The sequence below is a fragment of the Dermacentor silvarum genome, chromosome 11 (genome assembly GCF_013339745.2).
Source record: "Dermacentor silvarum isolate Dsil-2018 chromosome 11, BIME_Dsil_1.4, whole genome shotgun sequence".
NCBI lineage: Eukaryota > Metazoa > Arthropoda > Arachnida > Ixodida > Ixodidae > Dermacentor > Dermacentor silvarum.
Window position 1 is genome coordinate 108,039,950 of NC_051164.1, and position 60,993 is coordinate 108,100,942.

Below are 60,993 nucleotides of genomic sequence, written 5' to 3' on the forward strand. Positions count from 1 at the left end.
GAGAAGCGAGCAACGTTTCGCATACCTTGCCAGGAATGTACTGCCTCACACTATAGAGCGGATGGGGTTTTCATCAACGCGGGAAATTCCAACTCGTAAGAATCTCCGAATCAATAAATGGCGCCTGAACCCAGCTCAGAGTGACACTGAGATGTGTTCGGATTGGAAACTTGACGCGTTTGATCATGTCGCACGCTGAAACGTTCCCCCGTCAATAAAGTTGGAAATGTGAAACGGAAGCGACACTGCGGCATATATAATACTCTGTAAATCTCACTGTAGCGTAGAATTTATGTCCGTACGTTTGGTGCCTGGGTAGTGTTACAAGCGTCTCAGCTGGGATATCTTTGTTTTCCTTTCTTTCGGAACTGGGTCTGCTGTGACCGCCCATTCCGCCATTGTTGTTGTTGTTGTTGTTGCTGTTGCCTATCTCGTCTTCGTGGATTCTTGTCGTCATTGTCATCGTTGTTCGACGAAAATGTGGCTCATACCCAATTATCCACTATATGGAGGTTGGCTAATAAATGGGTGAGTTATTGGAAATTACAATCAGAAGTAAAATTTCAGGACTGTTATAGCGTAAGTGCTGTCGAAGGGTAAAATCTCTGTCTTTAAACGACAAGAATAAGAGCCGCAATAATCAATCATCATTAATTGAAAGTACAATTGGAGATAAAAGGCATACAAATTTAATAAGTCGATTGGTTGGAATCAATAAGAAATTGCTCGATGGTGGAGCCAACACTCCTGCGGCTGAATCCCAGATTGGAGGTCCCAAGCGAAAGAATAAAAAGTTAAATTATGTGGTTTTACGTGCAAGAACCACGATGCGATTATGAGAGACTCCGTTGTGGCGGACTCCAGATTGATATTGACCACCTGAGTTTCTTTAACGCGCGCCCAAATCTAATCACACGAGCGTTTTTGCATTCTGTCCCAATCAAAATGCGGCCGCTTTGGTGGAGTTTAACCCTCGACCTCGAGCTCAGCAGCGCGACGCCTAAGCTACTGGGCGACCGCAGTGGGTCCGAACGAAAGAATAACAAGGCAAGTCTTCGAACGGAAAGTTTCTAGGTTTGTTTTCTCGACACAGCGAAGCGGAAACAAGATAGAAGGAAGTGTTGAATTGATTCTTCCGTATTGCAAAAAGTGCACGGATGAGAGGACACTAAACTCACCTGTGTAAGTATATGTCCAGCACTGTATGCGGCAATGTCAGGGAAACTTCAAGCTTCTTCGTCAGGGAAACTTCAAGCTTCTTAGTGTCGTAGAATTCGATACGCCAGGGAAATAACAGTTTTGTTATAATCAGGAGAAGCAGTGAGTATTGGGTCGGATAAGGCACGCGTCCGAAATATAGCTGTTGTGATGTGTGCAGTCAGCGGTAAAACAGGAGCGGCTGGGCCGCAGAGCGACGACCTTTGGAAGTGAATTCACTGTTGCGTACCGACTATTATCACCTTCATTTAGAGTACACGAAATAAAGGCGTCAGCATTATCTCGAGTCGTCGTCAGATCCCCTCCACGTGCTCAGTTTCACCCGCCGCCCCATGACGAACAAAAACAACTTTGCGAGCCACTCACACTGAAGCTAGAATTTACGTCCTGCCTGCAATGTGCAGTTTGGAACCCAATGTACCAACTAAATTGTCTCGCAGCATTAGCGCTTGGCAATTTGTTACTTTTCTGCTCCAGAACATCCTTTGTGCTTTATTGAGACTCTAAGATTGGTGGTGTCTATTTACGTATTTCGGAGGCCGTAGTATAGGATGCATACGACCACGACGTTGTGAGCTTCGCAAAGAAGCTATTGAGAAAACAGTTATGCTTGCTGTGAAAGTCTAATTCTATCGCAGTGAATGAGTTCAGAGCTGGAGGAATTGCAGACGTCGGCTGTTATTTAATTTTTTTTTTCGAGGTTCCATTGGCAGAGTAATGGGGGCATGAAACATTTCACTGCCATGCGTTTCACCACCGTTCATTGTCAGTTTCTACACAGTCATTTTCTACACAGCTGAGAAAGTTGTGCATTCCCTTTCAATATTGTGGTTCGCATGTTTATTTCTCGCTGTGTAAAAATTGGAAAACACAGTTCTTTCCCGACAGAGGAACGCGTTAAGTCGGCGCCCAGCGGAATGCGATGAGTATCGGACAGATTGGGATGGCGTCGTGCTTAGCAGTGTCTCGCCATCTATCGAAGATTACGCGTATTACGAATCGCGCTTTTTTGCGCGGCAAACTGCGCATGCTCCAAATGTACACGAATTACTTGGGACCCTAAGTGATGAACAAAGTGCGAATTTGAAGCCTTTGTATCGGAAATAAAATAAGACGTGATGTCAATATATAAAATTAAACATTTATTAAAGAAATTAACTATTGATTGACCCTCTCGGCTTTTTTTTTCTTCAATACAACGGGAATATCTGTCATGCAGAATGAGTATACCATTATCTTCTCTTCCCTATAGTATCTAATTCTTTACCTCCGCGCAGAGTAGAGAACTGCTGCTTTCCTGTATTAGTTTATTTTATGGTATTTGAAGTTGGGAACCCACAAAGTGACGATGTTGGTCACGATAATGTTACCTTCATGGTGTATAGTACGACACGTGTAGTCTTCCTTCTTTTTGCCTAATGCAGATGTAGAGACTAGAATTTAGTGCCACATACCCACTAGGAAGCAGTGATATAAAGAACTTCGTCTTCCACTATGTATTGATTGATGGAGATGAAAATACGGAATTGTAATTTGATTTCATCATGTTTGTTGATTGTATGAGGATGGCGCAACTTCCTGGCTGCTCCCAGTTGCAAAGCATTCTCACGCCGACGCTGAGCATCATGTTTTGAAAACATGTTGTTGGGCTAGTTGGTGCATGACAGTAAATAAAAAGACTTCCGCAAACCAGACTACGACAAAATATCGTCTGGTTCGCGCAAGAAGCTATAGTAGCCCGGTTTGTGCGTGTATTCGTTTTATGGTCGTCTGGTTCACGCAGGACTCAGTCATCTTATTTACTGTCGAGCGCCAAGGCGACCATTCGAGAAACCTGAAAGGTCGCTAGACAAATAGACGTGAACAGCGCGTTTCAGGTGGCGAGCCTATCCGAAAAAGTTCAGCTTTGGTGTGAGCCAGCGCCACAGCGTTCCTTTGGCTCGAGTCCGGGCCCAGGCAACCGACACGGGGTCCAGGTCGTTCGGCTTCCGCAAGTCCAGCAGGTGGGCGGCGTTCCGCACCACGATCGAGGTCGTCGCCTCGTTGCCGGACAGGACGCCGCCGTAGTACCACGGGTCCCGCAGGTTGTTTCTGCGTGTTTCGAGAAATACCGGCTTTGAGCGCGTGGAGAGCTAGAACTTTATTGGCAGGACACCTCATCTAGTAAACACCGCAACCAGCATATCATACAGTGTTCCGTTCTGGATTGAAGCAGGTCAAATTTCCCTGCAGTATTATACTCAGGTGCCTAACTATTTAGGGCCTTATGTGATTTTTGGCGCTACATTAACCAAAACCATATTTTATGTTATTGACGCTGTTGCCTTTCCTTTCATACGGCACAAAACAGGGGATGTATATTATACATATTGCTACACGCGTGTGGTTATATACTTCGCTCTTTTAATGGAGTCCTGTAGTTATCTATAGTGTTATTCCCCCAAACCCCTTTCCCAGCGTTGAGTAGCAGGCTAGAGGCACTTTGCTCAGGCCGAACTCTCCCCCTTTCTGCCATTAAAAAGTATCTCTCTCTATATGTATATAGCGAGGATCTTCTCCAAATTTATACAGCGTCATATTTTCGGCTTTGTATTCAACATGCGGAAATTGTGATGCGGAATGTTTGATCAAATCAGCAAGTGCTCCGACAGAACTCATGTTCTCCGATAGAATTCAAGACAGGCTGGCATTTGGTCACTGTAGTCACTGCTGCGTAACTAAAAATTATGTAAGCCTTTGTGTTCATTTCCGTTGCGCTTATTTCTCTATGTATATCGCCGGACAGTCCTTGCCTGTGTTAAATTTGAGCACAGGGATTTATATTGTGGAAGAGCATGAGGGTGATCCTCTGGCTTGAAGCTTCGAGGCAGCTGCGGATACAACAAGAAACCCTCACGATGACTTTAGTCATCAGCCTGAGTAACTCGCCACTTGGGTTTCATATATTAAAAAAAATGTGGTTGATCCCTCTTATATAGGAATCGGTATAGAACACGAAAGTGCAACGTGTCTTCACAGAAGTAGTGTAATGTTTATTGCACATTGATATATAATGTCTATTGGTGTTTTGTGGCTAAAGCGCCCTTAGGCGTTGATGCACCCACGCTGACGCCTGGTGGCACGTCTCCTCCATCACGACTACCAACGTCGATGACCATGAGCAACCGTCGTGCATATGGAAGCTGCACTACGCTGCACACGCTAGCACAACGCGAAAGACGAAGCACGTAACTGACACACTAATACAACGCGCAAGACAAAGCACGTAACTGAATCGTCACCGAGTCAAATCAGCGCGTACAGCGCGTCGTAATTGCAGCCTCCGCGATCAACTTCAGAAACATTTTCAGAGCTAATTGCGGAGGCCACGCTCCGCTGTGCTGAGTACGGTGAACGCCACCTAGGTGGCGTTGGTAGTGCTTCTTGATGCCAGCGTCCCTTCGAATGCTGGCATCGAGGCGTCGTAGTGCTGAGACCACCGAAGCGTTCACTGTCGGTGCGCGTTAGTGTCATAATGCAGTACTTCTCTTTTATTGCGATAACAATTATATGGACACTCAAAAGCAGATTTCTGCCGTCGGCGTCGGCGTCGCCGTCGCCGTCGCCGTGAGGTTCCGTATGACGTCATTTGGAGAAGAAATCGTCGCCGCGCGCCGAACGCTGTATGTGCGAGTGAAAGGGCGCGAGGGGTGCGTCTTTCACGGGGAGTGAACGCACGGCGGAGAACAAACGCGCGTTCTGCGCCGTGCTCGCTTAAGGGCTGCAGAAGTAGGCGTCTCTGTTCTCCTTCACAATCACCATGTATGTAGAGCAAACGCGCCTTCTTCCGACGAGCGAGAGGCCGTGGGGGAGGGGGAGGGAAGGGAGGCGACGTTTAGCTGCGGCACGCAGTGCCTATTTATATCAGAGGCTCCGGCAACAGTCACCAATGCCGCACGCATTTTGAGCGAACGCGGGCAAAACGCCGATGGCGTCGACAACAGTTCTGCGTGTTGCCGATGCTGCTGCATGTCCAAGTTTATACAGCTGATAAAGCTAATATCATTACTCCGTAAAGCTCTCTACAAGTTTGCTATCGCAATTGATGCTTCGCCTTTCAGGTGAAACTGCGACAACTTTTTCTGCTCGTAGGCGGCGGCACCGCCCCGAGCAAGAGCGCGGGTACACGGAGGAGTGTTAGATATATAAGGCGCGTCTGTGTAGCTCTCTGCAAATGCGTTTGTGGCGCAATGGGTTAAACGCTCGGCGATCTATCGTCGCGGACCGAGAGGTCGTGGGTTCGATTTCCAAATTTTGCATGTTTGTGGAACTTTTTCTTCTGGTTTCTTTCTTTGTATTATGTTCGTGTACATTGTAAGCTGACGTATTTCCGTGACGGAAATACGTCAGTGAAGTCTTGGTGGACCCCGGCATAAAACACTTTCGTGTTAAAAAAATGCGTTCGCAGGATTTATGGTGGAAGTGTACACGAAACTTACGTGAATATTACGTTGGAGACGCCCTGTAAGTCACTGCCACCGTAAAGCACCTTCAGCCGCTCCGGATCGGGTGTCACTCCGAAGCGCTGCTGACACCTCTTGGCGTGCTTCCGAACGTCCCACTTCTTCGGCTTGAACATATCTTCTGCACCGTTGGTGCACTCGGGCATCACCAGTTCCGTGCACGTCTGGAAACGGTACAGATTTGGTTGGGGTGCCACTTACGCGAACACCGAGCAGTTAGGACAACTTTCGTGTGTAAACTCAGGAAGCCGTTGCAGTTAAGTAAATATTGGAATCCTAACCACGGCACAAATTCAAAGTCATGGAGCTGTAGGCGTTAGTTTGACTGCGCAATTTATGCTGCAGAAAAACCAGTACATGGAGGATTTTATGTAATTAGAGTGTTAGCTATGTGATATACAATGGTATAGAATAATAGGTACTGCATAATGAGCTGATGATTTGTGTAATTTTGGAACTAGCATCAAAACAATGCTAGTAATTTGCAATAATCTTAATCACAATGGCGGAAGACCACAGGACGTGCCCTGACTGCCTTTCTCTTGTAAAACGGCACATGTTGCTGTCGTTGTCGTGATATGTATCACATCCCGCACGACATCCTTAGTTAGAGGGTTGCTTAAACTCGGGCTATTTAATTCCTCAACATGCTTAAGGAAGAGCAACACAAAGGCGGAAAGAGATATCTAACAGCAGGACTCGAGGTCGTTTTTTTTTATTTTTTTCATTTTTTTTTTTAGAACTCTTCTTACTGCTGTCCCTTCTGAACATTTGCTTGACTTACGTGAGATTGAGGTCCGAGAGATGGCGCCACGTGGTTTGTTAATCCAAATTCCAGTGACTTTATGTGAACCTTAATCCCTCGTCGTACCTCTATGACACATATTCTCTACTGAAGCGCTCTTCCTTTTAATCTATCACTCTTGCTTAGCCTGTCTAAGCAGATTTGTAAAATACCTGGAACATCCAGCCCGCGTGAACTCCAATGTTACCGTCGATGCTGTAGCAGGCAGCATTTCCAGAGCTGTTGTACAGTATGGAGGCCGCCTTGTGAAGGCTTCGTACGAGGTCTTCACCCGTTTGTAATGGGTTCCACAGGAATCGGCAGGCTTCCTGCAAGGCAAGTAAGCTATTCAATCGGAGCAAATCCACTACTTAAGCTTTGAAAATGCTCAGGGTGTTCTATAATTTATTTACGAATTAGCTTAGAATGTTGAAATTAAGATGAAGTAAGCAGGCTTCTTTAGTTTTATTGCATCGAAATGCAGTTCTTCTACATAAGAGTACCACCACACCGTGTGTTTCGTTCATGCATTGCGCATGGCTATAGGCTACATGGCGAGTTCCTTGCCTTGACCGGGTGCGCCGGCAGCTTTCCGAACAGCTCTGTGTCGTAAGGGTAGTCGAGCATGGCCATGGTCTGGTAGGCTTCCTTCAGCCACTGGTACAAGTGCGGAATGCTGTCCGTGGTCAAGCGCTGACACGAGTGGAACGCCTCCGTGAGGAAGCTCAGTCCATCATCTGTCGGGAAGAAAATAGTTTTAAGAAATACCTTAAAGGGAACTAAAGGAAGTTATTGAGTTGGGCTAGATCGAAAGTTCTGTAATAACGAATGCGTCATTCATAATGACCAGCCCAACAGCCTACTATTCGACCGGCCCAATGCAAACCGCCCTTCGAGGGCGCTTTGAAGCGCTCAAAAGTAATCATTCAAATCTGTCAGAAGTGCGAGTGGGATCAAGTAGGGATATACGGGAACTTGAGCCCCTTTGACGCATATGTGTATGTTGGCCTCGAGGGTCACCACTGGACACACCGGCACTGCCATCGCTGTGACGTAGAAGGTGACATCACGTGACTCGCGTTCACGCCTTCTCCACCTTTGCCGCCTTTGCCCCAGTCAACGTAGCTCTCTGACTGGGCGATTGAAGCCTTGATTGCAGGGTTTTAGATAACGTGTTTCATTCCAAAGGCTGCAATTTACCTGCCCACTCTTACAGCATCGTTTACTGCCCGGTGTCGCAGCGCGGGACGTATTCGGCCGAGCCCGGCGTCAGTTTTCACGCGTGCCCAAAAACGAAGCGGCAGCGAGATGCTTGGCTGATGAAGTCACTAAAAACGTAACAATATGATGATCGTAAGAGTCGAGCAAGCAATCTACACACGGCTTGTATCGCGCTCGTTTGATATGACATCTATGTCCGAACCCATTTCAGTGGTTTTTGAGTGGTAATCTTTTTTCGCTGAGTCATTGTCATTTTTTTGCTGAGTCAGGGTCATTATTGAGTCATTATTGTATTATACCATCCGTATCGTTACTATCATAACCATACTTGCACCCATTACCATCATTAATTCTCGATTATTTGCCACTAAGGGGGTTTTTACCGGCACGCCCAACTGACAGCTATGATAAATCATCGCCGTGTCATTTTTCTGGCGAAATTGGCAAGCCGCTTTCCCCCGACGAATGCTGTGAACAGTGCTGTTATTGCGGCAAAAGTACTCATAACTACTTTTATGAATGGTCAGGCGAACTGAATAGCCAATATTAAAGCATCAGGTTGCTCGCTCGCTAACTACCTTCGCTTCTCCACACACCAGACTGGGGTGTACGCGCTAGGTTGTTTTGCAGCCAAGACGCCACACATACAACGCTTAAAGCATGCAAGCACTCGGAATTACCCGTGGCTGAACCGCTGGAGATGCCGAAGCCTTAGCAGCCAGTATCGCGCGATGTCGCTTTCTACGTCACGAAGAGATTTCAGCAGATGGAGCGTGTCCTCGAGGCCAATAGTGTAGGCGGCCCTAAGCAATGCCAACAGGCCACCTGCCGTATATTGCAGGCACCACTGCACAAGCTCACCTGTAGCCGCCATTTTGTCCATGATGGCCCATGATCGGCGGATGCTGGCGGCGCAGTTCTGCGACTGGCTCTTGTAACTGTCGGTGATGGCGCGCGGGAACTTTTCGCATGCCACCTCGTTGCTGTAGTACGCGATGGGGGCGCTGGATGCGTAGGCTCTGCGGAAGGGAAAGTATATCCCGAGAAGCATTCGACCTGGAAATTAGCCTGTTTGTTCTGATAGGAGACACTGTTACATAAGTTTTCATTATTTACATAAAGTTTCCGTTGTATCAAGCGTTATTATTATTATTATTAGCCACGATGACAAGTATTCCGTCAGTCACGCCTGCTCTTCGAAAGACGTCAGGGGGCTACTATTCAGCCAGTGCTTAACTACTTTTCATTATTAATTAATTAATTAATTAATTGATTGATTGATTGATTGATTGATTGATTGATTGATTGATTGATTGATTGAATGAATGATTGATTGAACGCGATCACTGATAGAAATGATTCTCTAATCACCCTTTGACCAGGTGCGGGTAGCGGACGCGCATCCAGGCAGCCAGCATGCCGCCGTATCCCCCGCCGAAGGTCACCACCATGCTCTTCTCGGCGCCAGGTGCGTTCTTCTTGATGTGCTGTATCAGGTAGGCAAAGTCGGCCAGTGCTTGTTCCGTTGTCAGGTAGCCTCGCCTCTGCCTGGACTGTGACCAATGTAATGAATGAATAAAGCAAGAAGAAAAGATGAAGTAGCTTTTAGCTTCTATGTTAAGCAACTTGTTTTAGAGTACATGGAGCGGCTGAGTGTCGTAAGATGTAGTGAAAAGGATTGTAGATGCAATGCTTTATTTGAAATTAAATGCTGGTACATTATACAATTGTAAATGCGCACGTTATAAAGCCAGGATAGTATTACTTTGTACGGAAGTTATTTAGAAAGATCATCTAGTTATTCCTGAAATATTCTACAAATATCTTTCCTCCCTTCTACAACGTAGAAGTACTGAGCGATTGTAAAATGTAACGTGCGGTTAAAGTGGCCGTTTTATAATAGCCAGACGACAGCGACAAATAACCACGTGACCAGCGCACTTTTTAAAAGTTAGACTTCATTAAATATTCAGGCGGCAAAGTGGTTATGGCAATGCGCTGCTGAGTTCGAGGTCGCGAGTTCAATCCTTGCCACGGCGGCCGCATTTTGATGAGGCCGAAATGCAATAACACTTTGCCCTTAGATTTAGGTGCACGTTAATGCACACCAGGAGGTCAAAATGAATGCGGAGTTTACGGTATACCTCATAACCAGCTGCTGGTTTTGGACCATAAATCCCCAAAATATTTTAATTTTCATGTAGACAAGGTGCCCTGAGCCAGCCGTCGATAACTACAGACAGGCCTGCTACCTACTTACACTGAACGATCGTTCTCTGTAGGGTAGAGAGTCACCATAATAGCGGTGCTCCGCGAACACCAGCATAGCCTTGAAGTCCTTTGCCCAGTCGTACATCATTCCCTAAGAAAAAAGAAAGAAAGTGCAACGCTAAACCAATTTAATATTGCATACAAAGTCAACATCGTGGGAATTTTGGGACATAGAGATGATTCTTAACGCATAATTCACGTTCGTTAGCTCTTCTACATAAATTTCCGATTTTCCTTGTATTTGGCCGAGGATGTAACGTAATGAAGGTATGCATTTCACAGATTAGCTTTCTTATGCACCATTCTTCGTAAATAACTGGAAAGGTTGTTTATTGGAAACAAGGGATGGCGCTGAAGCCAACGTTTGCACAAGAGGTCTGAAAATTACCCTGATGAAGATAACTCGTTTTATCGGAATGTGCATGGCTCCGGCAGCGTTCATTATTCCATACCATTTATCTCTTCAAGCGTCCATCTTCTTAGGAACTGCTATCTTCTTAGGAATTATTTTTTGCTTTTTAAAATGCACGTACCGTTTTCTAATCTATATCATTGCACTGAAACTCAATATAATGATTTTATAATTTAGTAGCGGTGATCGTATAACAATAATTTCTATGCGCGTAATCGTCCCTTACCATTTGGTTAGCCAGGACTTCGACGTTCATTTCGCTTCCAGTGTAGAAAAAGATGGGACCGCCATTCCTGTTCCAGTGGTCCTCGTACACGAGGTAACGCTGACGAAATGAATCCCGGTTGCTGAAGCTGAAGTGGTCGACCTGAAGCAGAAACATTGATTGTGCACAGTCCTGTTAGACATCACACTTTCCAATGACAACTTTAATATTGTGCACGAAACACTTTCCTATTCATTCGTGGCTTCTCCTTCACATGGAAATGCCTTTGAAGACGGTTCGTTAGTGCTAGTCCCCCGCAAGAACAATCGGTCGACCACACGTGTGAGGGAGTAAGCACAGCGTGACGTTGCAAATTGTCATTCTGAAAAAGGACTAAGTAGAACTCAGCAGCGGGGTCTGTAGAGAGGCTAGGTCGCTTTCCATACTTATTGAGGTCTTGTATTTTGGTTTTCGATCACTGCACTGTGGAAATAATGCCATGAAAAATACCCTCATTCATTCACCTTCATTGAATAACCTGCTATCTTTAACATTCTTCTGATAATAAATGGCACAGATGCATTTCGATAGAGGCGAACTGCAAAAACGCCCGTGTGCTTGTGTTATAGTGCACGTTAAAGAATCCCAGGTGGTCAAAATTAATCCGGAGTCCCCAACCATGGCATGCCTCGTAATAACATAGTGATTTTGGCACGTGAAATCCCGAAATTGAATTGTAATACATTTTACACATATTCTTCAAGAATATCTGCCTCGCTAATAAATTAGCTGATTTTAGCCCTGTCATTGTCCTGGAGCGCTCGCTGTGACGCGCATGTTTGCGCGCTACGAAATTACACCACATAAGGGGAACGTCTTTTAAAAGCAACGCGTTATTCAAGCTGGTCAAAAAAGCTGACCCCCTGTTTGTTCTCGGTAGCCGCGTTAACTGCTTCGTTGAATGTCACGTGGAACGGGATTAAAATAGGCACCTAATACCCCTAGTACTGTGGCGTTCAGAGCATAAACGAGCGTGTGTAGTTCTCGCAACTGAGTTGACGTTACTAACGTCTTCTCTACACATAAGAAACTCAGTCACCGTGTCATCGCGGATGCAGTTTCACAGCGATACTGATCACGCATGCCGCTCACTTATAACTTGCCCGACAAATTCGTAAGAAGCGCTTACCTTTTGTTTGAAGTACGCAACCCTGTACTTCTGCTCGGTGGTCGCAGTCTCCGTGACAGCGAGTGCTAATAGTGATCCAACGAACAGCCACATGCTATCCATGGCTAGGGGTCCCTTAAAACACCAAGGTGACCAGGCTGCTATTGAGATGCCGACTGCCCAAACGGCGTATGGTCTTGGGCGTAGACGTAATGTCTGTGGCGCCGTAGAGCCTCGGGCAGGTAACGTAACATCCTTTCCCGTTTAGTAGCTCTGCTTCGGGTCAGATAGCGTCCGTGTCTTGCGCCTCGCCAGTTGCTTGTTTTTTACATGGGACCTGTTTCTTTCATTGCGAACGCGGTCGCTTGGTTTGCGTTGCTATGCTCAACGGGTGTTTTCTGATGACTTGCGTGCGTCTATAGACATCAGTAAGCCTTTCATGAACGCTTCTCTTTTATTTTCGGTATGGCTTTGTTATTGTTTGTAGGTTTTTCTGTTTTCGTAATAACGCTTGGTTATGCAATTTCGTTGGTCTCGTTATTGTTGCTAGTTCTTATCTCTTTCCTATCCTCGAAAAAAGTTGTTGTGTTGTTCAGTCGCATTTTTACAATCTTCCTTTCGGCAAACAACACACATGCTTCTGTCGATTTTTATGCTATCATAATGAACAAGGGCAAAGTTAAGGTGTCATAAATACAATTGTTCTTTTTCCCATGCCTCAAGTCACTTCTTTCGAGGTATTGGCTTCGTTCCCAAAATTAAATCATGGGCATACCTTTCTCGAAAGTGTCCTTACAGTATTGTACGGCACTGCCTTCCTGCTTTATTTGTTCGTTACGTCCATATTCACACTACCTCCCTCATGCATGTCGATTTTGCAGTGTTAGAGGATAGATGGGACGATAAAATAACTAAGGAAGTAACATTCCTTCTTCACGAGAAGAAATTCTCCTATGTGGGCGGCCTACACAGGCGCAGGTAAGGTCATAGCCTACTGACCTACTACACGAGAAACCCCCGCTGCGTATGCAAACGCAAACAAGTACAAATGTATACATTCACCCGAAATGCTTTAGGTCTACATAACACACGGGAGCTGCTACAGATGGGCACGCGACATAATTGGCTATACGCGGAACCACCTCTTCCGCGATGATGGGTCACTTATCTCCACTTCGACCGAAACTTGTTCCGGCACCTGCGGGCTGCAGAAGCTGGAAGGTCGTCGCGTTGCTCGCGTTCTCCATCTCCGGGCCTGCTGGGTAGCGGATGCGAAACTATCACTTATACGAGCCATGTTTTGTATTCTAACTGCAACTCACTTATAGTTAAGTTTGGGAATACCGTAAAGACTCGCGCAATCACCGCACCTTCAGTTTGAACGAAAACGTCCCGAATATTTTTTGTCCCTGTGTAAAGCTGCATCCTTAACTTCCGAAAATAGATAGAGTCAAAAAGCAATGAACTCACCTCAGCCATGTGGATCCGTAGCCACGGTCTAGCGTATTATTTTTTGTCGTATTTTTTCTCGGTTCAGTGATATAATTCCTAAAGCAAAACGCTAACCAATGTGAAGAAATATTTAAATGCATAATAAGGGCATATGTTTTTGACGCGCATTAACCGCAACTTGACCAACCGCTCAAATTCTGATAAGGGGGGTCGTTGGAAGGGTGCTGGAGACGTGTGAAGCCCAGCTACTACCGAACACTGGCAGTAACATCGGCGCTGCAAACCTAGCCTTGGCATTTTACTTCTATAAAATAAGTACAACTTTTTCTGGTATTTTTATTATTTTCTACAACCTATAGTCGGGTATTTTGCGTTCTTATCACGCTGTATTCAAGCGAAGCAAGGGCGTCACAGCAATTTCACAAAAACAACTTGATCACCACGAGGCGAACAAGGGAAGCTTCAGCAAAGCAACAATCTTTCGCCAAGAGGATTTGTCCTGCATCAGTGCGCCCTTACAAAGTAGAAGTTCACGATGAAATTTATTCTGGAGCAAGATAGAATCTGGGGTAGAAGCTGTTTAGGCCAGTTGGTTAGGATTCATCGTACTTTCGGTTGTCCAACTTCCTTTTGTCCTTGTTGGATATTGCGCTGTTACCAAAAGTACGATGAATGAAATTTATTGTTCAAATATGTACGATCCACTGTCGAAGGAAGCAGCCATTTAGTATTTTGCTGCCAGTTACAGCTCAATTATGACATGAAGGCACGGGGTTAATTTTTTTTTAATATACGCCAGAGTAACGCGTATAATATCAGCGATTTCTTTCTCGTAAAAAAGTAGAAGTGATTATGTTATGTTGCCTCTATTACCAGCTAGGTGCTTCCTTTAACAGTTAACTGTATTGAACATGGTTCAGGAGAAGGAGGAAAATACCCTTCTCGGAACCTGACTCCGACCCAGGCTTCCTTGTTCCCCCTCTGCAACTCAAGCTACATTTGCGTCATATGGAGGTTTCCAGGAGAGAAATAAATTGCGCTTGGTGTTTGCAATATTCAGATAGTTATAGGTGATCAGCTTAAATATTTTATTGATTCGATTCCTATAAATCATGGCAAGGAGACAAACTGACAAGGTACGCGCACTCATGTATAAAAAATCGTGAGAAAACGTCATTGTACAAAACTAGAGATTTAGCAAACAATTATTGCTCTGCATAATAACAACAATGTTTGGCTCACTAAAAACTGCCGCTTGCTAGTGCGAGTTGCCATGGGAACGAAAGGAGAATTAAATCAACCGCTGTGAATCCATATAGTACGTGTGTCACGAAATTATCTTTGTCTCCGCGTTTATTATTCTAATCTAAAAACGTAATTAGCTTTAGTTGTCACAACTCATGAGAGGAATAACTATAATGGCAGAACACCGTGGCACCCCGACGTGTAGGGTCAGGATGGTCAGGTTCTCTTTTTTCTGTACCCTCGTTTGCGTGCATTCATTTATAGGACTTATTTCTGAGTATACTTCCAAGTATTCAACGTCAAAGTAATGCAACGAGAATGGTATGTATGTAGACCATCTTATTCGTGCTTCAAGACATGTCTGTCATATTTGTTTCTTCTTTGACAGCGAATAAACTAAAAAAAAAGCGAGTGCATATTAACGACTAACAGTACCGTGCTTTAGCGGGAAGGTTCACCTCAGTGACTAAAAATTAAAAAAGAGAGAGAGCAGGCAGTGTCATCGCTCAAAGTCTTATCCGTACTGGGTCTGAAAGCTCACTAGCAGATAAACCTTTGCTGACAAGGTTTGCGCTGACCATTTATACTGACGATTTTTTTTTTGGTTCACGGGTGCCGCCATTTTTTACTGTTGCACCAAAAAATTATTGATCTCGTGCCCAGTTTCGTCAAGATAGCGTCATTGTGAAACGTGAAAGACCAAACGCGTCTGTACAAACATTTTCATGCGTTTAAAAATAGGCCACGTACCGTGCATTGGTTGTTAGAAAACGTATCAGTTAGAAGCCCGTCACGACGGCATTTAAGGGCTTTTGTAAGTTTTCCGACAATATGAGGCAGAGCACAAGGTACCTGTGCTACGGCGATGGTCGAAGCATGTGAACTTAGGGCAACAAGCAGGTAACTGGCCGTTATTGTGAGAAGATTTATCGATATCGATCGCCGTAGATTGCTGCGTCCACGCACATAAAAAAAACGACATTCCAAATGACCGAGATACACCTCCTACAGGACATTCCCTGAGTCTCTTTCCTAGTTAGAAGTCATGGGTTGCGCATAGTGACGAGGGCAAACAGTTGGCCTAAAACCTATACGCGTTGAAGAAGCTGGTTCTATCTCTTCGAGTGATGACTCGAGGGCCGTTCTTCTTTAGTTGTGACCCTGGAGGATCCTGGGAAATCCATTGCCGTATATAGTTCTTCTCGATAACTCTGGCTTGCTTCACGGCTCGCGAGTCAGTTGGAGATGCGAAGCGCAGGTCGACGTGATGCGCCGCACCGGGTATAACGATCACGACAACGTCGTCGTTCGGAGGCTCTTGAATGCCCAGAGCCGACCAAGGGTCCAGCTCGCCATTGCTGAGAGAATACAAGAGAGATTTTATGTGTTATGGTAGCTTAAGGTGAACGCTTCTAACTCTATTACTCTATAATTCGTTACACGTGTTTTGCTTTGTATGATAAAAAAACATGTATAAATCCTAGGCAAGAATGGAAAAATATCAGATAACAAGGTTTAAAATACGAGATAGGCACTAATGAGCGACGTCGTTTGTATTTCCAGAAGAATATGCATTTTATGAACTGCTCAGGAACGATAACTTGTAGTGTACTTATGTTGTATGCATCTGCGTGAAATTTACATCTTTTGTCATTACATTATTTTGTGTCTGACATTTGAGAGAATAAGAGTAGCAGGCGTCGTCTAACCGGCATCACCTTTTTCAACACGGATGATGATAACAAATGCAGTTTTCGCACTGCAGCATTACGGTATTAGGCGATATGGTATCACGTGGTAACTTTTAGTTTGGGGGATTGGAGTAATAACCGTACGTTCAAGTGCTGCATTAATACAGCGGCAAACGGCTGCTAAGAACACGACGGACAAGTAAAGGAGAAGGAATCATCTCACGTCTCTAAGTATCCACACAGTTGTACGACATCGGTAAAATTGGTTCATTTGTTCCTAAAGTATAGTCTTAGCCACCACTGAACCTTCAGACTAGAAAGGCCTTACGTTCCCGTTACTAGTCACCCAGCCAGGTCAATAGGGTCATCATTAACTTCTTACGACGCTGTTTTTCATCGGCAAAAGAGGCATTGCACGCCACTTTAAACCGACTGCAAGACACAGCGTTCACAGAAGAAAGCACATTGGCACCAATGGACTCAACCATCATCCTCGTAGACGGCGATTTGTCAAGGACGTCTGAGCTCTGCGACTGTCTTTATAATTGGGCCGCGAATGCTGTTGCCTGTACACGCGCATCATTTGTTATTCCATTCCTTCCCCCTTTTCTACTTGCTTTCCTGTCCGTTTCCTCCTCCCCCAATGTAGGCTAGCAAACCAGGTGTATACAACCTGATTAACCTCCCTGCCTTTCCCTTTTCTCTCTCTCTCTCTCTTTACGCCCCAGTCACCATGCTGGACTCTAGCCTCTAACAAGTGCCTTCATTTTTACCGTTTAGCGTAAGTTTCGTTTCTTTTTCGCATTTTTTTTGCCTCCAAGGCTTAGTATATTCACTTGGGTCTGGTCTGCTTCTCCAGTTCGTGAACTAATGGCCACAACGTGATAATTCAAGCTATCAACTCTCGACTTCTCGCTCCGAGTAAATTGCCTTCTTCCGCCCTACCTGAAAATGATGTTGGTCGCTGTGGTGAACTTGCTCCCTCCGAACATCATGACGGTTCTGTAAAAGTCCGGTGTGATGCCGAACTTTTGTTGGCACCTTTCTCTCTCAGCCGATGCATTCCAGGTGTACGGATAGAACATGTCGCTTACGCCATTGCCGCAAAACGGCTGCATGAGTTCGTTGCAAGTCTGAAACAAAAAAGAAAAAAGAAACTAGATAGATGGCATTACGCTCTCCAGTTTTCTGGAAAAAAAATAAAAAAACTCCGATGGCTCTTCGCATAAAACTGCGATTAAAAAGGCTTTATATGGTGACACATAGACTGCGATAACATATATTTTCCCATACGTACAGCATTAATTCATTCATTGCTTCGTCGTAATGCGAAAATATTGTGAAAGGGGACAAAGCAGAAAAAGCCATTATTCAATAGCTTGAGAGTACCTTCGGCCCCCTTTTTGTCAATGGCGGTTACATAGCAACAACAATTGTTTCACATAAACACTAAGAAAATAAATTTAAGAACACACTGAGCGCACATTGAACTCTATACAACAAGTATACAACAAAACAGCCCAGGATGAAATCTAGATATAATGGATTGGCATTCTATAAGAGGCAAATGATTATTTGGTGAACGGCGCCAAGTTACCGAAGTTAGGACGTTGAAGAACCTCGTCACTAGCATACCTGAGGCCTCTTGCGTATTTTCGTCTCTCTTGCGTTTTACGCCTTCTCGCGTCTTTCCTCCTGTTTATTTATTATTTGTGTGTGTGTGTGTATATGTGTGTGTGCGTGTGTGCGTGCGTGCGTGCGCGCGCGCGCGCGTGTGTGTGTGTGTGTGTGTGTGTGTGTGTGTGTGTGTGTGTGTGTGTGTGTGTGTGTGTGTGTGTGTGTGTGTGTGTGTGTGTGTGTGTGTGTGTGTGTGTGTGTGTGTGTTACACACACGACGCGTTGAGCTTTCAGAGAACATGACGCAAACCAATGCGCACGTTAAGTATAACTTGCTATAGCAGAGAGAAAAAAAGGTAAAGGAAAGACATGGAGGTTAACCAGAGATTATCTCCGGTTGGCTACCCTGCATCCGGGGGAGGGGTAAAGGGATTCGACAGGAGAGAGAGAGAAAAAAATAAGTATAAAAAAGGGAGGGAAAAGGAAAGAAAAGAAAATCACCCACACACAAAACAGAATTGTTTCTCTGGGCATTGTCACGCAGTTTGCGAAGGCGTTCTAGTGTTTCACAGTGTCAACGTCCCATCCTACGTCACACAGTGTAGAGTCACAATTTGTCACTGAGTCCGGTGTCTTTTAAATAACGCAGCAGTGCCTTCAGGGCGGCTCGCGCTGTTGTTCCTGTAGCCCAGTTTCCAAGGATGTTGATTTGCGTTATTGGGCGTTTGTCCAGTTGATCTATCGTGGCTGACAGAGCTGCTCTCTGCGGGTTAAAACGAGGGCACTCACAAAGAAGGTGTGCGATTGTTTCGTTGTACCGGAAGAGGGTTCTAATCACAGTCGGTCGGATAGGCCGGTGGCTCGCAAGAAGCGCAGAAGCGCCTGCACGGCCTTCTTCTGTGACGTTAAGTCAGTCTGTGGTGGAGAACTTTTTCTTCCGACAGAGGCCGGTCGGCCAATTGGTTGATCGAGTTGGTAAGAGAATGCCTTTACGCACTGTACTGCGGGTAGTCGCACAAAATATGTACAATTGATTCTTCATTGCCGCAGTGGTCACAGGCTGCGCTGTCGGCCATTCTTATGTGGAACGCATAGGCGTTGGTAAACGCAACGCCCAACCATAATCTTCACAAAAGAGTTGCGTCTCCTCGGCGAAGCCTTGATGGTACTCGAAGGCTTAGGGTTGGGTCCAGAGAGTATAAGCAAGCATGCATGAAGTGCGATTCATTCCATTGTCACCTTGTGCGTTGGCGAGCAAGCACGCGGAGCTTCCGTGCAGCGTCAGTCCTAGAAAGTGGTATGGGTCGTTTGTGATCTTTTTTATGAGCTGTGCGGGCAGCTTGATCAGCCCGTTCATTGCCGATAATTCCACAGTGACTTGGAAGCCACTGAAAAGTTATTTCTTGCCCTACCTCAGTCAGATTGTGTATTGCCTCGGCAATCTCAAAGAGCAGCTGCTCGTGTGGACCGTGGCGTAAAGGTGATAGTAGAGACTGCAGAGCAACCTTTGAGTCGGCAAAAATTGTCCATTTGTGTGTCACTTGATCACTATTAATTGCAGCGCGGCACAAAGCGCTGCGAGCTCTGCTGCCGTCGATGTTGTGACGTGAGACGTCTTGAATTTAATAGTTGTGCCCATCGTTGGTATCACAACTGCCGCGGTAGAGCTGTTCGGCAGGACGGATCCGTCAGTGTATATATGGGCAGAGTCTTGGTACTTCTCGTACAACAGAAGTAAGGCGAGCTGTTTAAGGGCTGGTGATGACAGCTCTGCTTTTTTCTGGATGCCAGGTATTGTCAGGTTGATATTTGGCTGAGTAAGGCACCACGGAGGAATCGAAGGTCTTGCGGCAGGAGTGAAGCAAGTTGGTAATGATTCACCATGCGTGGCTATTGTTTGGCAGAAACAGGTACGTGGTCTGTCCGCTGGCAGACATGCCAGGTGGGGGTGGGGAGTCCGGGCAAGATGTCGTATATGTGTCCTTAATGCTTCAATCTCAATGAGAGTCTTGGCGAGGTGGTCTCCAGCAGTTGCTATAGTCGCCACTGTTGATGCACTCCGAGGCAGGCCTAGGCAAATGCGGAGCGCTTGCGCTCGAACGCTTTGTATAGTGCGCAGACTCATTTTGTTTACGTTAGTTAAGGCTGGCAAGCTGTACCGCAGGAAGCCAAGAAACAGAACATTGTATAGTTGCAGCATAGCACTTGTGGACATTCCCCATGTCTATCCAGTGAAGAACTTAAACAGGTGACAGATGCCTGTTAACCGCTTCTTCATGTATGAAACATGAGGGCTCCATGACATGTCTATGTCAATTATAGCAAATAAAAACGCGAGGCTGGGTCGTAGCGTCAAAAATCGCTTGACCAATGCGGTCTGCACATAAACCGACACAATATTGTATTTGAATATAGTACTGAACAGCACTTCTTCCTCTTGCATTCTTGATGAGTTGTCAAACAATAAACTGCTTAAATAAACAATATTATTAAACACCATTGAACTGGCGCTTCATGAGACGTTGCCCTTTTTTTTTCTGGCTTCTTTTGAAGTTCAAATACACAGATTAAAGAAACACAGCAGGTCAAAATTAATCCGGAGCCGCACACTACGGCGTGTCTCATAATTAGATCGAGGTTTTGGCGCGTAATGCCCCAGAATTTAAATTGTAAAGGCCAGCTGCAACAAAATTTTCGACTGAGCAAAAAAAGCATAGTTTAGGATAACGATTATATATAGCCAACAGACAATGAAGCCAAGGAAAGCATCGGGGAAATTCGCTCTGAAATGAAAATGTAAGACATTAAAAAGAAAAGGAAAATACAATTTTTGGCTGCTGAGTATGGCGCGGCCGCGCGAGCCTTATCTTGAAAGTGGTCTGCGATGTGGACAGTCTAGGCGCACTGAGGGTCGATAGCTTCGCGTGCGCTATAGCACCCATAAGCTTGCGCGTCACCCGAGTTCACAAAGTGAACCGTCACTGTAACTGTTTTGTGAAGCAATAATTAGTAACTGTAACCAGTTACATTTGAGAGCGCAGCTCATAGACGCCCGTGCCTGCGTCGAGCATCGGCGTCGGTGTAACCGAGCGAACGAACGCAGCGAAAGATGAAAGAGCGAACACGGAGCGCAGCGGAGGAGGAAAGACGCGAGGAGAAAAGCGGGGGAGGAGGGTATGGTGAAAGTGTGAGAAAAGCGTAGTTCGGCGACGATGGCTACGAGATGGCGCCAGAGTAGAGCGCGTCGTCTGGTAGATTTGTCGGCGGCGGCTGCTGTGAATTGCGCTCCCGCGTCACCCACGCGCTCGCTCTCGCGATCTCCAGATTAGCGAAGCACTCGGGTCACACTTCGTCCCGTTTGCAACGTACCGCACGAGGCCTATTGTCCGCGCCAACCATTATATCGTGAAATGAAAACATGTATAGAGCTACACTCAAACTTCGCCTGAAGGAGTATCGTAATCGTCGGTGAATTTTCTATCCCCGCTTCTTCTAAAGACTGTTAGCAGCCTACTTTTGTTAGCTGTATTCAAGGGTTTGCAACAAGATGTGGTGCTTCTGGGGATGTATAGGCTAACTGCTCCTTGCCACACAGAAACGATGGTAGTTTAGATGAGCAATCTTGGAAATGTTGCAGAAGAACCTTGTGCAGGGGCTACTGTGGTTGAAACGAAAGAGGTCTGCATTGAAGTCCTTATCTATCGGTTCCATAAAAAGTGCGCCCGGATCTACGCTGTTGAATGTTCTCTGTTCTTCATCTCGCGATCCCAGCCTATGATCTCAAAGGCCTGCCACTTTTTTGAACGAAGCAATTGCAATTGTAATCGCTTTTTTTTTTTTTTTTGCTGGTGTGTACAAGTCTGCACGCATCACACTGTGCTGCGAAACGCCGTGACACCAAAGTCAAGTTCGAGCAGCTGCTATATGGCGTGCCCCACTACTACGATGTGCTGCGTCATTTTGCTGTCTGGAATCAATCTTCGTCCTTCATCATAGCCAGGGACACGCGTTGAAGAAACCTTGAATAGCCCAGGGGCCAGTAGTCGTTAGAAGTATGTCGCAGTACGTCACTGTATAGTCGTTAGCAGTAAATCTCGTTCTTTTTTGCTTCAGTGCGAATAGAAGGCTGCAGCCGTGCCATGGTGCTTACTCGAGATTTGCAAACACTGCATTAACAGCGTCCAGCAATTGCGCTCTTGTAACGAACACCACGTCAAATACAGTGCCGCGTCAGGGTAAGTTTCAATGTGAAGAACTAAGAAGGTAAGCATCCAACACATATAAGATAAATGGGGCTAATTATGAACTAGTACTTCACGGCTTACCAGAAACTGATAGCTCGCGAGGTTTCTCTCGTACAGGTAAACGTCGAGACACGGTCGTCCTTCCTTCCCAGAGAAAAACATTGACATAGCATCAGCAGCGGCATCCACCAATCCCTGTTTCGTTTTTGGGGCATTGATAAAGTGCTTGCAGATCTCCTGTAAAAATATGAGGGTAGGGAAGGGGGGCGTAAATCTCTGGTCGCAATGGTGCGTGCAGAGGAAGACACTTCAGGCAATACAGAGCAGCAGGCCCAAGTCCTTGTGCAGAAAAGACACATAATCAACACACTGAGCACACTTACGCGACAGAAACGTGGAGGCTATCGCTGGCAGGCATTTCAAGGCAAACAATGTCGGAAAGTGCTACATTGGCCGGAATGTATAACCACAAAGTCAGTAACAGGCATTGTAGCAATTCTTGCTGTTATCTGAAGAACACCTGACTAGACTCGAGTCTTCTAGGAAACCACTGTGCTACGTTGTTTATGTTACATACGCGTCCTATCCTCCTATCCTCATTATCATCTTTAATCATTCTTTTTTGTTCCCTTTCCTCATTCTCGTGTGCAGAGTCATTGCCTTACCTTTATTAAATAATTCTCTAGTCAAGCAACTTTAAAGAAGTCATGAAAAATTAATAGGCGCGAGTTTATTACATAAAAGGAATGTAAGTAGGGATTAGACACAAGGCTTGGTTAATGGTTGTAATTAAGATCTCCCAACGGCTGGGTGAAAATTCTGTGTATCTCTAGGAATAAAAAAAATACAGCATGCATCAGCGATTGAAAGCGAGTTGACTAGCTTATTACAACCTTTGTCCGTAAAGTTCCGAGACTGAATCCATTAAAAAATGCGTTTAACATTGAAATCATATGTGCAGCACCCCATCGAAATAGTCTCCCTTGCAGTCTATACACAGCTTCCAAAGCTTCTTGAGGTCTTGCAAACAGTTGGAAAACGCTTTTTTTTTTTTGGCAGGGCTGTCAGTTCCTTTGTCGTGGCCTCTTAAATGGCGTCCACGCTCCCCATCCAGCGATACTTTTAGGGGTCCCTTCACACAAGGAAACAGGAAAAAATCGCATGGGGTGGGGTCAGGCGAGTATGGCGGATGGGGAAGTACAGTAATGCTGTGCTTGGCGAGAAATTTTGTCACGCTGAGAGCAGTGTGCGGCCTTGCGTTATCGTGGAGAAGGCTCCATTGTCCAGATGCCCACAAGTCAGGGCGACGGCGTCGCAGTGCATCATGCGTGTGTTGGAGCACGCGGATATAAAACTCCTGATTCACCGTCTGCCCTTGTGGGACGAACTCGTCGTGTATGACATCTCTGGCATCGAAAAAAACTATCAGCATCGTCTTTGTTTTGGTCTTTTGTCGCCGCACCTTTCTCGACGCCGGAGAGCTTGTGGACCGCCATTCGGCGCTCTGCCTCTTTGTTTGAGGATCGTATTGAAAACACCACGTTTCGTCTTCAGCAATGATGCTCTCGACGAATGCAGCATCCTTCTCTGCCTCGGAGAAGCAAATCAGCGCTCACTGATGCCCGCGTGTCCTTCTGGTCCTGTGTGAGGGAGTGCGGCACAAGTCTGGCATTCAGCTTTCGTTTCCCCAAGTTCTCCCGCAAAATTTGGTGGCATGTTGTCTTACTAATGTCGACAGCATCCGATAGCATGCTGACTGTAATGGTGCGGTCTTGCTGTACGATCTCCCTGATCCGAGCCACGTTGTTTTCATTCCGTGAGGTTGCATGGCGCCCCTGCCTTGCGTCGTCATCCACCGACGTTCTCCTCGAAACGAACCTCTTGTGCCACTCGAAAATTCGCGCCCGCGATAATGTCTCGTTGCCGTAAGCGTCACGAAGGAGCTCATACGTCTGTGTGGCTGTCTTGCCAAGCTTCACACAGAATTTTATGCTTACACGCTGTTCGAGGTGGACGTCCATCTCTCCACATTCACTCACAGTAGAATGCGCAGACGACTAGTGACAACGTATTTTTCTACGTGTAGTGCCATCTAGCGGCTGCCATAGCAATTAACATAAATAGCTCAGGTTAGCCCAAAAAGATGGCGCTACACATAAGCACCAACATTTGTTTTGGGGAATCATTTCTATAGGGAAGAAAATAAATCAGTCTCGAAACTTTACGGACAAAGGATGTATAAAGAATAGTAGTTTGACCAGTCATGTAATGCTTGGAACTGAGATTCAGTGGTATGTGAAAGTTGCAGGTTAGCCGCCAGTGCAATTGGTGTGGGATCAAGGACGGCAGGGAAATAGTTAAGGTGATGAGGTTGGGGAATTGTCGAATAAAGAGTAGATCGGATTCAAGCACCGCTCGGAATAGGTGGTGGTAATTCAAGAACTTTGGGAGTGACTGTTGCCCTACAATATACTTAAATTTGCTGAATATAATTATGGTAACAAACTAGGCTAGAAGGGAAATGATTTATTCAGGGACAAATGGTAATGTTAGGAGATCAGATTAAGCAAGTTCGGTACGTATTATTGGCGCCGTTGTTTTGGGATAAGATAACAGAACACCCGTGCAAAAATTTGCAAAATAAAACCAGAAATTAGACACAGTTATCTTTACTTACGGATTTTTTTTACTCTTGTTACCCTGTGTTTTAACTAATGTGTTTTATTTGACGATCGCATTTTTGTTTGTATTACTTGTTAAATTGTTAGTAGGCTTTCAATAAGATGCTGTTTGTTGCTGTCTCTAATACTCTCTAATGCCTACTCGTCGTTACGTGGAATTAGTTCTGAAAAAAGCGTCAACTGAAGCGATTGGGCGAGTGTGCAAAAGATGCCCACCTTGACGGGATTTGGCGGTAGTGCTCCCACCAGCTCGGATTCATCGGCGTAGTTTGACATCGCCAGCACGCCGTACGTGTCACGCAACATGTCTCTGAACACTGTGTAGTTGCTGGGATGCAGCGGCTGGCACGTTTTGAACTTTTCTTGCAGATACCTTGAACCTGCCTCTGAAATCGACAGAAGACATCACGATGAGGCTAAAGGAGCGCTAAACAGAAAAAAAATATTTAAGCTGCGTTAGTAAATTACCCTTCCACAACACAGAGATAGCCACTTTAACCGCGCGGAGACGCTTCGTAAGCAAGACGCAAACACAAAAGACGGGCGGCCATGCTAACGTGAAACTTCCGCGTCATCTCGCTGTGACGTCATGGATTTTAAGCGAAGCTTTATAGGCTCACAAGTGTCGGCGGTAGTGGTGGTGGTGGTGGTGGTATCGCGCTGAACAGTGGGCCGATCCTGGCAATCGTGCAGAAAGGGTCCAAGCTCAATGGCACATACCCCTGTCGTGTGGGCCGATCCTGATGATAGTGCAGAAAGGGTCCAAGCTCAATGGCACGTACCAGAGACAAGAAAGAAAGAAAAGGAAAAAAAAAGAAAGAACGAGAAGGAAGGAAAGACAGAAAGAAATAGAGAAAAAAAGAAAGAATCATGTGCGGCGCACACCCTAATTGGATATGCTACACGCATGATCACGTGACACGTGTGATCACGTCACACGCGCGTGACCAATCAGGTTGGTTTGGTGTGTCGTGAGGCCCTAGGGACATGGAAGGAAAGCGGGTTGGCGCGCGGTCTTCCGGGCCTCCCTCGACTCAGATCAGTTTCGGCGAACAGATGGCAAGGCCACGCGTGGTGCGCTCTGCAAAGGAGCAAGCTGCGTTTGATGAACGCTGGCGTTAACTCGCTCGGGAAAGGGCTCGTCGTCGACGTGCCGATCCTAGCGTGAGGGCTTCCGTAGCCGAGGGTCGCCGTCAGCGAAGAGCCGACGATCCCCAGGCGAGGGCTTCCGAAGCCGAAGCCGGCCATCAGTGACGATCAGAGAATCCCGAAGCGACGACTTCTGAACGTTACCCCGACGAAAGTCACATACACACACGACAAGCGTAGCTTAATTACCCCCATTTTCTCGACAGGGGAACGGCTGGGGATTTTTTTGATGCCGTCTGTTCAGGCTTAGTTGAATGTGCATCGGCAAAAAATGGACTACATTGTATTCTAAAAGAGCAAAGTATTGAACATAGGAAGTTTCAATAACTTCTACTGAACCATAAGGGCCGAAATGAGGAAAAATACTCGGCAATCTGCGACGTCATGCTGACGTACCGGCACTAAAGTTCCTGCGCGAAATGGAAAATTGAAATATTAACATTCATTTCCTCTTCTAATAATCAGCTTAATACCGCGAAATCAAAACGGAGTTCTTCAAGAGTACTTTTTCAATATAAACTTATTCAGTGTTTCGCTTTAGCGTCCCCTTAAGGGCAATAAACAGGCAGCGCAATAAAACTTAAGATGAAATGACACCTATGCTTCCCGTAAGTTGCATTCTTTTATAGTATATTTGTATATATAAATTTTTATATTTGCGTACCTATAATGCGTATTATTATGAACCTAATAAACATGATTCCAGTCGTTTTCCTTTTTGTAATTTTTTTCTTTCTATTGTGTGTTTACCGTACTTCCTAGTTACCTGTGAAGTTCCAAACTGTATTTACACTAATTGCTTTCCTGCCATAGTTAGAACTGTATTTTGACACACTCTAGTGTTGTATTTTTCTATTTATACAGCGTGTACGCCCCCTGCCCCCCCCCCCCCCCTTGTGTTTGCTAGATAAATGCTGGTTAGTTTTTGCATATAATTATTCTGATCAATTAGTGCTGGCGCTCGCGCTTTATTTATGTGTAAAACCTACGATGGTGTCCACTGACCTGCATATTTCTGACGAAGACAGTACAAAACGAGCATAAAGGCGAAGAGGGACCGAAGAGCGACACTGCGTATTTTTTATGTAATTTGGGTTATAGAAGTGGCTATTATATCCTTTCTAAGTTCAGTCAGGCGGCCAAAACAACAATACATGACTGGTTACGTGCCATCAAGACAGAGGCGTTTCTTCTGTCCCAGTAACAGTTTGCACTGTGATGTAAGAGACACCTTGCGCCGGTCAATCCGGAAACAAGTTCATTACGGCGTTAGTAGTGTTCGCTTATTGGCTGTTGTCTCGGCTATCCGACTGTTTACCGTCACGACATCGACAGCACAGAAGCATCAGCCAAACCATCTCAACAGGCGAATGGTGACGTGCATTCGGCTAGTAACGTTATGGGTCCAGTTCTTGTTTCCTTTACTATACGGACTTGTTCTCGTGAAGACTATAAACACTGCTATTACCATCGAAATATTAGCACGAGCTCCTACGCTCTCGTGAATATGGGAGCACATTATGACGTTTCAAAGATGCATGCAGCGTTGCTGCCGTCAGCTCCACATATTCGAAACAGTAGATCGTTCCATCTGAGCGACACGATCTTCTGGGCGTTAGCGCAATTGTGAGAAACCCTAATGAGGCCATTGTCCTTCAGAGAATTAACTATATTGGAAATAATTCTGAATCACTTTATTCCCGTGGTTATCGTTAGAAGAACAGGAGAGTGATCGTGGCGGGGGTAGGTGTTGTGGCTTTGGAGTTGCGCTGCTACGCGCGAGGGCGCGGCGTCAGAACCCCGGCCGCATTTTGGTGTGGGCAAAATGCAAAAACACCTGTCCGTGAACAGTGCACGGAATTAACGTTAAAGAATCCCAGGTGGACAAACTTACTCCGCAATCCCCAACTACTGTTCGCCTCATAGTGATGGGACGTAATGCAGAAGAAATTTTTTTAAACCGAAGAGCGAAGCAGGAATCTATTTCCCTACAACATCAATAGCCGCTCTTAATAGTATGTAGTGCCGCGTGCTCTTTGTTTGAAAACATGTACGTGATCTGCAAAGTAAAAAAAAAAAGCTTTTTGTGACAAAACGAAGGAATGACATTGGGTAGAAGAAGGTCACACCGCTCCGTAATGCTTAGAAAGTGCCGATGTGTTTTTGTCAGCAGTTTTGACCCTCGTGCGTACCTGTGGAAGCAAGTCTCTCCATAACAGACCACGAATTCCGGATGGCGACGACGCACTGCTCAGACGCGCTCCTGTAAGCCTTAGTGACCGCTTCATTGTACGTTGAGCATGGAGCGAGGCCTGGCGGCATGTTGAACGGCCCTCCAGACGACAGCGCTCTGGAAGAGGAAGAAAATTGGGATAATTTTTACTGAAAAACTTGACGGCAACTCAGACAGAATTGTACGCGAGAATTAGTGTGTCACTCGCTGGATATTTCCTCTGCCCTGTTTTGCTAGGTATAGGCGTCCCTTGTTTTAAACGATGTTCAATTAGTACACCCTCACTGCTCTAATTCTTAAGTATGACTTTGGGCTATTTATCCCCTTCCCCCCCCCCCCCTCCCCTCCTTTCACCCTCAGTGCAGAGTAGCCAACCGAAGGGTTACACAGGTTAACCTCTCTGGATTTCATATCTTCTTTTGTCTCTTTCTCTCTTGGTGCGTAAGAACGCTCGGAACGCTCGGTTTATCGCTCAGTGTAGCGGTGAACCATGAGCCCTGTGACAAAATTAAGATGTCGTAGCGGATGCCTTGTCCGCTGTGGTTTCCACGGCACTACATGCCTCGCCATCATCTTTTGTCCATCCGATAGAGAAAGGTATCCGCCCAGAAGTGAGTTGTAAAATACTTTTCCTCGAGTCATTCCGAAAGGGTTCAGAGCAGTTCGCCCTTTCAGGTTATTACTATTATGATTTGATCTGAAAACATATACACCGGAAGGGGCGCAACGCCTGCCTATACTGTTCAGAAAGGAGGAGACAAACATAGAAATGAAAGATAGGAAGGAGGGGAGGAAAGAGGAAAGAAAGTGCGAGATGACAAATCTCAAAGAAAAAAATTAATATAAATTACGGGGTTTTACGTGGAAAAACCACGATCTGATTACGAGGCACGCCGTAGTGGGGGACTCCGGAAATTTGCACCACCTGGGGTTCTTTAACGTGCACCTAAATCTAAGTACACGGGTGTTTTCGCATTTCGTCCCCATCGAAATGCGGTCGCCGTGGCCGGGATTCGATCCCGCGACCTCGTGCTCAGACAAATCTCAAAGAATAAAGTAGAACGCACAGTAGGGCCCGTCACTGCAGAAGCATACACGCATTGAAAGGTAATGCAGCACTTCCATGCGGTAGGATCACATAGCATGCCGAACACATTTCAGTTTGGCTCACAAGATATAGTAAATTCTTACATTCGCGGCAAACTCATTTCTCAGTCGCAACACGTGTCGTTCCGAATAAATCAGCTCAATGAATTCTGAAATGAACCTTTGACACTATATTATCCCCCAAAAATATCGCAGGAATGAAAACACCAACTTGGAGGCATTTCCGCCAACGCCCCTATAAAGCCTTTGTGAGAGGCATTAGCTAACGTTGTATGGTTGGCAAGAATCTGATGATGTTATTTATGTTTATTTGTTGCATGCGTCTTGCTATAATGGGTTTTACCACTGCTCTCCTAATTTCTTAGCGCTCTGAACTTACAATAAGTGAAACGGGGCTTCGCTGTACACAACATTTAATGTGATTTTCTTTCAATTTCCGCCAAAATGTTTTGATCAAGCTGAATAATAGACCAGCTACTGACGTTTCCGCCTATAATATGTCCTCTCCTCAGTCAGCATTATTCCGTCTTATTATCGCCGCAGGCCTTCAGACATATGCGAGGACCCAGAGTCCCTATTTTCCGTTTTCAATTCAGCCCTTCCAAGCACAGAGTTGCCGCATAGCCCAGAGACTTTCAACCGAGCAGGTCGATGTTCTTATTGTGTTCTTTTATTGAGCGTAGTTCTTGCTAGAGCACTGCACGGGCCCGGCCCGGGCCCGTTTTCACGTTGGGCTGCCCGCCCGAGCCCGACCAAAAACTTTATGGTGATACCCGGGCCCGGGAAATACTCTACGTTACCCGCCCGGCCCGGCCCGCCACCCCTTTACCTTAGACCCGAACCCGGCTCCAAACCGGCCCGAACCCGGCCCGAGACCAAAAAAGACACCTTTTTCAGAGTCAACACGCGCGAGGATAACTCGCTGCACGTTATATGCACACCACCAGAAAGTCCGAGCCCGGCCCGAGCCCGTAAAAAAAAAGTGCCCTACCCGGCCTGGCCCGGGCTCGGACTTACCCAAAAGCCCGAGCCCGTGCACGGCTCTAGTTCTTGCTCTCTAAAGCTTGTCTAGTATTTTGGCGTTACGTTGGATATTTAAAACCTGACGTACGAATATGTGAGACTCGGTACGTAATCAGTGTGACAGCTCTGTGAGATCACGCGTGATCACAGCCTATGCTAGCTGAAAAAAAAAAAAAAAAAACGCAGAACCTTAAACGCTCGCCAGGCGTCTCTTAACGATTAAGTATTCTCACCCGTCGACAAGATGCGGGTACTTGAGCCTCATCCAGGCAGCGAGCATGGCACCATACGAGCCACCGATCGCGACCACGGGACTCTTCTCGGCTCCGGGCAGGGTGTACTTGAGGTGCAGAATTAGGTCGGCATAGTCGGCCAAGGCCTGGTCACTCGACAGGTATCCCAGCTTGTCGGGACTCTGTGGTTTATGAGTCCAGCATTGAAAAAAATAATCAATAAAATAATTAATTATTAATCGTACGGGCGAGGAACGCAGCCTTTACGCTCTTTAACTCACCCCACCCTTGGTTTTTCGAACTGGTGACGTTTCTTCTCTTATATTTTTATTAGTATTAGGTAGTATACTATCTGGTAGTATTCGATAGAGACGGGTAGCATCTGGCGACGGATAATTAGTTTTAAAAAATAGTTCAACCATGGTTCATTTGCGGCCACACGGATGTGTAAAAATGTGCGCATTGCTTACCGCGGGCGATGGTGCTTGATCAGTACCTCCGTTTTAACGCGATAGCGTTAGGTGCCCCGTGTTGCAGAAAATGCGGTGTCGGTGTCGCTGGCGTTGTCAATTAGAGAAAATTATATTTAGGTATGTAAATATGCCACGCCTTGCTATATGACATGCGGCATATGCGGGCTATTTCGCCACACCACTCTTTTCACTTCAGTTGCTCATTATTTTCTTGCATTCTTGATAAAGTTAATCCTCGGAATTTTGAGAATGACAGCCCGACAAACAAAGGTCATGAAACAAAGCACCGGCAGTGCATGCCTTTTATGTTAAGTCTTCTTAGACTGAAATATTAAAATGCAAAACAATAACACAAACCACAAAACGATGCAATTTATTTTGGCGTGGCTTTGCACTACCTTCGGGATCGGCCCACACAAGAGGCCACGTTCCTACCAGAAAGCTCGCCTTCGTGCATAGCGGTTGCAGCCAGCGTTTCCCGGTAAACATTACGGTTACATTAGCTGCAGTTACCAGGAAGCAGTCAGGGATCTTTCAATGGTATCGCGTTCCACTCTTAAAGAAGAAGCTTAAGCGTCCTCCCAGTTTTTGTCGGAGCGGGTCGATCGCGCTCACAACAATAAACGGTCATGTATACACGTATGCGGGCGAGATAGTGACGTTACTCATCAAGGCGAGCATTACAATCAACTAAGCTTTGCCGGGCTTTACCTTGGCAAACAAGCGACTGTGCGTAGTAAGACTTTCCGAACCGCAACCTGCTGGGGTGGCATTTACTGAGCGCTATGTCTGTGCAGCGAACGGCCATTCATGACAACGCATTAATACGATACTTTAAGATTTCAGTTGTAAAAAACAATAGTAATCCTGCCGAGATCTCGATTCGAACCCTTCCACTCTGGCTGTAATTTAATTGCGATAAACTGAGTTTTAAACATGATGTTTCTTCGGGGCATTATGAAATGGCCACTGAAGATGGCTTATTGAACAGCGTATAGACTTGATAATTTATTAAACATAGTCAAATATGTCACATAAATGGTAGCCGCATCCGCATACATCCTCAGTACTATACAGCGTCGCAGGCAACATGCAGCCGTCGTGCATTTACGATATTTTCTCAATTCGTATTGTTTTATTCTAAAAATAACTGATGTGTTTACGAAAGGCAAGCGTCCACTGCACTTGAAGGGACTGCGATTTACGAGAACTTCCTCTCGTTTGAATAACTGTTAGGCGCCCGCGGGTTCTATCTATGACATTTACGAGATACTGGTTTCAAACAATCGTATCACAGACAAACATAAGAGTTCCGGCCACGAACAACGTTTGCGTACACCGGCTTATTGTGAAGATTGCGATAGCGAAACCCCGAGAGCAAAGGACGGGCTTCATTGCGGTAATCAAGTGTGCCGGCCTACACAATGAAGGGTTGTGACTATATTAAAATAAGTACAGGTGTCCTCGGAAAGCTAACAGAGCTCGCCAGCGGGATCAGACCTGCATCTCCGTATGCTCTGGCAGCGTGCACTGCATGGCATGCAAAGACGAAATATGTGGTGGTCCTTCTATACGCTTTTTGGCATGCCTCTTTGACGGCTCAGGCTCTGGCATAGTTTTAAAAAAAGATCACTAGAGGAAACCTTGACACTATTGTCTACCGGAACTGCAAATATCTCGGCTAATCCAGCATGCGAATGGTGGTTAGTTACATGGATTTACAACTTTGCGAGTTGACCATTTTTGGCAAAATTGTGTGTTCTAAACGCAACATTGCGCAATAGTTGTGCTTGTGAGCAGTCTTATTGCTTCCTGCGTTAAAAAAATTAGGTTGGTTGGAATTTAAAGCCGATAAAGCCACATGAAGTGTAGCAGAAAAAGCCACAAGAATGTCTCAAGCCATAAAGATTAGACAAATCCATGTACTAACCGTCGTTCCCATGGTATAGCTGAGCGATGGCAGCGCCATAGTTTCATCTAGTGATTATTGTAGGAAACTACTATGGACGAAGGAACACTTCTTCAAATGCTCTATTCTTGCGCATGCAGCGACCGCTTGTCGGCGACAAGAGAAGAGCGATCGTCACATGCCTCACGAAACAGAGTTCCGGCATTAACGCTCACCCCCTCCTGTAGCAAAGCAAGCAAACGCTTCTGGGACGAACTGGTTGATTGCTTCAGTTGGCAGAATGAGTATCATGATCTAGTAACATGCCAGGTTTAAACATGTTTGTTACCTCGAATGATTCGTTGCCGAACGGAAGCGACTTGCCGAAGAACCTGTGCTCCGCGAAGATCACGAGAGCGCCGAACTCGGGAGCCCACTCCCACAGGGCACCCTGCATATGAAACAGTTCGAACGTTAAACGACACCCAGCAAGCTACTCGCATTACGTAACTTTCGAAGCCGAAGGCAGTAGCTTACCGTGGCCTCTGCGAAGACTTCAATCATGTTCTCGTTGCCAGTGTAGATGAAAATGGGTCCGCCGTCGTGATCCCAGTACCTGTCGTCCATTAGGTAGCGCAACTCGAAGGTCTTGTTATTGTGGAAGGCAAAGTGGTCCACCTGCAGTTATTGATCAGTTACGTCACGACGACTGCTTTTGGGTACCAAATAATTAATCGCAGGTATATATATATATATACGTTCCTTTTGTGACTTAGAACTTGCAGGCCTAAATAGAGGAAAGACAGGCAAGATAGATGCTGATTAATGTTGCGATAGCACTTATACGGGCAGTCGAGCCACGTACGCACTCCGTGAGCGCAAAGAGCGTCGGCATGGCGTCTTCCTTCATATCCCAACAGCATAGCTTGATTGTGCGAACTCGAAACCTTCTATCAAGCCCAATATATTAAACTTAAGAAAATCAAACAATCCATTAAATAAATTGTACTATTTCATTCAGAGGTCTGTGTGCTTTAGAGATACTAATGAGTGAACATTATATGTGTTAAGGTTTTATATCGCGGTGTATTGTCTGATTACGCTGAACAGACGCGCGCTCACTAGCACTACTTGGCAGGCACCCGCTTCTCGGTCAACTGTCGTCTGCTCGCGAAGTAGGTGCTGACGTCAGCAAGAACAGGATGACGATAAAATAGCATACATTCGAGTGCGCGAGTCCGTAGCATATATGATAATCTTTAAAATTCATTTGCATGGTAACTACATAACTTTCAGTCGTACTGTTTGGCACAGATGATCAGAGAGAGAAAGGAGAGAGGAAAAGCAGCGAGCTAAACCTGACGCATGTCCGGTTGGCTATCCTGCATTGGGGGAGAGGGGCTGTAGAGATGAAAAAAGAGAGAGGAGAGCGAGAGCGCACAGTTCAGAGATGATGAGAGTGTCGAGGAAAAACACTTGTTACAATTTTTGGGATCCGTTGAACTCGAAAAATTACCAGAACTGCTCTGAAATACGTATGACATGCGTGCACGAACGCATATGACACATACACATACATATGAGAGACGCAGAAGTGTGCAGTCCATATGACTAAAACCATAGCCCGTGGGACGGTGACGTTCCAATAAGTTCTGCAAGTGGCCTATGGGCGCTGCTCTGCTACTTTGTACTTGCTTACTCTTGTTGCGTCCCGAATCAGCCGGGCACATTTTTTTATTGTTTCCCATCGAGGCAGGCCCTTTCATGAGCGTCGCGCAGACGGCGACAGTGCCAGACACCGACGAGACGGGCAAACAAGCGCCCCAACTCGGCAGTGCCCATTCTTTGGGTGCTTCCCCCGATGCCACCCCTTTCATCAGCGTTGTCCAGACGGCGACAGTGCCCGACAGTGGCAGTGACGCCATGACAAGGAAGCTCACTTAGAAGCGACCGACCACAACCGCCACCCTTCGTTAGACGCGGGGATTAGTGCAAAGGCCATTCTCCCGACCCTGGCAAGATGACCGTCGGAGGGCAAGAAACAGGTCACCGACATTCGTGGAAGGAGTGTCAATCCCTTGTTTCCGGATTGCCTCGTCCTTGCTTCGAAGGTGCAATATTAGAGGCGGAGTTCAGCGAACAAGACGGCCCGTCTGATTGGCCGCATCAAGGTCATCCGATTCCCTAGTCGGGTCAACTAGGAAAGACCGATGTTTCATAAGGAGACACCTTGCGTGCAGTGGGGTGTCCTGACGTGTTCTGATATGTGCTCAGACATGTAGGGAGCTGAGACTTTCAAAGTGCTCCCCCATGGAGTGGGCTTCCATATCTGGAGCCACTGTAAATATGTAGAATAAACCCTTTTTCTCTCGCTATTACTCCCGGACGTACTCATCCCTTTGGCTGAAGGGTCACCGGCCTAAACGCAACCCGTTCCCAACACTCTCAAGGCATATTACACCTTTCGTGAGGTGCATTCGGCTTTTTGGTGTAACCAAAATATTTATCATTCACGCCTTCAACTTGTTAAAACGACACATTAGCTCGCGCCATCCCAATAATATTTATGACAAACGCAGGTACGAGCAAATTGAAAAACCACTGAGCAAATTTAAGTAATCTTTGTGGCACTCAGAAAAAAGAAAGTCGGATTGTAGTGACTGTTCCCCGCTGAATTTTAACCGCCAAATACTACTAAATTTTCGGACAATAGCTAATTAAAAGAATTCAAGCAGGTAACTTTATAACTTCATGTCTTTGCGACAAAATATAGATATTGCAGTTCTATAAAGCGAAATAGGGTTTAAAGAGGACCAAATCGATGACTCACATCGCTCTTTACGTGCATATGCTAGCACGCTGACAGTGGTTTTGTAAAATTCGCATTCTTGATGTAATGTAAACTTATATAACCTAAGTTTATTGCCACGCGTAGAGCAAATCTGACCACTTGTTCTTTTTTCGCAAAACTGTGATATTGCTTTTTTTCCTCTCTGATTGCCATATCTCATTCGGTTTCGTAATTACGAAACGGCAAACATGATGCTTCATTTCTTTTTAAAATTGTTTTAAAGAGAACTCTTCCCAGCACTCTGTAGAATTCGTATTTCTTTTCCAGATTCAGTCAATTTTATCGAAATCAGTCCAGAACTTGCTCAACGGTTGAATTTCTACTTTATACATAAAGTTTAATGGAGACGGTAAGCGGGAAAGCTTCCACGACGGCTGAATTTTTCAAAGCGGTAAAACTCAGTCGATGACGTACAGCTGTGCTCAAGGGTTAAATCGAAACAGAGCTACATATTAACGTCAGCTTCGGCTGCGGGAAGGTATTTCCACTACGGGGAGTTTCCAGGCAGCTTCATTTTTAAAATCATGCCCATCAAATGCACTTGGTGGAGTCTACGTGAAGCGAATCATTTATAGTGAAGCGGTTAAATAAACGCTATTCAAATAAGAGCGACGCGTACAGATGCGCTTACTTTCATCCTGTGCAACGTGTAAGCTCATGCACCACCATGAAAAATTTCCGATACAACTTTGTGTTGCTGATTACATGGTACTTCAAGTTTTTATTTCCAACCGTGAAAGAAAGCCAGCAAAACAGGAAAAAGTGTTATGCGACTAGTCCACGGGGCACTTTAATGATAACTAATTAGGTAATTAGGCGATATACAAAAAAATAGTCCGACTTGCTTCAAGCGACAGCAAGTAGCATTACCTTGGTGCTGTCCAGTTACGCGGCATTTGCATATATTTAAATTTCGGCACAAGTTACTTGGGATACATGGTATCAGCCCGTTTTCTGGTAATTGCTTTCCACCAAATATCCACGAATATAGTATACAGCGAGGAAACGACAAAGGCCAAGCTCCGGTGAAGAGGCAAACAAAACTTCGCTTTAATAATAAGAGGAGTAAAAACAAATTCTTACCTTTGTCCTGAATCTTAGTTCCTTGTAAGAAATATCATTTGCCTCGGTGAATACCCAAGGAGAAATGGTAAGCATAAGCAGGGGTAAAAAAGTGTCCATTGTCTCTAAAGGGATCCGGCGCAGTACGTGAAAACTTCGGTGTCACTTCGATGCCGACCTGAACTGAACTCGCGCTGAGGCGCCAATGAAATACATATCTCGTTTGGCGTATCAGGCTGTTGCGGCATTATCCAGATGCACCGGCCGGATTTGAACACATCTCGGCTGACGTCGTAAGCACACTATTGCGACAGAGACCGCACGGTTGACCGTCTCGTTTGCTTTCCAGGTGCATCATGCGGTGACAGCCTTATCACATCTCGAGGCATCCTTTCAGATAAGCCCCTTGCCAAGGTCTGTTGTCTTTTTGTTTCTTTATTCGTATTGCCTCAATGTTGACTCTGTGTTCCCGCGCATGTCACACAATAAGAAATCCGTACTATGGAAGCGCCATATAAAAGCATTGTGATCGACCTTGTTTTCGGGTGAACCATGTGGCAGCAAAATGGTTATCACCATTGTTTATTGGCGTATTGCGGGGGCATTCTACACGTTATATGGAGTGTATGCGCTCATGATGTCCACGTGAACAGGTTACTCTGCGTTGATAGCGACAAAAAGAAAAACTTTATCACGACCAATTAATGCGATCCACCATCGATTGCCAGTATAGAGTTCAAGCGCAGCATTCGCGACAAGTCCACGCTGGCCTAACGACTCAGTGGTGTAGCCATATCTACATTTCTTTCTTCATCGACTCAATTGGAACTGCTGAATTTCTCCTAATTACCTTATTTCTGCTAAGGGAGATAGAGGGGGAAGCGAAGGCCGGAAGGTTAGCTAGTCTTTGTTCAGTTTGCTACCCTACACTTGAGGAGGTGGATGTGGCAGTGCGAAAGAGAGAGAGAATACAACAGTTTAGATCAGTCACATGCACTGGACAAGGTGCCACGTGTCATGTGCCCATGTGCCCTTGTAGGATGATGAATGATGTGACCCGCTTAATAACAGAACTGGTTGCCTGTGGTCTCTCGACCTACTGCATTTCACACGTCAAACAGACACAAACTTAGCAGGTATATTTCCATAGCCTCTACCCTCTGCTGGAAAAAATTAAGACGTTAGATTTATCAGTAAATACGCGCTCGCTCCGCCATATCCTGCCATAGCCTTCTGGTTAGCTTAGCTTGTTCACTCTTCAAAAAGATTGCACCCTTAGGGGCTCATCTTGTCCAACAAAATTAAGGGTCATCTATCTTGCCCGCATTTCCTTTCTTTAACGCTGCGAGACCGGTACTTCCAGGTCATGAACGGCATGCGCATTATCAGCGTAGCATAGCATTCTCGACAGGAAAGAAGCGAACGCAGAGTTTTCAAGAAAGGAAACGCAAGCAAGGCAGATGACGATTGTCGTGGTGGGACAACATAAGCTCCAAAGGGCGCAAACTTTTTTTTAAAGTGTATACAGCGAGCCCTTGAAAGGCAAAGGCGCACGATTCTAACCTCGTATCAGAGTTAGCGTTACAGCGGAGGTATTAAATGAACACTGAAGCGTGCAACAGTAAATCAGTTCGTGCAAGCAAAGCATTCCTCCACGACTATCTTTTCGTTCATATGGCGGATAAATGTTACATCTGCAGAAAATGAAAGCCAACCATCGCTTTCTTGAATTCCCCATCTAAGCCTCAGTGCCTGTACGTTATCGTGACGTCCAGGAATTCAAAGTATATTTACTCCGATAGCACCAGGGGGCGCGCATGAACCATTGCCGCCGTTGTGCTCTTGATGGCACATCAGCGTGGCTCGCGCGCCATGTGTTGAAGGTCGTTTGTCGGAGGTCACGTGACCTGCTGCAGGTGCGCGCTGGCGAGAGTGAACCGTGCCGACGGCAATATTTTGATAAAAGGCCTCCAGAGACGCGAGCGGCGACGCGCAGTGCATTTGGCGGCAAAAACGACAACGTCAAGGCACCCTCACTCTCCGCTCAAGAGGCTCGGCATCGTTCCCCTTCCGATGCTGGCATGAAAGGCGCGCGCGCAGACACTAGCGTTCCTCCTGAGCCGCCATGTAAATACACTGGCCTGAGCAGAACGGAAAGTAAAAGTAAGGCTGAAACTCAATGCTATACCAATTAGCCCATTCGTCTGTATATTATGGGATGTGTAGCACGTACAGGTCGCGCAAGACCGAGAAGTGCCTTGCCTATACGTCTTATCTGCCGTCTTGCGTGGCGTTTTTCAAGCAAAGCTTGTATACGCTAGCCATGCGCCGGCGTTGTAACGTTAAAAAAAGATATCCACGAAGTGAATGATGATGAGTGGGCGAAGCACCGGGGGATCATTCGGGTAAATCACAGCTACGGACGAGAGATAAAGAGAGCGCGCGTCGGGAACGAGAGAGAAAATTACACCATCTTCCCGTAGGGGAACCCTGAGTAGTATGCGAAGCAGCCATGGGGTCGACTCAAGGTAGTTTTATCAGCTGTATAAACTTGGACATGCAGCAGCACCAGCAACGCGCAGAACTGTTGTCGACGCCGTCGACGTTTTGTCCGCGTTCGCACCGAACGCGCGCAAAGTGGAACCGGAACAGGAAGTGGAACCGGAAGTGGAACCGGAACCGGAACGCCATCTAGTGAACACTTCATAAAACTACAGGTGGCTACATACTACATCGCAGGAAGGACAGACCCACGCCCTAAGGAGCTTCGCCCCTAAAACAGCTGCTCTCAGAGCTGCTCGAGCGTCGTCGTCTTCTTCCGCAGCTGGCTCGTTGGCTCGTGCTCGGCACACGCTAGTGCCACTGCTCCCGCGTTCGCCGTCGTCGTCTTCTTCCACAGCTGGCTGCGTGGCCTCTCATCATTCCAGCGTAGAATTTCACTTCTCTTTGTCAGCGTAATGGGGAGGCCGAGTTTACGGGGGTATGAGCCATTGCTTAAGGGGTATGATCCATTCATTGTCCTACGTAACGGACATATTTAATTGTGAAGCAATTTCGAAGAATCGCAAGCGGCAATGGCGGGTGAATGCTGCGAACCACGCCACCGAGCAAACTCGAGACATCGAACGCAAGCGACAACGGCGAACTGCGGGCATACCGTCAGTGACGTCGTGCTCTCCGTCGCAGCAGAACGTGTGTGTAACCTGATAATTGAGAAATAATTTAATGAACCCTCGGGATTAACCCAATCATAAACACCGGGGCCGCTTATGCGTTTCAGCTTCACTGGTTAACCATCTTCGCGGAGTTCAAGTCATCCGCAGGCGGCTCGTTGGAGCCCCTCGGTTTACGCTCGTGCTCGTGCTCGGCACGCGCTCGTGCCACAAACGAGTCAACACAAGCTTCGCTTGCACCCCTCTTCACGATAGTGGAAGGAAGCTCAATTTTTGCCCTACACACCACGTGAAGCAAAAGTAGTTTAATACGTTCATGGGGCGTTGACAAACCTTGGGGGCTTTCCATCGGTCTTATTCAATCTCATTAATCTCATATCGTGCACCATCCAAGCGCGATGTCTGTAGAGCCGCTGACAGCGTTTCTCATTGCGCCAGTGTTGTGTTGCGCCTGGTCATTGCCAGGACGCTGTTTCTCTTGCTCACATTCAGTCGCCTAGCGTGCTGGGATGGGCTGACACATGTCGTCCCCGCGCATGTGGTTAGAACACTATCCAGGGAGCTCGAGTGCGACGCTAAACCTTGTTATCACCATCAATGCTTCGCCTTTCAGGCGAAATGCTCATCTTAATATGGAGGATTCTTAGCCTCATTCCAAGCACTTTCTGGTACTTGGGCATGGGGTCCTGTCTCCCTTCGTTTAAGACGTTTTCGCGAAAAGTAAGCTTGTGACCGAAGGTTGCATTGAACCTCTTTAAGCACAGCACTTTGATGCTCTAACCATAGGGGCATGACCGGTTTTTTTTTCGTTTTTTTTTTTCTACACGAGCTTCTCTCGATCATGCCAAAGCTAGCTAACTTTTTGAGGCGTGTGGCGCGCGTGTCACGTGCCACTTTCTCATACTCTTCTCTCGTGACAGCTAGCGCTTTGAGACGCTGTGTTAGATTGCACCACCTTCGGGATCGGCCCACATTGCTGAGTATTTCCTTTCAGCAGCTTACGCTACGTGAAGTAACGCGACAACGAAGCGCCTTCATGGTCGGACCAGGTCGAACAGGTTTTAACGTCTGTTTGCCGGAGTACAAATGCCATAGCCTTTTTAACTGAGACCACGTTGCATCGACATAGGTACGTTTAGTTGTAAATGACGTCACGATCCATGTTTTTCTGGCCTACGCCCATCCAGCACCCATGTGTAACCCAATAATCGGCATGTCCTAAACCCGCGTCGAACGGTCGGAGTAGAAATGATGCCGTTGTATTGCTATTATCGTCTCACACACGCTAGCGTCACCCGCCTTGCGCAAATACGTTCATCCACCTTCTCCATCCACCTTATAAAAGTCCACCTTATCCGTTCATTCCCACAGTGCGTCGGATCTGCATATTTTTTTTTTCGTATTCCAGCCCGTTCTTGGTGCAAGTGCTCGAAACTTCCTTTATATTGAGTAGCTGGTACTGTATTTTCGTTGCCAAGTAGAGTTGTTATTCACCAGGAAGAGCTGGTGTGGTAAGTTACGGTCAGAGGTGGCGCCGGTCCTCCGTTCTTGCGTCTCTTCTGGTGCACCAAGCAGCACCTAACGGTAATGAGTGGCTCGTTATCGCAGAAATATTATTTATTAATGTAGTTTAGCTGAAAAGGACACACACTAAAGAGAAACACTAAGTCGTGCTTAAGTTCCGTTTGCCCCGAAGCCATAGCGGATGGCACTGTAGTAACAATCATTGACGATCACAAAATGTCTGCTTTTGATATTGCTTGACCTTCTGCTCGTTTATACAAGAAAGGAAGAGAGGTCGATATCCGTGGCATCTAGGCGTCGGGGCCAAAGCACGGACGAGCCGTCGAAAAGTGCACCGCCGTGATCGGACGCTTGTTCCGAGATGAGCTTGTCTGGCATCGTCAGCTCCTGTTCGGGCTAGAGGTGAAAATATTCTGAAATTTCACATGCCGAGACCATGATCAGACTATAAGGCTTGCCGTAGTGGGGGACTCAGGATTAATTTTGACCAAGTCTGGGGCTCTTTAGCGTGTAAATAAATTTAAGTGCACGAGTGTTTCTTATTTCGATCCCAGTGAAATGCAGGTGCCATTGCCGCGATCGAAGCCGCGACTTCGAGCTCAGCAGCAACGTCATAGGTATTGGGATACCGTGGCAGGTTGCTAGGGGCTTGACAGTGGTCTTTGCTTGTCACGAGAGACGCAATTTAAATGTCACTTCATCGTATCTGCCATTATTATGCGATAAAACAGCTATAGACGATGTTCCTCTCGTCTCCGGCGCGGCTGGTCGCTATTTTGCGATGACGTCACTGAGCTTCGAGGTCTTCCATTCGTTCGTCGGTCTGACCCATTCTCTCGCCGGCAGGAGAACCTTGAAAAGCAGAACAATGACAGCGGCATTTCTACATCCATAAACATTTATTGCCAACGAGCTACTATACAATTACACTGTTTCTGAGGGCACAATTGCAGCGCTTGATAGCGCTACCGTTCTGCCACTAAATGGGGACGTCTTTCAAATGGCTTAACTCTTGTCGCGTGTTATCGCCATTGATATCAGTTATCACTCTCGCCGGCGTCCGTACGCGGTAGCTCGAGAGAGTTCGCAGAACTGCTGTTGGTAGGTACAACAATTTTCTTATTGTACAATTTTTAAGAATTACCTGTGGCAGACAGCACAATTCTAGTCCTTTGAGCTGCATTTCTTTAAGAGGTGGACATTACCTACCCAAGAAACGTATAACCGGCTAATAATAAAATTTCAATAGTTCAGTTCTTAATTACTTTGCGGCACATACTGAATATATGAATTGTAGCCGATGGCGTCTTCGTCCCTTATCACCGTTCCAGAACAATGAACAAATATTGTAGACGGTTAGTTCGCAAGGCGAGAATATACACTTTACAGTGCATTCACTTAGAACAAATTCTCAGGATTTCACCAGTTTCGAGATAATTCCAGAAGTGTGGGACAAAATACGTTGGCGTTCCATCTATGTTTTTCAACCCTTAAAACGGCGTTTTGTTAAAAAAAGACAATCAAGTGGAACGACAGTGCATTTTTACCGCAAGTGTGACGGCGCATATCTCCAAATCTGTTCTATTCTCAAAATTCGTTCCAACTGAATATGCATTGCAAAATGTAGCATATCATCATCAAGCAGCAGCCTATATGTATGTCCATAAATGTAGCATATATTTCTATGCATTTCGTCGATTGCAGCATGGGCCGTGAAATGATAAATTAAAACTTAATAAGTGAAAATTGGCTAATTAGTCTATTGTGCGTTTGCCAAATTGTTTGTTTCAAGTAACGCCCCCTCTTCGAGCGATCCAGTTTAATGATTAAATTGCGCTATCTGCCAGAGGCTTTTTAAAACTTCTGTTTGGTCTAAAACCCACCTGGTATGAACTGTCCATAGATACTTCAAACGCTAGGCTTTAAATTGTGCAAGGAAAACGGGTTGATCATCGAAGCTCCTCCTTGAAACCTTGAGAATAAGTTGTCCATCACTTTAAACTACAAGATATTTTCTTCTTGAGCAGCGCGTGTAAGGTATGAGCCGGGTGTGGCTACCGCGGGCGGCAGCGTTGTATTTTCATTTCCCCTTTCAACATCGAAAATTACTATATAAAGTAAACAGGCAACTATCCCTATGCCCTTTTTGTGGTTTCGTTGTATGTTGGATACGCAAAGAACAGTCGAGGCATTCTTGTCACGCGTTCGATGAACGTACCCGCGTCCTTGCTGTTTGCTGCGGAGGAATAGTATTTTAACACTGTGACCTGGGATGTCTCCGTCTATCGAGGTTGCATCAGCTAAGCCTTACTAAAGTGTGGCGCTCACTTGGTTTTTGTATCGTAGAGAGTAAATGATTGTTGCAAGGCTGCTGGAACATTATTGTTAGCGGGATGTCATTGGTGAACGGAGAAACACTGAAACACTTTCTAGAAAGTGAGAGCAAGATGGCCCTCCGTTTTGCGAGAAGAAATATATATAATAACCGATTCTGAGACGTCAAGCGGGGTGCGTGGCGGAAACGGTGAACGTTCTTTCCGCAGTCTATTCTTCGAGAGCCTCCCTTATAACTCAGCCGATAAGCGTTATCGAGAGAGAGCCTCCCTCAGAAGGACAAGCCAACTTGGCTCTATCATTCGCCGGCTTGTGTTTCTTTATCTGTTTGACGCGCGCACTAAATGGTTTCACTAAGCTTCCCGATAATGATTGCGGCGGTCCCATGCGAGCAAAGTGCAAAGCATTGTCTGAGCCAGAGAGGTCATGAGTCACACTGAGATGTCACCTTGTGAGCCCACTTCTTCTGAATCTTAGCACATGGTACTCAAGCTTGACACGGTTGACCAAAATACATGCGCAGTTCTTGCGCCTGTAGCACTGATAAGTCTGCGTTAATCTTTGCACAGGGCCCGTATCTCAGGCTGGTTTCCCTGCGGAACCATATTGGTAGACAGCGCTTTCTCGCCAGAATCGTCCAAAATCAGAGTTCAAGCAGAGCGACCGATACTTCGCATTTTCTAAGTGCAGAGCTTCGCAAGCGTGTCCAAGTGGTCCGCCCTGTTTTGTGTAAGGTGCCGTTGCTCACGTTTTGCTTTATTTCGCACTGATAATGGTATTCGCGGAAAACAGCGCAATTGCATTATCTAATGAAATCTGTTAAGTATGCGGTCAACAATCTCTCCACAGAGTTTCAAAACTTGCTGCCAGGTTTTGTTCGGCGTACACTTTACTCCACTATTTATGCGAATTCGTTGCAGCGATCAGTCTCCCCTGAATCACCTGGACAAGGAAACGTACCAATTCGTGGTATTACATTATCTTTAAGCGGTGCTTCAAGACGACATTGGTATAGGGACGATATATGGTTCGAGACGAAGCGGTTCACGACAACCTGCAAGGGAAAATGAAAGCATGTAGCATGAGCTTGTAAGACCCGAAACAGCCTATGGCCATACAGATTTTAAGTGAGTTCTTATTACAGAGTAGTATGTTGCGAACGTGACACCCCCTCCCACTCCTCCTCCCCCCTCTTTGTATAAATACCTCGGTTTGATGTTAAAAGCAACTTTTCTGTGTACGTGGACAAAATACAGTCTCTCCATGTTTGTTCTGATACAAAATCACTTTTATTTGCCTAAACACAGACGATGAAGGGGATACTTAAAACACAGATTTTAAGAGGTAACATAGAGTAATGGGTTTGCACGTTGTGACGCTGCATCCGGTATTTTCACGTCATCTCGCGGAGTTCGAAGCACGCTTCGTGGTTGATTTTTTTCGTGTTCGACGACACAGCAGCACAGACCAGATTACTGACAGTTTTCTCGAAAGCTGTCGCGAACGAATATGATTAAACCACTTCCACTGCTCCTAATTCATCTGACGTCATATCGGGGATGAACATTTTACGTAATCGCCTCCAAGTTAAATTTGAAAAATATAACAGGAAATGTGCAATATAATGTACAAGGAATCACAAGAGGATGTACCACTGACCTCAACAACAATACAGCTCGATCGACTTATGGGTTCCTGTGTCTGAGGATAAATTCCCACCTATAAGACTGAATTATCATATCTACATACGTAGAGGTCACTCACACGAACTTCCTTGGTGCCGTTTTGTGTCGGGGCATCTCGAAAGACCATCAAGAATACTTCTCACAGTTTTAAGCGGGACCGATAACTTAAGCTTGTCAGATCATGATTACAAAGGGTGAAGCTGAGGCCGCGGGCATAATCTGAGGCTTATGTAAAACATAAACTTCGCTAACTGTGCTGTTTTTTATTGCGCCTATTACTTATCACCGTGTGACAGCCAACGTGTTTTTTGTTTTTTTCTCGTGTCAACTTTCTGGTCATTTGAGTTGTGAGGCCATGCTTCCAGGAATAAAAGCTTGAATAAATGGACCAATCGTCCAGTCGGTTCAAGGCATGCTGGAGAGTCCGGCGCTGTTCCTCGAAACGAGAACAGTGTCAGAAGCGATGATGGATAGTCTCCCCACATTCTCACTGGGCGCACAACATGGGTGAGCAGGCTAATTTAATGCGATAGCTCTAAGAGCTAGTCAATGCTACTGCGACCACCAACCGATACCGCAGCGCTACGTCATTTTGACACAAGCTCTTCTACGGTATAACTGAAGGCGACAGACTTGAGTAGTCGACTGTAGCCACACAGTGTCTTGTCTATCGCGTATAACGCTGTTTCATTACGCGCGGAAGGCATTTTATACGTTTGCCTGCGAACGCTATTGGCAGAAGTAACTACAACTTTTATTTGGCGTTTTCATGCTGTGTGCTCATTTGTTGTCAGGAAATCTGAAAAGAAGATGCTTGATCAGCGTCTTCCTCCTTTGCTTCTTCTTCTTCCCGGCGATCCTGGACACCAGTATCTGTTTCCGAGTGTCTTCGGGCGCTTCGTCGGCCTCGGCTATCCACCGTCGGATGTAGGCCTTCTCGATCTGGCGTGTCCGTACCACTTCCGGCGGGTCGTTCGGGCGCGCGAACCTCAAGTCCGCGTGATGAGCGGCGCCCGGGATCATGAGGACCACCACGTCGTCCGATGGGGGCTCGAGAACGCCCAGCACTGACCACGGGTCGAGCTCGCCGTTGCTGCAGGAAGATTGGGGAGATTAAGCAAGCGTAGAATTCTCACGGAGTGAAACGCGTCAATTTAGGCCTAGCTAACTTTCCTTTCCGCTGTCTTCAGTGCGTGTTAGATCGGTGTAGCTTCGGCTCGTATGCTTTGATCAGAGTTGATGCCACCTTTAGTGACCAGATGCGTAGTGGCATGACATCGCACTCTCGAGTAATTGCGCTTATTGGTTTTTCCCACTTTAAAATGTCCCTGTCGCGTTACATTTTATGAGTATGGTACACACAGTGCCTTTATGAAAGAGAAAACTTGTGGACTGTGGTCTGCAGCGGCTATTATTGCGACGCTACTAGGCGATTGGAAGAAGCTTTGCTATAGCGGCAACTACAGATGCCAATTTCAGCTTTCCTTATTCGACCATAGTATCTTCCGGTCACCGATTTGCTGACTCTCGTAGTGTCGAGCCTTTTCGTCTTTTGGCCGTGCGCCGCAGAGCGCTGGTACGTCACGCGCTCGCGCGTTCCCTTCCATAAATGCGTTGTGTATATTCACAGCGTTATATGCATAATTGAAAACGCCGTGCTTATGTAGCTTCATCCCTTCACGCTTTGCGTATTCGGCATGAAATAATTCTTCTTTCCGATTGATATACCAACTACTAAAGGGATTGTTTCGTACGCTAACATGCGTGCTTTACCTACTACAACGCCTGTTTAATTGTGCTTTCATTTTTGTCTTGCAACTGGCCACGTGGTCCTTTTTCAACTTCTGCTAGGGCTCTAGTGTCTTGCTTCTGTATAGATAGAACAATGTGCAGTCGACATCAAAAGTGTACAAAGAGCGTGAACTGCGAAAAAAGAATCGTGTTCCTGGCATAGTTACTGCATGCAGCCAATAGCAATCACTGTTTCGGCCGCGCGGGCTAATCTAGACTGCAAATCACAATTCTTTTAACACGAAAGTGTTTTATGCCGGGGTCCACCAAGACTTCACTGACGTATTTCCGTCACGGAAATACGTCATAGAACATAATACAAAGAAAGAAACCAGAAGAAAAAGTTCCACAAACATGCAAAATTTGGAAATCGAACCCACGACCTCTCGGTCCGCGACGATAGATCGCCGAGCGTTTAACCCATTGCGCCACAAACGCATTTGCAGAGAGCTACACAGACGCGCCTTATATATCTAATACTCCTCCGTGTACCCGCGCTCTTGCTCGGGGCGGTGCCGCCGCCTACGAGCAGAAAAGAGAAGTACTGCATTATGACACTAACGCGCACCGACAGTGAACGCTTCGGTGGTCTCAGCACTACGACGCCTCGATGCCAGCATTCGAAGGGACGCTGGCATCAAGAAGCACTACCAACGCCACCTAGGTGGCGTTCACCGTACTCAGCACAGCGGAGCGTGGCCTCCGCAATTAGCTCTGAAAATGTTTCTGAAGTTGATCGCGGAGGCTGCAATTACGACGCGCTGTACGCGCTGATTTGACTCGGTGACGATTCAGTTACGTGATTTGTCTTGCGCGTTGTATTAGTGTGTCAGTTACGTGCTTCGTCTTTCGCGTTGTGCTAGCGTGTGCAGCGTAGTGCAGCTTCCATATGCACGACGGTTGCTCATGGTCATCGACGTTGGTAGTCGTGATGGAGGAGACGTGCCACCAGGCGTCAGCGTGGGTGCATCAACGCCTAAGGGCGCTTTAGCCACCAAACACCAATAGACATTATATATCAATGTGCAATAAACATTACACTACTTCTGTGAAGACACGTTTCACTTTCGTGTTCTATACCGATTCCTATATAAGAGGGATCAACCACATTTTTTCCTAGATTTTGCGCTCCAATACTTTTGACCTCGACTGTTCCTGCGCTAATACAGGGTGTCCCAACTATCGTGCACCAACATCTAAAAATATGTAAATGCCACAGTAGCTCGACAGAACCATGGTGATGTTGTTTTCCATCGCTTGGCGATACTCAGATTATTTCTTGCATTTCGCTTATTACATAATTAGTCTTAACTAATCAACTTCTCAACCATTATAATTAGATGAAAAGTGTCAATGATAAAATTGTAGAGCAACATTAAAAACTCCCCATACCACTTTAAGTTGCTCAATACGTGCTATATAAAAGTTTTTCCGAGCGTGAAAGAAGCCCCCGAATCCACGCAAGGTACGTGCCTCGAGAGGCCAGTTGCGCGGCTTTCTTGCGTGTATTTGGGGGTTATCACGCTCGAAAAAACACTTCTCTATAACAAGTATTGAGCAACAGAAAGCTGTATCGGGAGTTTTTCATGTTTCTTTTCGTAATTATAATATTTGAGAAGTTGATTGACTTAATTATTACTAATTACGTAACTACGTGGAATGCAAAATATAATCTGAGTATCTCCAAGTGACGGCAAGCAACATTACCTTGGGTCTGTCCAGCTACGTGGTATTACCATATTTCTAAATACTGGTGCGTGATAGTCGCCGCAGAATACTACGTCTCCTGGGGACGTAATATTCTACGACAATCACTTTAGGCGATACTGTCGCCTAGGCGACAGTATCGCCGTCAGGCGCGCGCTGATTCGCTGGTCGAACAAAATTGGATGAGCTGATTGGCTGGTTGAGCACTACGTCACGCGAAAGCGATAGTATCACCGAAGTGATCGGTTGAAGAATACGTCCACAGCTGTCTCGCAGCGCTCAGACTCAGCCAGGCTGGCGTTCTGGCTTCCACTGCTGGTGTGAGCGTTGTGCACATAACACATTAGCATTCCTGCTGCGCTGTTGTGTTCATACTACACCGCGAACGCCAAGCTCGGTTTACGTAATGCTTTCTTGGGACGCTGCCAACGCCGACGATTTTCCTTCGATCTCATCTCATGCACTACCGAGGTGCGACACGTGCACATCAACCAAGACGTGCGCGTAACGCCACTGACACGTTCCTCGTGACGCCAGCGTTCTGAGACGCCTTCAGCGCGACGCCATACCTTGCTATCACTTTCAGATGCTTCGCCTGCGGTCGAAACTGACGATTTTCTCTCTAGATTTCACTGTCTCGCTCTCTCTGGTCTCAACATTCCTCCGGCCGCGCTCACCTGAAGATGATGTTTGTAGCCGTGTCAAAGCTGTCCCCGCCGTAGAGCATGATGGTGCGGTAGAAATCTGGCGTGATGCCGAACTGCTGCTGGCATCGCTCCCTCTCGGCAGTGGCGTTCCACGTGTACGGGAAGAACATGTCGGTCACGCCAGTTACCGCAAGTCGCCGTCATCAGTTCGTTGCAAGTCTGGGGAGAGGGTGAGACGGCGTGATTGGGAAGAATGATGTAACGTTCCAATTTCAACTTGATTCGTTCAGATGATAATATGGTGGAATGCGACAATGACAAAGCGTGGTCGATAGGGCCTCGGTATGGAAACAAAGAGCAAAAAAAAGCAATAGGTATATTTGACTAAATACAGGGCACACATGCTCAAAGAGCCTTAGCAGAGGCGGGCTTAAACATATAAATATATAATCCACCCCTTGCCTTGGTAGTTCGCATGTACTGTGCAAGTTTGCATCGTCCAAATAACACCTTGTCTTTCTTGAGGTAAACTATGTGAGGCCTCTATTGGATTATTCGCAGTTACGATGGAATGCACGCGTTTTGCATGCCGTGTGGCCTTAACAGCTGCGATAAGGCATGTATACACACCACATTCGGCTCGAATGTCGCAAACTTATTTAAAATTAAACGAACAAAATTGACACTGTGCCCTGCGTTCAACGTACTGAAAGACATATAACCCACGTAACTTGCGCTTTGCAGGCTATTCTCATTAGGAAAAAAAAACATCCCTTGTGCCCGCACTGCCTATACGTCAGATACTGTCATGCCTTGAACTGCGACACGTATTTGGCCCATTGAGTAACGGTGTCTGCGCGTTTCGCGCAACGAAGGCACGTTTAACCTTTCGAGACACTGGTCACAACTAGACACGTTAATTAGTTTGTATGTCGTGTGTTGCGGTTTGTTTTGTGTATGTTGTGTTTCTGTGACGTGCACTTGACTCGCGCTCTGCATATAATGTCATTTTTCATCATCCCCATCTGGAGTAGCATACCAGGCATTGCGCCAGGCAATCCCCTCCTTCATTCGTTAAAGGGCGCTGTCTCTCTGATTGAAGTAAATTACAAGTACACTCCGAGTTCATTCTTAACATCACCCAGCAAAGCGCGTGAAACAATCTCGAAGATGATGTGCACAATTGCGGCTCACCTGGAAATTGTAACTAGTGAGATTACGTTCGTAGATGAGCAGGTCATTGCAGCTGCGCTGTCCGGTGCTGTTGAACAGGACGTTCACAGCCCTCGCAACAGCGTCCACCAAGGCCGACCTGTTGTGGGCTGGAGCGTTCACCAGGCCTTCGCACGCGGCCTGTGTACGGAGGAGATTATTAAGGTTTCTTTGCAAAGAAACATCCTGAAATCTTACACCCTTCCATTGATTACTCAAGCTAAGGATTTTATGAACCAGTTTTCTCCATGATTGGCATCTATCACTTTTGAATACATTGCAGTGAACCAATGCGCATTCAATTTTAAGAGTCCGAAGAGTCCGAATACACGACTCAAAAGTGCAATAAGCCTAAATACGTTCCGGTTCCCATATACAAGCTTTGTTCGCAATAAGATCAGAAGAACAAAAGGTGTGAAAAATTTAGCGAAACAAGAAATACAAAGAAAAATGCCGCGTCGAGATAACTGAAAAGAACAATAAGAATGGCTCAGAATTGTGCAAAACAAACGACGCAAAAAAATATAGTAAGGAGCGATTTCGCGGTAAATGCGAGAGGAATGCGTCGGCATTACGTCGTATATCTCTGAAGTCCTGGATCCATGATTTAAACCGCGTTCACCACATTGCAAACTGTTGTTCGGGAGCTCAAGTGACACACGTCCTAGCACACCTGACGGTGGTCCGGAGCAGAGCACCGTCAGTTGCAATATATGTATGTATATATATACACCTCTGCCACGTGACCGGCTTGCCATACTTCACACACATTAAATTTTTTTCCACTTTGACACTCCTAATGCCAACGCATGAAAAAATGACATTGTTTCACTGATCTTAGTGTGAACAACTTTTCGTACGGAAGCCGAAGCGTCATTAAATTTACTGCACTTTTCGCCGGTGCTTCCGTTCACATCTGTGGACAACATGCACTTTCCCAGCCTGACGAGTTGCTGCCAAACTTTGGATTTATTGAAGCTTATGTAGGCATGTTCCAAAATTATGTTACATGGTAAACTACAATTTCTTGTTTATTGAATGCGCCGCGTGTGTAAACGCGTAACACCATCACTGTAGCTGGCGCACATATGCCACGCGAGTTACGCAGCGCTACTGATCAATGGTGCCGTGCTGTAGTAGTGTGCCACAGCTTACCCGTACAGGATTACCGGGCACAGCTCCAACGAGATCGGAGGGCTCGGGAAAGTTGACCAGGGCCAGTGTCGCGTAGACCTCCTTGATCCAATCCCTGAGGAGCGTGTAGTTGCTCGGGTGCAAACTTTGACAGAGGCCAAACTTCTGCCTCAGCTGTTCGCAGCCAGCCACTGTAAGCGATCACATAAATATTCCTGGACATTTGCGCAAACTTATAGCAAGCTGCGCATCTTAGCTAGTAAGTAGCGTCTTCCCGTATTTCTTCAATTGTGTATTGGCCTGTTCGCAATAGCTTTATTCCTAAACACAGTCTCTAAAGGAGCGGCAACCAGATATGGCGGCTTCATCACCTTTATGCATGGCCTTCTCACGTGTTGCACCTCTCTGACATCTATAGCGAGCGCTGCACCTCTACTCAGCCACGTTCCCACGTTTCAAAAAGCGAGTACTTATCTTCACAGATACAACTATCTTCTCTTAAAATGTTGCGCTAACGGGTGATTAAAACTACTAAACATGATCAGCCATCGCTAAGTACAGATGCGACAACAGAATAAGTGCGTAGGTAGTGTTTTGAACATACGCAACCCAGCGTTCTTCCAGCACACTTATTTCTTCGTCCAGTCCATATTGGGGGCTGTTTAATCATTCTACACTCGAAACGAAGCAACTTCAGATAATGCAACGGGGACGTGGCTGGTTTGTTGCAGCTTCTTGTGAAAAGAAAAACAAAGCGGAAAAGTACGAAGACGGACAGAAAGAAATGCGCTGCACGGATTCGCAAAAGTAGCCCTGCTTGCACTAATAATACGTGCGAACAAGCATACTCTACAATTGCTAGCTAGCTTAATACCATTCTCTAAAATTAGGCCAGAACTCCTCATAGTAAAAATGTCGTGACATGATGCTCGATCTATCCGGAGAGGGAAATTCAAACCAATTGTAATAAGTGCAATGGCATCATTACTCTTGACCACATGCTTTGGCAGTGCCCCGCGGTCTTCGCAGACTGTGACAAGTAACAAGAATGGTGGCGGCAAATGCTACGAAGTGAATCACTCTCTGACCAATTACGGGCAGTCCAGAAGGCCCGCGATATGGCTGAAGGGCTCGGCCTGACAGTCCCAACGTGGGAGCGGCCCGCGTCAACGCAGGGTTGACCTTCAGGACTCAATAAAGTTCTCCATACCATACCATGCTCGACCGCCATCTTATAAACACCACGGAATAATTTAGAACGCCATGTCCGAGCAGTCTGTGAGCTTAACCGACTAAATGGCGTAAGAAATCACAGAATTGCGTGGGACTCAAGCAAGCAAACTTGTGTGTGCGTTATCGCAAAGCTGTATGCATAATGCCCTTGAACCTCATTCCGCATTTGCAGAGGGATTTACGAGCGGTGGTTACGTAGGTTACGTACCAGAGTATCCCAGCTTCTGCAGCTCGGTCCATGATCTCCGGATGGCGGCTGAGCACAGTTCGGATTCCCGTTCGTACGCAGCCGTCACAGCCTCGTCGAACTTGCCGCATGGTACAAGGCCCGGAGACATATTGATAGGAGCGCTAGCGGCGAGTGCCCTGAAAGGTGACACAGAAATCGTAAGTCAGGCTCACGAACACTCTGAAATTTCCGTTGTGTTTTATTTTTCTACGTCTTAAACACCCGATGGACACTCTTCAGGCATAAGCAGCCAATAAAAATGTTTTTGTTAACTGTATGAGTAACTTCACGTTACATTTCATTTATCTGCTATCGATACCTTCCGACGTTACAGAGAGAAGTCGGCGGAACAACAATATAGAAGTTGCAATGATGGTCGCAAATCCAAGCAGATGCAAACTAACATCACTTATAGTTCGTACAAATGCTCTGAAAATTTTTTTATTAAAAGGGTATGAAGCTGATCTACTATAAAAATGTTCCAATGGTTTTAATCCTCTCCGTTCACTTTGCGTACAGGATTCAAAGACACGTACTACATTTTTATGACCGATTTTTTTTAATTATCCCCCATGCACACTCTCGAACTCCTTATAATTTACTGATTGTGTACCGTCATTTCTTTATTTCCTCTTATCTTTCCTCCTATTTTCATTTCCTCTACTCCCTCCTCCTGAAAGAGTATAGGCAGGCGTTGTGCCCCTCTCGGTGGCAGTTGTCACCTTGCTCCGTCCCTATTTCCTCCGTGTCCTTGTGTTTATATGTGTGCATACCAAATAATATTATAAAATCTTAGGCACTTTTCGTGTGCCCCACAACTTCGGACTAACAATGCTTACTCAGAAGACAGAAACAGGTAAGCACTGCCGCTTCACTTATACATTCGGGCAGCCGTACGACGGTGTCGCATCCAATGTATACGTATGACCCGATAGGTCATTTGAACTTTGGCACTTACGATGCTCGTAACGGGTTTCCAATATTGAGTCTTATGCTTCCTGCATCAAAGTAAAACTCTTCGTAGTGCCGATTATGCGGCTATTTATAGTAACTCGAAAAATTCCCAAGCTCCTTCGCGAGCAACAGCCCACGGCTATACGCTTTACCGGCTTCGTGTTTGAGCCGCAAGCTGTGCTCAAGCCACAGGCATTATTATGGCAGCTTCTAATGTTTCAACAAGCGACCCTTTTCACTCGGCCAGGTCTTATAAAAGCATCCTTCCCTACAACGCGTCTCCTATCCGATAACATATCATGCAGAAGGATATGTTGTTGGGCTCGTTGGCGCTTAGTTAATGACATGATGTAGCGCAAGGGCACAAACACACGGAAAAGACATACAGAACGTGACAGCAACCACCAAGAAGAAACACGCAGAACACGTCACAGCATGTGTGACGTGTTCTGTGTATTTTACCTTTGTGGTTGTGCCCTTGCGCTACATCATGTAATTTAGATAGCACATGAACGGCGGGAAATCAGCATAGCAGAGAGAATAACATAAGAAAAGCAATGCATGACAACGAGAACGTGTCACATCTGACCATTATTTTTATACTGTTCCTTAACTTTCTCAGCTATTGCAAATGGATACTATGCTAAGGTCGCTCGTTTGGCTAACGCTTTTCCACAGTTGAATTATAATTTAGTTGTGACCATCCGTCCGCTTTGGCTTAGTGGCGATGGTGTTCCGCTGCTGACAACGATGTCTCAGGTTCGCTTCCCGGTCATAACTGGCGGTAGCATTGTGATAGGGCAAAATGCGAAAATGCTCGTGCTCATCTAAATTTAGGTGCACGTTAAAGAACCTCAGTTGGTCGAAATTAAACCGAATGCGCCCACTGTACGGTGTCTGTTATAGTACGCGTGTTGCTCTGGCATGATAAATTCCACAATTTGATTGTAATATTTGTTCGTATAATTGGGCTTTTTTTACATGACACGCGCACTGACTTTCGCAAACACAGTGTGCAAACACTGTACAGTGGACTTTGCGCAGTGCATGCTGTAAATGGCTTCATTGTGTAATTTCGCTTGCATGAGTGTATAGGCCAGTTGTATGTCTGTGTGTACAATGGCGTGTGTCGTTCCATGTTGAACACATTTCTATAGTATGACAGACCGTCAGTCGGGAAGTCTCCAGTTTTGAAGTCACCAAATGATTGATCTCGACTACTTGAAGCTCTTTGACATGCACCTTAGTCTCACAAGGCAGCTTAATAATCTGCTTCCGTTACTGATGGCGTATAGCTTGACCTTGTTTGCATCACAACGTATACGATAGCCGGGTGAAGCTTACGCAGTCACAAGGTGCGGGAACTTCACCCTGAACCAGGCTGCCAGCATGCCTCCGTAGGAGCCACCGAAGGCGACCACAGCACTCTTCTCGGCTCCGGGCATGGTGTACTTCAGGTGCAGAATGAGGTCTGCGTAGTCGGCTAGAGCTTGTTCAGACGTGAGGTAGCCAAGGTTGTGAGGACTCTGTAGCGCAGTGCGTGCAATAAAATTAGTGAATAAAATATATTGCATACTGACCAAGGGTGTCTGTTTGATCACAGCGCACTCTAAATTGACCGGGTCCGACAGAGTAGATAGCACAAAGCGCTGCCTACTCTGTCTACCAGCGCTGTCTACCCTGCCTGTCCCTGTCAATTTAGTGTGCGCTGTGATCAAATAGACATGCATAACCAACTATACCACCAGTTCGTCCTGAGCAAATTCGTGACCAAGGGAGGTCGAGCAAGATATCTGCCACAGGCTGGAGCCAGTGTTTCGACAAGCCGACTTTTCTTCGTCAGAGTAGCCCTGACGAAGACAGCACCCTCTGTCGAAACGTTGACTCCAGCCTCTGATATACGTTGTCCGACCACTCCTTATCACTTCAAGACTCCGAGGAATCTTCCTTTGAATCAATCTGTGTTTGTGTCACAGTGTTCTTTTTTGGTGTTTCTGTCTCTCATGCTTTCTTTGAGATGTGAAGTTAGTTTCGGTTATCGCAGCTTTTTTTAAAGGCGCGCCATGTTTTGCCGTAGCAGTTTACGAGGACGCCATAGTTTCTTTTAATGAGGCATACTCGTACAATATTGCCCCAGAAGACATGTAAGTATGTTTACCATACACCTGCGAACCCTGTGAACTTTAAGATTCCTAAAATCTCACAGACACAATGCAGAAGAGGTGGGGGGGGGGGGGGGGGTGCTATTCGAACTTTCCTGATTTAGTTTGCCATGGGCGCAGACCTTTTGTGGGATAGATACGCATTTTATTTCTAGGATTTACCTTCAGATGCATCACACAATCCGCAACAAACTTTGAACAGCATTAAACTGACAAGCAGGACCTTGTTTTTGAGTTAACAGTGAATTCTGCATAGATTTAGATGTTGCCAATTTTACCTAGTTTAGAAACTGTCGGACAGCAACTGCAAGAAGCAAGTATCCCTCTGTTGTACTTTGACCACCTGAAGATTTCCGAGAATATCTTCGTGAAAATTATTGCTCTTCCCACTCTGAACATACTTTGTCGTAAATTTTATCGTAAGTTTCGTAAATTCGTAAAACGAACCCCAATTCGCAAACTTCACGAAAGATTCAGGAGAATTTGCAGGCATGTGTTTACTGATAAACAAAACAGGCGGTTGCGGCTCCGAAGCATGGCTTCATACAAAAATCGCCATAAAGCACTTAATGTTCGCGCAATTGGAGTAAGAATAAGTCAGCGGCTTAGCGCGAATGTACACAACTCCTTTGACCGAGGTCCAAACAGCGCGAGAAGAGGGACAAAAAAAAAATAACATGAACGACAAAGCGCTGTCTTCAACTAATGTTAATTGCCTGCTGCGCACGGAATATCAATGCACAGGAAGGAGAGAAAACAAGGGAAACAGAATTTCGACAATGCAAATAGGATAGGATAGGAATAAACTTGTAACCGTTGGAATTTGTCCAACGGTTACATATGATTTCTTATCAAGTGCCACCGCCCAGCTGTGCACGTGAACACCCATCTAAAAATTTTGCCTCTTTATCAAAAAGATTAATTGAACACAGCGCTTCTTCGTTTGCGTTCTTGCTTTTCCCGTCCTTCGAGCTGTTTATACGTTGATATATACCAGCTAGCCCCCATCAACGCTCTAATAAGTCCCTTATTTATTCAACATTCAAAAAATGCAGCCACATTGCAACGGTCGTACATGTTTCACATGCCGGGAGTTCCGTAGAGATTATTGTAGTGCAACTTAGGTTTCAAGTATAATTTAGCGTTAAGCAAAGACAGTGAAAATGTGTCCAGCGATGGCTTATCCACATGCATTCTCCCAAAAGGGCTGACAAGAAGAGCGATGACCTAGGTCAAATGCGAGACACATGGCGTATCTGACGCTGTCGAAACTCAATGCCACAGCTTAATTGCACGTCAAAGCTGAAACTTACCTCATATGATTTATTCCCAAATGGTAGCGACTGGCCATAAAAGCGGTGCTCGGCGAACACTACGAGGGCATTGAACTCCGGTGCCCAGTCCCACACGATACCCTGCATGATAACAAGGCGCGGCGCGTAAGTAACAGCCGGCTGGATCAGTGCGTCATTATTGAAAAACAAAGGAACTCGCGGAATGGAAAAACACCAAACGAAAAGAGCTGCACGCAAGTTAGTGACGAAGGCTATGATGATGCAGGTTTGACATATGTGCTAGGCTTCACACCCATTTTGATTGTAATAACACACCCTTCACACGCGTAAAGATTGTAATAAAGTGCAGGTATTCAAATTCTGACTGCTTTTATTTCTGTAGAATAAAATTATTTACACTGAGAATGCCTAGCGTCGGCGTATAATTTAATGCGCAGTTTTTGAACGAGCTTCAGTCAACAAATGTTCAGTCTAATTTTACTGACGTCCATTAGCAATAAAAACGTACAATGACACAGGAAGTAGCCCTAATTGTTTGTGTCATCTGAAGCTTTCTTTCTTTTTTTCTTTTTACGTTGAAAATCTTTCGCGTAGCCGCGTGGTCATACAGGCAGCACAGCCACACAAGGATGAACAAGCCACGACGTAGTAAACTGTCATTTATTTGTCCTAGTGTCACCCCAGTGTTGCATGCAGTGTTATGATGAAGTAAGACATCGTCCACTCCCTATTGAAATGCAGAAATGATCTCATTGGACGACACTTTATTTGATTTGAACAAAGGTTGCACGATTTATACTTAATACGTTAAATTCTAGTTAGTGTTACTGGCAAATTTCTCATTTAGTCGGGAATAGCTTTAGCGATCGCCTTATGGGATATACTAGCGTTAGCGACGTCCATGTAAGTCCAACCTTTTTACACAGTGGATGATACGGAGAAATGTGATGGGTTACCTAGGTAGTTACAGCAATACATTACTGCGGCCATATCAATTTGCGAATTTCTATCTTTTTTTGTCGCTGTATTAATTGTGTCCTGCATTCTTATTCCTCCGCAGACGTTGCGGTCTTCTTTTGTTCAGCTGATTTCATCGATTCATTAAGTAAATATGGTAATATTGCGCTAATGTGTAGATTTGGTTGCCTTCAGTTGTTCAATTTGTAAAACTGCGCGAAGTTGTAAATATTGTAATTGCTGTTCTTAATGTGGTGCCATTAGGTATGTCTCCTTGAAAAGACTTGAAAAAACTGTCTAGACTTGAAAAAACTGTGTAGTATGTGTGTGCCTGTCTGTGTGCGTGCGTGCAGGCATGAAGTTACAACGTAGCAGCTTTGCGCTGTGAAATCTTGTGATTGAAAGAGGCAGAATGTTTCTCAAGCTCGAATTGCGGCTTTTTTCCTGCCTAGCCGAAGCTGCCGGCAAATAACCTTCAAACTCCAACATCGGAAAGTTCCAAAGCAGCTCACGTGATTTCACTATCTAAGAAATAGAGAGGTTCTCACCGTGTTTACAATGAAGTTTTCCACCTCATCTTCATTTCCAGTGTAAAAAAATATTGGTCCGCCGTCATGGTCCCAATATTGATCAGCCATGACATAGCGCATCTCGAATGTTTTATTGTTGTGAAAGGCAAAGTGGTCTAACTGAAAGAAGAAGGGGTAAGAGGTAAGGGAGGTTAAATTACTCATGGAGAACAGATACGTATTATTGAACAATTCAATCTGTTCCAGAGGTGTGAATAAAATGAAGACTACAGTGACAAGTCACTCGAACGTTTAGGACAATCAACTTTGATTTGAGCGCACGTAGCCAATCCTTGGCTGTTTCAGTCTAGCCCACGTATCTCCATGAAAAACATTCATATACACCATATGCCCCTTATTCATAATCCTAAATCATTATGTGGGGTCCTGTATAAAAGTCCCGCCTGTTTTCATGTAAACCTAGGACTACGGCATGGGGTGTGTGGGTCGGTTTTACATGAATTGGCATTGGTCTCACTCAAACGTTATTTTCATCACTGCAAGGAAGCGGTATTGCATCAGCTTGTCTTACTCATAGGCAAAACGATAATAGTTTTATATTATCGACTTAATCCTAAGAGTCACACGAGGAAGCACTCTTAACTTTTATGTTTAAGTTACGAGCCCACACACACAAGTTACGAGCCCATACACACAAGTTACATACACAAGCCCACTGCACAAGTTACGAGCCCAATGGGACTTACCGCGTGACGTGAATCGATCTTAATTACCATTTAATGTAAATGAGTAGCGTGCTAACAGTGTTGAAGTGGCTCTATAGAGCCACTTAAACACATCCTGAAGTGCCTCAGGATGATGCAATTCTTGCGCCAGTGTCAGTGACCCTATGCTCACTGACACTGGCGTAACAATTGCATCATCCTGATTTTACTAATATTTTTAAGTGTTAGTTGCAGCTGACACGTTCAGCTGAATGCACGTCCAGAACACCCAAAAATGAACAAAATACCTTTGTCCGGAACTTGTACTCCTTGTAAGACGTGTCTATTGCAGCACGGGACACAGAGAGAAAGGCACAAACGGCCACAACTGCGCGCGAAAGGGCGCTCATTGTCGCGTCTTGCCGTGAGAACTGTGTTTCGTCGTTAATTAAGTCGATTCGGCAAGGCTTCCATTCAAATGCAAGTTGTTAAATCACCAGCTGTCACAAGCCACGAGGCTTTCCGGCTTCACGTGTTCTCTCTGCGGGATGCTTCGGAATGCTCCCCTCCGTTGTTGAATCGGGCCGCGCAGTGCGTGCGATACGCGAGGCCATCCGCTATCTTTGCCGCCCCAGGATAAGGCCGTGTTTTGCCTGGATTGGTGTTTGTCGTCATTGTTCTGGCAGAGATAGCAGCCACGTACGCCGACAGCGTTGCTCGGTGTGGTACACTGGCAGTCGGCTCAAGTGGGCTGGGACGTGTGTTATGTCGCTGGAGCATTGATTATGTGTATTACGTTACATTACTACACTAATCCATTAGAACAGTGGAGCGGTAATGTTGTTCAAACTTTCATAGAATGCTACGCAAACTGCAAGTGGCACAATATGCAGTAGCGGCTGTTTCAGTTCGTCAAGGTTCATTAGTTTTCTTTAGTTTTCTTCGTGGACCAGGGTTGCAAAGGAAAGATGGGGCATGTTCTTTAAGGCCAT

General features: G+C 45.9%; 2 protein-coding genes across 2 annotated transcripts; both read right to left on the reverse strand.

The window, feature by feature from the left end:
* Positions 1-1,302: 1,302 nt before the first annotated feature.
* On the reverse strand, positions 1,303-13,360 carry LOC119432819 (lysosomal Pro-X carboxypeptidase-like). Its single transcript, XM_037699974.2, has 8 exons — positions 10,635-13,360; positions 9,986-10,087; positions 9,097-9,278; positions 8,587-8,744; positions 7,072-7,241; positions 6,678-6,833; positions 5,697-5,884; positions 1,303-3,309 (listed from the first exon to the last, which is right to left on the reverse strand). Exons 1-8 carry the CDS (start codon positions 10,788-10,790, stop codon positions 3,105-3,107), a joined length of 1,317 nt encoding a protein of 438 aa, XP_037555902.2. The 5' UTR covers positions 10,791-13,360; the 3' UTR covers positions 1,303-3,104.
* Positions 13,361-14,276: 916 nt separating this feature from the next.
* On the reverse strand, positions 14,277-60,603 carry LOC119432820 (uncharacterized). The gene is given in 19 exon segments (XM_049658402.1): positions 14,277-15,836; positions 17,115-17,302; positions 22,112-22,267; positions 24,928-25,097; positions 28,053-28,210; positions 30,457-30,638; positions 33,167-33,268; positions 33,355-33,495; positions 36,752-36,884; positions 46,228-46,539; positions 49,622-49,773; positions 49,775-49,810; positions 50,786-50,944; positions 51,959-52,128; positions 53,379-53,536; positions 55,698-55,879; positions 57,829-57,930; positions 59,316-59,456; positions 60,310-60,603. Coding segments are annotated over 19 exon segments (3,021 nt in total). The 5' UTR covers positions 60,412-60,603; the 3' UTR covers positions 14,277-15,559.
* Between the last annotated feature and the right edge of the window lie 390 nt (positions 60,604-60,993).

What these genes read in the sequence shown, in the direction of transcription:
- LOC119432819 (XM_037699974.2), bottom strand. Translation starts at nt 10,790, where the DNA reads ATGTTTCTGCTTCAGGTCGACCACTTCAGCTTCAGCAACCGGGATTCA. An exon ending in ACAGAGAACGATCGTTCAGT is followed by an intron (nt 9,279 to 9,985) that starts GTAAGTAGGTAG and finishes CATTGGTCACAG; the next exon opens with TCCAGGCAGAGGCGAGGCTA. An exon ending in GTCTCCAACGTAATATTCAC is followed by an intron (nt 3,310 to 5,696) that starts GTAAGTTTCGTG and finishes CGAAACACGCAG; the next exon opens with AAACAACCTGCGGGACCCGT.